Below are 72,089 nucleotides of genomic sequence, written 5' to 3'. Positions count from 1 at the left end.
CTCATTTCTCAGGCTCTTCCTCTTTCCTCCCCGCTCCCTTTGAGGATGCAGCCAGGCAGTGTCACAGCTGCTGTTTGTCACCAACGCCCTGCTCTGAGCCACCTCAGCTCCTCATCCATGAGGAGAAATGACAGAGGGAGAGTCATACTCCTCTCTGTAATTCCTGGTATGAATTTCCCAACCATAGAGGTTTGACATCTAAGTAAAATTTGGGAACTATGCTTTCGTAATTTGTCTCTTCTTCCTGTCCTTGAGTTTAGTGGGTTTGGGAGTGACCAAGCTATAGCTGATCATGTTCAGCACAGGCATTCCTGTATGGAAGGTCTTTGGAGACCTTCTTGGGCTGTCTCCAAGGCCAGCTGCCCAACAGATCCAGTTCTGTGATGGCAGCTCTGAGAGTGCTGGAGGCCAGGCACAGACTTATGTGGGAAGTGGTTAGTGTTGATAGTTTCTTTTCCTTTGAGCTTCCCCATTAAAAAGTGGATTAAAAAAGATGAGGGAAAGTACCCAACATCTTGATTTGGGGGCTTATCTGAAAAGAAGGAGGGGGTTTGTGTGTTCTCTGATGATGATCAATAGTTCCAGGATCTAATGCTCTTGACACGGTGGCTACAAAAAATAACTATTTAGACACCCAGGCCTGAGTGAAGACAGAAAAATAGGAAAAATAGGGTTTTTAAAAAACTCTTCATGGCTGTATCATGAGTCATTTGATGACATGTTTCCCTAGTTAAAACTTTGCTCCCATATTCCTTTTCTTGGACATTACCACACAAACACAGAGGCAAATGCAAGAAAGGTGTCCTTCACCTTGTCTGGCTTTCACTATGTCCTTGGGTGCCCTGACCCTGTTATTCCTGGTTTATCCCTGAATACACACTGGGAGGAGGATGTGGACAGCTGCTCTGGCCTCTATCAGACCCAGGGGAGGAGAGACATCACCTTCCAGACAGACCCCTAAGTAGGAGGAGGTAAGGAGGCAGGAAAACCAGGAGGGATGTGTCTGAATGGGCTGCAGTGATTGAGCTGAAGGGATGCCAGGAGAGGTGAGGTTCCTGAGGCTGTGAGATGACCTGGAGGTGTCAGAGCCCAGGGACTGGATGTGGGGCTAGAGCTGATTGCAGCAGCCTACCAGAGCACTGCCCCTCGTCCTGTGCATTTGTCTCTAGCTATTTCTGAGCTAAATAAAAATAGCATTTGTGTCATCTAACATCCTGGTATTTATATTTCAGAAGGCAGAGCTTAATTTCCTCATTAACCTGAGTAAATAATTAAAATAGTCTTTTACACTTCAAGGGAAAAAAACATTAAAAAATTAACTTGGTATATAGGAACAGGATTAAGTAAATATGAAACTATTTATGTGCATCACTGTTCATTGCTGTTGCTGTCTGCCCCTTGTTAACTGAAAGGAACGTTTTCCCTTCTACATCTATATTGTTTTATGCTGATTGCATCTTGTCACCTCGTGGCACATCCATCCAGATTTGCTAGAACTGGATGCTGATGTTAATAATTACTTGTCTGAGCTAAATGAAAGTGCTAATGAAGTCAAGGCCCCTCTGGGGGTAGGGTCTGGGCTTCCACTCCTATGTAGGCATAGCTGAATTTTTGGGGAAGAAAGCTAACAGTATCTCCACAAAAACATTTTGCTCGAGTGATAATACATCGTATCATCTCCCTTAGCAAATAGTAACAAGTGCTACAGAGCAGCAAGCAATTTGTGAGACATTGAGGAAGAAAAATAAAATTGCTGAAAACTACCCAAAGGCTATGGAGCTTAACTCAGCATGTGGCTGAACCGAAGGCAGAGCTATTTTAAATAATTGATAGTGCTGGAAGCGAACATGATGCGGTACAGGAAGAGTTCAGCACCTAACACATAGTAAGCCCTTGCCCTGAAGGGTTTGTGGTCTGGTAGTTCAAGTGGAGGGAAGCTCCAGTCCTTCCTCAGAGGAAGGGGATGCAGAAAGCTGCATGGCCTTTGGAGCACAGATGTCCCGAGGAGCCTGGGGGTGCAAATCCAGAGATGAGGCCGGTAGCTTGCAACGAGCCAGCGGGATTGGCAGAAGGTCAGATGCAGTCTGGAGGAGGCAAGCAGACAATTAAGAACTGTGCCATTTTAAGCAGGCTGACTAAGATATGGTGGTGATTCAGTGGCGATGCTGGCATGCCAGCCAAGCTTTAGGAGCTTGTGTGAAACAAGATCGGGTCCTCTGGAACACAAGGTCTGGGTGCAGACGGAGGATCTGCGGCTGAGACTTCCTCCCGCAGACGTAGGGAGGTTAAGGCAGTGGGTGGAAGGCTCTGAAGATGACACTAGTTATCTGAAACATTAGGATGTAGGCAGTATGACACTGCAGGAAAAAGCTTTTTTTATGTTTTGTAGCACATTAATACCGGATGTGATTCAGTGTCACCTGTGTGACCCGGTCCAGAGGGACAGGGTGATACTCCAAAAGCTTCTGTAAAACAGACTCGTCCTCCTGGAGCTGTGTAGACATTGCCCCCATTATTGCCATTGCCCTACTCATGAACTGTACTTGGGCAGCACCAGAGGCCTGGAGATCCACCTCCTGAACCTCAAGGGCAAGAATTTGGCCCAAAGAATGCTGAATCTGTATTGGAGAGAGAGATTTTTCCTGCTGATTCTCTCTCCTGCCTCTGATCTGTCTTCTGCTGGCTCTCACAGCATGGGACACATCCTGACTGTCTCAAAGCCTCAGGGGGCAGGGAGATTGGTGCCAGTGAGACAGCTGGTTGCCTTTACATTATTTACTCCTTACCCTGGAACACAAAAATAATAATTAAATGAATGTTACTTGAAAGATGGAGAAAACAGCAAGCATAGAAGATTTCTTTTTTAGACCTGACAGGTTCAGCTCAAATGTATTTGCTTCTTAAACATCTGTCTATGTGTAAAGAATCTTCATGCATTTGGATGCACAGAATCAAATCCTCAGTGCAATGCTCAGAAGCATTTTATGATACAGATAATTCATAGTATGTTAAGTAGTTTATCAGTATTTTAGGAAGAGTTACTTCTAGTAAAAAAAAAAAAAAAACAAAACGAAAACACTCTTCTCCTTTTCCCCATTTAGCAGAGATTTTCTGAGGATAGCTCTTAGCACCAATTTTTAAACAGAATTCCCCATTTCTGTCCATAGCCTCCCAGTTATGAAGAGTGGTGTGATATCACCATATGTTTGCTTCTTAAAAATGTTGTATTTAACCAAGCAACAAGAAGTCAATTTTGTGATACAGAACAAATGTAAAGACATATGGTGAGTAGACCTGCCTGGGGGACACCAAACTTTCTGGTTTATGGAACAAAAATTCATCAGTATTTTCACTGCCTACTCCAGGATCTGCTTCCAAGAGAGCCTGTAAATCAAGAAGATATCTGTGGTAGAATTCATCTCACCTAACTTGAGTCATCTACAATTCAAACATCTATATCCAAGCTCAGCACCTGGGGCTATCTTTATTGTCAACAGATAGAGAGACACTTTGAAAGGGCTTGATTTATTAGGTCTATTTTAGATGCCTAGCTTGGGATAAGATGAACTGCTTTTTCAGAAGGGTCTCTCTCTCCTATTGGGACTGGCTATGCAGAAAGCTGAGAACCAGATGAAAACATCCTCAATGTAGACATGAATGTTCTGAAGAACTCCATTTATGGATGAGATTTCTGGACCTAGAAGGTGCTGAGAATTTCCAAAAGTGCAGATGCATGGCACAAATTCCACAGAGAGTTTGGATGTTTCATTCTTATGGAAAAAAAAAATAGCCCTGATCATCCAAAGTATTTTCAGAAATCCTAATTTTGACTGAAATATTTAATACAATCTTTGTTTTGTCATGGTGTTCTTGTTCTCTCTTTCTGGAAAAAAAACAACAAAACAACAAACCAAGAAATAGGTGAAGTTGATGCAGTTTTGAGGTGTTTGGTAGAATCTAGTCCTCTGATGGAACATAGTCCCCTGCAGGTTTCCCTGACACTCTGTACTTGGCCATGTCAGGCCTTACTTTTTCAGAAAAATTCCTATTGCTCCTAGAACTTTGCAAGACACCCTAATGACAAGAGGAAATATTTGTAGCAACAGCTGACTGACTTTGGGAAAACTTGGAAAATGTATTTACAAAGTATGTTATATCTTTGCCAGTGTAACATTTTATGACATAAATGCAGTTGCTAAATTACAAACCCTCTTTATTCTGTTAAGTGTCATGATGATTTCTATCCTTGAGCTTCATTCTTTGGAGCATACCCAAACACACACTTTGTTTTGCTGATGTTGTTCTTCTTATGGTGGTGAAGGAAGTCTAGAATTCTTGGTAAAAAGAAATGAAGGACTTGTCTGGAGCCAAAAATAACTAATGAGGAAGCAAGGAGGAGGTTGATAATACCTTCCTCCTGCAGGGAACAACAGTGGTTTAAGCTGATGTCCTTTGCTTTACCAAACTGTTTAGCTTTACCAGCTTCCCTTGACCTCTCTTCTTTAATGTCCACCAACTTAGATGTTGCTTTTTCAGCTTTTTCAGATGAGGGAACATGAGGTACTCTCTGCTTTCCTTCCCTCGAGCAACAACGCGCTCTGCGTTTCTGAAATTGTATTTCAGCAGATCAGGGAGGAAGAAGGCACAATATTGATTTGGAAAACTGCATTACATTAATGGCAGCTCCTCTCTTTTTGGTTTAATTATAAAAAGCAGTCATGAATGCAGATCTGGTCTCGTGTTGAAAGCTGAAACTTCACTGAAAGCAGAATTAAAGCTGAGGTTGTTTAGGTGGTCGATGGAATACCTATTTAAAACTTTATATCTTGTACCAAGAGTTAGGAATTTTAGAAAGAAAATGCAAATACAAAATGTTACACTTCCAAACAGGAAATGTATCAACAAATAGTAGTAGTTCACTAGAAAAAATGTCAGGGGGGCAAAATCATCTGCAACTGGGAGAATAGAGTTCATGTACTGAAGGGACAAAGAAAAGGCCCACACCTGCCACATTTCTCTGCACAGGAGTCTCCTGCTGCCTCAGCAGGATTTTGGCACAAGAACTGTGGGTGTAGTCTTTAGACTGTGTGTGTGTGTGTGTGTGTGTGTTCCTTCAGCTGCACTTTCTTGTAGCTAACTTTATAAAAGTGGATGATGCAGTTTACTTTTCTGCTTTCATGGGATCACTGTGAGCATCAAGAAACTCACAGCATTGTCTAATGATTTTTGCATTCACTTGGAGTCAGAAGCACGAAAGCCCACACTGTTCAGTATCTCTAGCATCTCATTCTCATTTAAAGTAACTATAATATTCCCTTTTAAATTCTAGGTGAAACTGCAGAGTTTTGAAGTCAGGAAAACAATCTGTAATATATCTACACATTGCAAATGCTAACATACAAACTAAACAAACAGAAGGAAGTGACAAAGCAGCAGTCCTTCAACATATGGGCAGAATGATTACCTAGAAGGTTATTTTTAAGTACAAAAAAAGCCTTTATCTGTCCTGAAAATTCCCAGTTGTTTAGAAGAATGTTTTCTGATGCTGCTGACTTCTTCTGATGCTGTCTCTGCTTTCTTCCAGATGATCCATGTGACATTCAGAAATGTATACTCATGACTAATTAAGTTGCCTGCTGACTACTTCTGACAGACATGATTCTTCAATGTAACAAATTCAGCAATAAAAGGATAGCAAAGCAAGTAAAATTCACACAATGAACTCTTTAGCCTGAAATATCAATCATTCAAATGTAGTTGGGAAAAGGACATATTTAATTGTTCCCCATAGAATCAACCACAAATAGAACACAAATGTATATATTTATTTGAAAAGCAGTGTCTCTGATAGCATCTAAGTCAAGGCACCTCCAAATACAGGGCAAATTTTGATGCCAGTTTGCAGTGAAATTAAGGCTGCTGTTGGTATGGATATTGTGAGGAGGAAAAAAAGGGCCTTTCACTCTATTAAACAAACATTGGGAGTAAGGCTGTACCTTACTGAAACAGGAGAACTTAAAAAATAGGAGCTTCTAAAAATGAACTAAAAAAAAAAAAGGTTAGGAGATCACCTAGAAGAGAGCCCCATAGAAGGCTGGTGCACAGTTAGGCTTGACAGATGGAAGTAATGATAACTCCCCTGCAGAACAGCAACAAAGCAACAGAGATGAAGATTTTAAAAAACAAGGATGATTCCTGAACAAAGCCTGAGAAGTGCTGAGAATGGAGATCTGTTCTTTGACTCCGGGGCAGCAAAGTGCTGGCTTACTATTTGGTAAAACTCTAGCTGTGGAAACAGGTCTTTTTAAGGCCTTTGGAAGTAAAAAGAGACCTCGGACCTTTTCCAAAATTTCTTGTCAAGTCATTGAAGAAGACACCCAACCTGGGGCAATGGCTCATTTCCAGAAGTTGTAAGAACAATCCATCAGATCACTGCTTAATATCAGTGAAGAAAGCCTCAAATCACACGGGCCAGTACTAATGCAATGCATGCTCAGAGCTTCTGTTAGCCAAGTATCTAAATGACTTTCTTAGAAATTATATGAGCTCCTGTGCAGATGAGCATTATTATTTAGAAGACATGACAAAGTGAATGTAACTTAAAATAATTATACAGTTAAACAGTCTTGTTTTGAAGACAGAGCCAAGACATAACCCAGCTGTCCTGACGGTCCTGTGTTGATACCAGCTGGACTGTTTTCTTTCTTGTCTTTTATAACAAATAATTCAGCTGTTCTTCTATAGTGCATAGCAGTGATTTCCAAAATGTGGAGGTAAAATTCCATATTTGCATCTCCAGGAGATGTGATATAAATGACGAGAGCCTGGAGGCACACTCTTGATTGTACATCAGGGATGTGTACTGGACTTTTTTCAAAAGTATTGCAGCTTAAACCCAATGACCACAACACAACCAAGAGCCATCCCTGCCCCTGGTGATTTTCATCTCCTCATTGGTGTCCCTCCTAATATCCCCCTAGCATAATATCAGCACAAGAGTCTAGGTTTTACCTACTGTCTTCAGCAGTGCTTTAACCAAAGGAGTATTTGCTGCTGCAAGCTTTTGGGCCTCTTTAGTTGTGCTGTTGATACTGTATTTGGCCTAAAGGGACTGAAAGGTGGTGAAGGATCTTGCTGTCATCTGCTTTTGAATCCTGAGTTTTCCCCTTTCACATACGTAGGTTGTACAATCAATAGGACAAACCCACCACTAAGCCATTTTAAATTACTGTGATGTTATTTACATACAAGTACCTAAGCACAGAAAGGTGAGAATGGGTTCCTTTTTGAGCTTTTGGATGTACATTTCCTGCTGAGTTCCTACAACCCATTTATGGTCAACTAATAGGACAGAGGTTGTAGCTACCAACCTCCTGACCTACCACGCTGCCCTGGCTTCCCATGGTCACGTCACCACAATTATAGAACAGGAAACTAGAATAAAAAAAAATAGGGAACTGTGGTATTTTAATCTACACAGTATCATTTTTAGTAGAGGACAAATATGCTGTAGATATAGGTGATTTATTACAAATACTCAAATTGCATGTGGTTGACCCAAATGGCACAGTGTCAGATTCTGACTGAAATTCACTGAGCTACATTTTTCTGGCCCATCAGTATAGTTTAAAATTGCTAAAAATATCTGTGCACTGCCCAGATGGTGGAGATCAGTTAGACCAAAAAGACTCACAAAGGAATAAGTTTTAATGATAATCTGAGGTGTTTTTTTGCTTGCACATTCCAACAGTCTTTTAAGGTGACTATAATAAACAGAAGAATGAAGAGAAAAAAGGGTCAGCAGTCTTAGTGTAAAAGTTAACAGTGCTGTAGTCAGGACAGCCTGAACTTCAAAATAACTATTTCAAGGCAGCCTGAGTCTCACCCCTACAGAGCATCTCCTCAGATAAAGCACAGAGCCTGGGACTGTCAGGTAGAAGATTACTTCTGTTTCTGTGGGAGGGGTGGAAATACTTACTCAGTGTGGTGTGCCGAGAGTAACAAACTAAGGTTGCCATGCTGGTTCCCTCCTACTTGCACTTCTAATGGTCTGGGCTGTTTTTTAACCTAGACAGCTGGCAGAGACACCAGTACCCAGGCTCTCAGAATCAGTTCCAAGCATCTGTTGGGTCTGACTTTAGGGTTATTTCTGGAGCTGGAAGAATGCAGAATAGTGATGACTCTGTCAGAAGTTTTCCTTTATAAGGGACAATAGAGATAATCATCAGAACAATTATGCAAAACTCACAAAAACTTTCAGGAATTTACAAGTAGGTCCTGGTAAATATTCAAGTAGCAATTGGTGGGACTGCAAGTGCAAGTCCTTTTTCAGTCCAAACAAAGCAGAGAAAAAACACTGAGAGATCTTGAGAAAAGTGGTTACACTGATATAAAAAAGTGCAGCTGAGGCAAGCAGTGGTTGCTGAATGTTAGCAAATACAAACAGTGTGGTAAAGAAGATCTATAAAAATAAGTACAAACAAGCCAAAGCATAATGGAGGAATAAGACCTTGCTCCCATATGGTAGGTGAGTCTTTACTAACATAAGAATGTACCTCCAGTATCTTCTTAGTGAATTGTAACCACAGGAAAAACTGTTTGAAAAACACTGAGAAACAGTGTTTATACTGCTTTTATGAAGTCCTTTTCCTCAGCAGCTATCTGTTCAGCTTTCTCAATACATGCCTCCATGTTCTGCCTCATGCTGTCCCCAACCCTCAGGAGAAGCTCTCTGTAAACATCTGCAGAGCTGCCTCATAATCTGTCTTCAGTCCTCCCTTAAAATCCTCCTTTTGCTACATTGCCTCCATAAGTTTGCAAGAGACCCACTAGATTGACAAGTATTTGTCTCATCACTTTCTTAGAGCTGTTTTCTTCTCTGATTTTCTGTCTATCTCATGAGTCTTCTCCTAACCTTAAACTGTAGGTTTTTGGAGGCCAGAACTGTCTTCTCATGTGGTATTTAGACAAAACCTCATACAAAGACTGACATTCCAGGTGTGAACACCTCTTGCCTTACCAGAGAAACAGAATTATCTTTGTGGCAGTTGTTCATATATTAAATTAAGGTTTTGCTGGATTTAGATCTATTCTTAGAAACATCCATAAAATCATGACCACCCCAAGGCTTGTTGGAGTCCAGAGAGATGAACCATGGTTTGATGTACTCAAAATAACCTGGATGATGCAGGAAATAGAATCATAGAATATTTTGGGTGGAAGGGGCCTCTAAGAGTCATCTAGTCCAACCCCCTGCAGTAAGCAGGGGCACCCTCAATTAGATCAGGTTGCTCAGAGCCTCATCAAACCTCACCTTAAATGTCTCCAGGGATGAGGCCTCAACCACCTCCCTGGGCAGCCTGTTCTGTTTTTCCACTACCCTAATAGTAAAGAACTTTTTCCTAACATCCAATCTAAATCTACTCTTCTCTAATTTAAAACCATTGCCCCTCATTCAATCACTACAGGCCTTGCAAACAGTCCACCTCCATCCTTCCTTTACATCCCCTTCAGATACTGGAAGGTCACTATCAGGTCTGTATTGCACAGAATATCCCTCATCACCTCCATATCTGGCTTCAGGATTAATTAATCTGTTGGCAAACCCATGCATCATCCCTGTGGCCATCATCTGAAAAGAAGCTAAAGACTAGATCCTAAGTGGCATTTGGTCTTGTAACTCCAGTTTAACTGACTCATATAGCCCAGTTCCAATAGGAAGAATGGCTCCCAAATCTGAGTTACTTAAAAAAAAACAAACTGGTACACTCTGGTCATTCAGGCATAGTACAATCAGACAGTAACTTGAAGATTTGTATCACTTTTATGAACTGGTGATATATAGCTGTCTCAAAGGACTAATAAGCTTCATAATTACATTGCATCCCTTGTGTTAGAAGGGTACATCTCCCCTTCATCTGAGGGGTGCATTAGAAGATGTCTCTAGAAGAAGCCAAAAACATTGTCTGTGGTCACCTCAGCAGTTCTTCTGCAACCTGGCTTTGCATTTGGAAAAGCGTATGAGTTATGAAAATCAGTATTTACAGAAAATGTGGTGCCTTCTGGGGAGGAGACAGCAGCAAAACAGAGTGGTGGGTGAGAGTGGGTGGAAGGTTGAAGCAGGATATGAACACAGGCGAATGGACTCTGAGTCCTCTTTAAGCACTGTGCAGGATTTGGTAGGTGCCTCTGTTTCTGTCAACACCACAGGCTCTAATCTTATTGTCCACCCTCCTTATCAGATCCTGCAGGTTAAAACAACATAACTGTCCTTAGACCAAACACACAGAGATGAGTGGCTTTGCTAAAAAGGTCCAGCTGGGGGGGGGGGTTCCTTCTGAATTATGCTGGTGGTGGCGAACAGCTTCAGACAATTTTAGCAAGAACAGTTTGGAAAAACCCATTTACGAACAAGGACGTAACAGGCCCATGAAACTACTCAATTAAAATGCATCAGCCTGATTAACCTGCCTGATCAGGTCTCTGGGAATGGCTTGTGAGGCACTGCACACGCTGGTGTTGCTGTCAGCAGCACCTGCAGCCCAGCCCTGCCAAGGACAAAGCCAGGGGGGGTCAGATTTCCCAGGTAAAAACAAAGACCTTTCAGAATACCAGACCCCTTGCAGAGCTAATATCCTTTCTTTTATGTGCACAAAATCACCACTGAAACCTGATCCTTGAAGTGTTACTATTTATTAGTACCCCAGGGCCTTGCTGTTAAGCAAGTAGAACCAGGGCTACCTGAAGACTTCCTGGTCCTTGCTAATATGTTTTTTTTTCTATTGGGTTAAACTTTGTGAGTGTATCAGCTGATTTCCCTTCAGGATAAACATAAAAAATCCACCAGCTCATCTGGATTGGAAGCACCTCAGCCCTACCAAACTCATAGCGAAGCTGGAGCGGGACTTCCCGAGGGAGAAGTACATTTCATAATGTACTCAATGCACGAGATAACCCCAGTGGTGTCTCTATGTGAACACAGGGAAGGCAGCAAGAAAGATTATAAAAATCCTAAAAATAGAGGAAAGGCCTGAAAACTACAGGAAAATATAAGGATCCTTAAAAACAGCTAAGTAAGCAAGGTTTCCTGACTTTCCCAAGTCTTGGGTGCCCTAGTGGCATTACTGGCCTTGTGTGGACTTACACAAGGACCAAACCTCTGCTCATGGACATTTCAGTTCAGGCCTTTAGATCCTATTTCAGATGTGGTGTTGGGGTGCTGGTCTCCAGCACTACCACAGTGTGCCCAGTCATAGACCCTCTTGATCCTTCCCTGTGGACTGACTTTCTGGCTTGTCCTGGACTCAGTGTAGAGATACCCAATGATCTGGACTCTTGGTTGAACCTGTCTGTCACAGCTTCCCTGCTATCTGCCTGGAGTGAGGCCCTGACCTGCCCATCCCTCTGGTGAGCCCCCAGGGAGGTGCTGGCCCATGCAGCACCCTGGTAAAATTCTGGTCAGAAGCACAGGGCCAAAACTCCCCTGCTTGATTGCAGCTGCACTCAGGGAAGCATTGCTGAGTAGGATCTTTGAAAACAAGGAGCTCTTGCATCTGCAGATGCCTGGTTTTGCCAATAATTTCTCAGACAACACACAGGACCCTTAATTTTGTGTAATTTGCAGTCGAGAAAGCAATGCAGAACACGTGGCTCTGGCTTCACTGAGGTGCTCTACGTGCATGCTGACCAGAACTCGAGAGGTTCCTGTTTTGATTGGGAGCCCTTATTCTTTGTCTCACAATGCCCTTGTTTTGCACAGCCTCTCTCCCCAAAGGAATTTTCTCTTTTGCAATCTGATCCTTAGCCAGTAGCTTGGCATTGAAACCTCTCCATCACACAACACAGGACTATGAGGCAGCAGCACAATGAAGCTTTGTTATCGGTCCGTCCACACTGAAGAGAGAGAGAGAGACCCCCAGCTCTTCTGCCTGCCATGGCTAATAGCTGGTTAACAGCTCCTGACAGAATGAAGTGGCTCCTGTTGCTCAGCAGCCTCACAGAGTATGCAACATGGGCAGTGGCCAGTCTCGAGGCTGGTCCTTCACCATCCCCTTTCACAATTTAGTGAAACGAGAAAGAAGTCCTACTTCCTTTTCTTCAGATGTTTTCCTATGGAAACTCATGATGTGTTGCCAAACTCTGGTAATTTCATGTATAACTTTGTAGAAAAAGGTAGGGTTTCTTGACAAATTAGTTCTTCTTTTTCCTTTGTTCCAGTTGGAAGCAAATTAGATTTTCACGTTCATTACAAATTCCCACGGTACTGAGGGTCTTCTCAGAGGGATTTGCTTGTGCTGATAATTATAGGTGCCAATGGCATTGTTTCCTTGATGTCTTCCCCTAGTTTTTTGTGTTTAGCAAATGAGCTTTTACAAATAATGTTATGGGTATTTTTAACAGGTTCTTGTGAGCTGAAAAAAAAAAAAAAAAGAATGGGTCAGCAGTAAGGAGAAATGGTGGAAATGGCAATGCTTGCCTGTTGCATTGCCAGGTAAAACTCAGATACAAAGCAGATGATGTTAACAGCTGTCTCCAGGGTACTGGAAGCCAAAGAAGCCGAGCAGAGGGACAGGCAGGTAAAGGGTGAAAGAGATTCTCACTTTAAGTGAGAATTTTGCTTGCTACCTTAGGCCAAGTTTTGAAAGGTATTTAGGTGCTGAAAGACAGACTTCTAGTAAGACTTTCAGAAATCTTACTTGGCACATGGCTGATTTGTTTGGCACTTAAATAGCTTGGATATCTGGCACTACGTGGGTAGTAAATACAGGAAAACAATGGGAGTTCAGATGAAGAAAACAGCAAAATTGGATTTTTATGGTATCAGTATTGACATGCTGTTAAACTGTTATTACAATAGTCAGAATCTCTCACAAGGTGCATGAACCTAAAAAGTAGGGAAAAAATGGCCATCTAAAAAAAAAACCAAGAGGGAGAATAAGGAAAATGAAAAAGTTTATTTTACAAAGCCCCTGTCATGCAGATTCAGATGATTTACTTCAGGCTTGTCTTTGGTGTGGGTTTTTTGTGGGTTTTTTAGCTTTTCTCTTGAGGATTATTAGATGACTGCAGAATTGTAAATAGAATAGATAGAATAGATAGATCTTTCTACCCATTTGCAGAATGAGACATCTGAAATAATGTACCAAACATTCTTAAAACTGGTAAGGACAGCCACTTGCTCAGGAAGGTTAAACATAACCTGCATCAGTGAGAAAATCAAACTGCACTAAAAAGAGGTGTCCAGAGATTGTAGAGTGTCCTTATCATGAGTATGAGCCTCCAGTTTTTTCTTTTTTTTTTTTTTTTCTTTTTTTCTTAAGGGTGCGAAATAGAATGGTTCTTGAATATGTAGATCAGTATAATTTAATTAGCTTTTATGACCAGGACTCCTCAGAGATAACCATAAAAGTCAATTAGACTGCATTAAAATGCAGCCATTTCCCTGAAGCTTCTGTGAAAGAGCCCTTATTTCTTCAGGAAAATGGTAAAAATCCAGGTAGCTAATCTAATAAAAAGGATAGCCACGTAGAAAGCAAGCCGTTGTCTTTTTTAATATAACAGATTTCTTTCTGTACTTTCCCAGTGCCTGGAATGCATTGTAAAATACAGGTTGTACCTTGAGTTTATGCATTTATATGCTGTACTGGCCACCCTGTGCTACAGTATGATCTTGTAGTCCATTTAAAATTGGATTTGAAGGAGATGGTTAGCAAAGTGTAGTGCCTCAGGGTAAAAGCTGATTATCTGCAGGAACCAGGAAAGGGCTGTGTCCCAGCTGTACTCCCCCTCCCGACTCCAGATGTTACACACACAGCTGGCTGAGCAGACAGGAAGATGTGCAAATACTTTACCATGCAGCCAGATGATCACGTCTTAATTGACGCCTTCTTTCCTCACCCTTGCCTCTCTGTATTGTAATTAGATTTAATCTCTGCTATGGTTAAGAGAAGCTCTGAGGCAACACTTCACAACCACTCAGCATTTAACTTTTTGAACTTACTCTCCCTACCCTACCACATGGCCATGGTCAGTCCTTGCATGATGGCCTTGGGATGAGATTGCCTGTAAGTCCTGTGGGCTTGGTCTCCAGGTTGCTCTGAAGCAGAAGCTTTTGAGGGCAGGAACCACAATTACATTTTTGGTATCTCTAATGAACATCAGAAGGATATGACTATATTACTGAACATTCAGCATTTAATATATAGGTTTGCTTTTTGCTCTGAACATGTTCTAGCCACTGCAAAGAGCAAGATTCGACTTTTAATTGGTCTGATCAAGTGTGCATTCTTATACATACTTAAATATCAGTATAATTAAATACCAGTATGCCTATTAATGCCAGGAATAGCTTATATTATTCCTGCAGGTATGCATTACCCAGAGCAGAGGTGGTCAGCAGCCTAAAGCTATAGTATCTTGCCTAACAGCAGTTTGGTCTTGAGAGGAAGAGTGGCAGGGCAGCTGGGCAGCTTCTCCACCACCACCACCACCACATACATCCGTCCCTGAATTCCAGCAAAGCCTTATTTATTTCAATTAGCTCACTAGACCTTTCAAGCCACTGTGCTTATCTCAAAAATAAATATTTGCTGTACAGGACGTCACACTGCCCGGTATTATGTTTTGTGCGTAAAGAAAGTCCTTGCAAAACAGAACACAAAGAGCTTGTTCTAAATTGATTGTGAGAATCTTCACTCTGGCTTTACCTGATTTTTACAGTATTAGAGTCTGAGTTGATGCTGCATTAGTGTGACGTTTCTGTGTAAACTACTGCATTTCATAATGTACTCAAATTCTAAAGGAGAGAAACAAGTGTGAAGCAAAGAGAGCTCGTATCAAACTTGCAGCAAAGAAGAACAAGCATTGCACTGAAATCTCAAGTTCTTCTTTCCTTTTTTATGGCATAAGGAGAAATGTTTCAGAATTAGCAACCAGTGGCACTGAAGGGATGTCCTTTGCATTGATGTAAGTAACCTGTCAGCAATTCCATCAGCAAACCCGTGTTCCAGACCTGTTAACTGCAGTCTGAAAATCCATTCCAGACTCAGTTGTGGACAAAGGGGTGTATTCCACTGTTCTGCATGCCAGTGATACACATATATCATTGGGAGAATAGAATCTGAGGTCTCGGACTGTGAGAAATTTTATGTTTACAATATTTATGACAGCATTTTAGTGTTGTGATACAGAGTGCAGAAAAGTAGACAGAATAAATGGTTCAAATGCAAAATAGTTCGATCTTCCGATGAAAACTCCTTGGCCTTTGGCCTTATACAGTCCAAGGCATGTAAAAATTGTGCTGGAATTTTCCTCTTGTCATATCTCATTGCTTAATTATTAAATATGTTTGGTATGGTACAGTTGTTCTATAATGAAGTCTGTCATTATTTGAGCAAACAAAATTCCTTCTGCTATTGTCCTTCTAGATAGGCAATACCTGATAAGGGCCAGGGCTGCAGTTCTGGGCTGAAGCAGGGCCACACAGCTCTGCAGGGTACCTCGGGGCCATTTGGCACTCAGAGAGCAACCAGGAACTGCAATTTCAACTCTTACTTTTTCCCTCACAAAGGGACAAATTGCATCTTTCTCTTCAGCTGGATGGATGAGGGAAAAAGGACAGGACTGTCACCCTTTGGCACTGGCAAATGCCAAAGCCTTGGGGGCAAGGGGTGGAGATAAAAATGCCAGTGGCACCAGGTCAGGGCACGAAATTAGAGGCTGCTGCATTTTTGCATCAGATGAGATGCAGATGTTCCCAGGAACAGCTTAGGGAAGACACTGCAGCAGTAGAGAAAGGACACCCTTCCTCCTCTCCCTGTGCTGGCCCAAACCCAGTTTCTCAGGGTAGGCTTGAGGAAGCAGATCTGTTCAAGGTATACTCGTGAAAGACTTCTGCAGCTGTTGAATTTTAGGCTTTCCACTTAAATATAACCAAGGACCCCAAAACCAGCATTAGTGAGACAGACAATGAGAAAAATTTTCATCTCTCTACTCTTCAGTGCAAAGCATTGGGCTTAGAACCAGTGCAGCCCTCAGCAAGACACAGCCTCCTCCAGTTCTGCCATCACCACTTAGATTTTGGGAGTTTTTGGTCCTCAGTTTGAACTGTTTGCTTATTCTTCCAGATAGGATTTATGATGTGACACCTTTCCCCTGATGCTCCCCACTGTGACTGTAAGGCAAAGTTTAGCATTTCCATATAGGCACCAAAAAACAGATGTGATACATCCAAATCAGTGGCTTTTCACTCTGCTGGTTTTATTGCCATTTTCTGCACAAGTGTGAAACAGTTCCTTGAGTCAGATAGGGAGTGAAAGATACGAAGCTTGAATACTGATGAGAGAGAACGCGTTCTCCATCTTGGTCCCACTCCCAAGGTCTGACCCCCCTCAAATGAATGTGCAGCCCAGGGCAGTGGTATCAGCAGTGGCTCTGAAGCAGTACAAGCAAGAGACATAAACACTTTGTGAAGGTCCTTGAAGCACTTTTGCTGAGCTGCCTTGAGCTGCAGGGATTAAAGAACATGTAAGAACTTTGCTGTGATGTCATGAAGGGTTTGGTTCAGGGAAATGCTGATCTCCTGGCAGCATGACTGAGCTGCTTATTAAATGTAGGGTCTGCCTAAATAGGAAATTGTAGTTGGGGGCTGCTGGGAATATCTGCAGGGTGCTTAGTTTTTGTTTTGCTGTTACAGATCTGCAGATGGTTGAGCTCGACTTGAGTCAGTGTGAGCCGGAGGAGTCAGGCAGGATGGCATCCCAGGAAGGGCAGCAAAGAGTGCTGTTCCTGCAGGTACTTCTTTGGATGTGATGCTGCTAATTTATCTTCATCTGTGGCTTGAGCTACACTCCAGCCTGCAAACTGGGGCAGCTGAGCTGCAGGCAGACCCTCTGCAGCGACACAAGTGGTTGCCTGTGATGCAGAGCTGATGATCCTGGTGGGGGGAGTGGTGACTGCCTGAACTCAGGCAGTCCTGCTCCCCACTCCTGTCTCCATCCCCACCAGATGCTCCTGATCCCCTCTCCCACAGTGGGCCCCTGGGGCTGCTGGCAGCACAGAGAGAGTCTCCCTCCCTGCTCCTTCAGCTCCCAGCATGACAGTGCAGGCACAGGTCTGCTCCCAAGCACCTTTGCTGCAAATTTTGGCAGGGGACAAGAAAGAGAGCTGAAGGGAACACTTACAGACTGAGCCATCTTAACAGAGGTATAGTTTTTCCAAGGCAGTCAAAAACCTTTTATGTATCTTCTACAATTTATATCTCATCTGTAGTGCATGTCATGCACAGCAATGCTATATCTTTATAGCCATATAATTTAATTATATTTTCTAAAAAAATATACTGAGGCTATTTAAAAAAAAAAAAAGTCAAGTCCCACTTCATTTCTTCTTTTGAGGCCAACTAACTCAGCACTTGCAAACCTTACTTTATAAAAAGAGATTTATGCAGAACCATGGGCCATCCCACCCCACAAAGCTTTCCAATGAATTGGAAATGATTTCTCTTTAATGTCTTGACCTCAGGGCTCAAAGGGGGATCTGGCAGCAGCTGCATACAAAAGCCCGGGTGGGAAACATTTAATTTCCCAAGACGTTACTCCTACAGTACATATGAAGAGGAATTGCTTCAGACAGTGCAAGGTAAGTTTTATGGGTCATGAAACTCTGCTAGAGTAGGGGTGAAATACAAACAAATAAGTAAGTAAACAAACAAATGTGTCCTCTCTCTCCTTTGTCATGCACAAGCTGGAAGGTAGTATGGATGAAAACATAGGCCTTATAGGAAAACACTGATGCAAAACCCTAGTTGAGGAGTTCTTTTAATTTTATTGCAGAATCTCTTGCCCAAATAGTAGAGATCTGTGAAAGGCCTGGCTGTGTTTGCTGTGTAGAGGAGCCCTCTGTTTGCAGGGGGAGGAGAGGCTCTCATCTCGGCAGCCTGGACTGGGAGCACACAGGCTGCTGCACTCTGCACCCCAGCAGAGTCTTCTTTCTGCCTTCCTCTGCATATTTATTCTTGGATGGATATGTGACCACTCAAGGTGTTCTGTCCTTACTATGAAGGCCTTCCCCATCCCTCTGTCAGGGGGGAATCAGGACTTTTCCCCATTGTGAATGAAATTAATGAGGAAAGATTCTAGGGAAAACTGGGTGTTCTTTGCCTGATTACCTTTAGTTATCCTACTAGCAGTGTTGGGGGTCAGCATTACTGAAAGAATGAACAGTAATCTAATTAATATGCTTTCTCTACTAGAATAGAATCTCAGGATATATTAAGCTTGTCACAGCATGCACTTTTAAATTTTTTCTCAGCAGTAATACTAAAACAGCCAGACTTTCAGCCCCGCAAACTGTGGATAATGAATTTCTTTCATCCCAAACAATTTACTCCCCTGTGTATTAAAACACTTAACCAGATCAGTTGTATTTGTACCAATGCGTGCTCTGACGTGCAGAGCAATGGAAAAAATGAGCAATCAGTGTGTAGTAATGATTATTTTCTTGGTGCACTTTTTTTCTAAAAATGACAGAAATAAAGTCCCATATTTCTCTGTCAGAAGTGAGTGCTGTTTACACAACCAACATGAATAATGAAAACAAGTATATTCCCTCCTGCCCTTGCTCTCTTTGGATACCATCCAGAATTGACTGAAGTCAGGGAGAGCAAAAGCTTTGCTGTTGACTTCTCTGGAGCAAGATGGGATCCGCTGCCTGCAGTCAGCATTCCCCTCTGGAGAAGCCATGCAGATGGAAAAGTCCCACTGAGAAGGCAGAGCTCATCATGCTCAGGGTTAGGAGGATCACCATTTTGGGCCTCAAAATAAGGTCAAAGTTGGGAGGGAAGGGAAGAAGAAGAGGTTTAAAAGAAAGGTTTGCATGCTTTTTCCCCTTTCATTCTAGTTTCTGAGGCATTTAGCTATATTTGGTTGTATTTTTAGGCTCTGCTCCAGGAGCAGATTGAAGAACTAAAAACTTTGTGAAATGAAAGTTAGGATTTCTGCATGATCTGCACTCCAAAACCTAATGTTCTGAAAGAAATACAAATATTATGTAGAAAGGCAATTTTAGAATAGCCACATGAATTAAGTTGCAATAGTATAACTCTGCTTTATAAAGTTGATACGACAGCACAGAAATGATGCAGTGAGGAGCCCATCTTTTCATCACACATATGTTAAGGCTGATTTCTATGTTACTATAAAACTTGGGCTTTTCAGTTACGAAGTACACAAACATCTTTCAAACCAGCTCCCAGTGATGCAGTTAATTGTTTCAGTAAAACAGAATTTAGGGAAAAGCTTTCTGCACTTAAGAGAACCAAAAAGGTTTGGCCTTTGGGGGTGGGATTCACCCTGAGCAAGGGGTGATGTGGATTTGGAACAGTCCCAGGTTGTCAGTCAGTGACTCCAGCAGCAGCTTTGCCTAAGCAAATGAGGGCTCACACAAACTTTTCATTTGTGCATCCATAAAGGAAGAAATTTGGCTTTGAGCACAAGCCTCTTCAATCTTTCTGGCTCTCTGTGGTGTTTCCTCTAGATTTCAAAGCGTATTAGCTGGGGTTATTCATGCAGTTGTAAAAACAACGTGGATTAATGAGAGTCACTCCCTACTAGGTGACCTCTGGAAAACCTACTCGCACTCACTGAACAGCAAGGATTTTTATTCCATTTTGGTCGGAGAGAGATTGAATCATTAGACTTTTTCCCATCATCAGCATCCTCCTTGTGGAAACACGGCGGTCAATTTTTACTGCGGTTCGGCGAGGCCCTGCTCAGCACTGTACATTTCCTGCTCAGCATCCACCCTCCTTGCTTTTAAAATTCATTAGGGGTAATCTGCCACGAAAGAGAATATCGAGCCTGTGTGTCTCGACCACCCAGATCTATACACTCCTATTGTCAGATCTATATATTTCTGCCCTAATAAAAGCACTGGAGAGCAGAGCACATGAAAAAGAGCTCCCGAAGAGATCACTGAATCTTAATCTTCGCCTCACACCCTGTTTAGCACTGTTTCTCCTGAAGCTGTGCATATATCTGTGCAGCTGTATATTTTCAGCATATGTCACTGCAAAATAAATTATTCAGGATTGTTAGATTACTTATAAATGACACCAATCAATTAACACCACAGCCGGCAGTCTTTGGGGCATTTGTTAGAGGCCAGGATGGTAAGGCTCTCAACTCCACATTTCCCAGTATGAAGGATTATGGTAATGACAGCTTATTTTTATTGAATTTTTAATTGATGAGTAATATCTCTGGACTCGCTGTGCTAACATTAGGCCTAGGGAGAACTAATCTCTTGAAGGAGAACATGATACAAACAGAACTGTCCTTCCCCAAAGAAAAACCCCTTTTGAATATTACACCAAGAAATCACAGGAGTTTGCTGCTTTCAGTTTCCAGAAGGTTACACAAGCCTTTACAGTAAAGACTCCCATCTCTTCCATACAGAGGGCTTCACAGGCCTTTGAGGACACCATGCATTCACATGCACTTCGCTGCTGTCCTGTAATAAGGTGACAAAAATAGGGTGGCTCCAGGTCATGTGAAACAAAGCAAGCAGCAGCCTGTATTGATTCTTGGGCTGAAGGTGCTGCACTTCTGTTTGCAGGCTGGAAAAACCTCAGGTCTTCCTCATCTGCACCACTGACATTTCCAGTATTTCCGTGGGCATTACTGGCAAGGCCATTGGATAGGGACAAATCCAGCTGCTGGCTACCAAGCCACAGAGCCAGAAATTAAATATTAATTTCCCTTTCTTGATTGAAAGACAAAAGCTGGGATCCTCCTTCCAAAATCCCCAGCCTCCAGGAACATCAAGCTGGTGTGGGCTCATGTTGTCCCCAGCATGAGCCAAGGAGAGAGCTGTGCTTCTTTGGCAAATATAGAATACTGGCAGAGAACAACACAGCTGGTCCAGTGCCTTCCATGTTGCTTTAAGGAACAGTAAAGTTTCATGATGATGATTAAGCACTATTATCATGCATTAAACATGTGTGGTTTAAGCACAGAGAGTAGCCTAATGCTAAGTTTTTTCAATACAGATTGACCATGTCATCCAAATGTTTGAGTGTTTTATATTTAAATCTTTCTTGTAGCCCCACAAAATGAAATCAGGCAGCTCAGGGATCCATTGAATCAACTTCATACGGCCACCAGGAACAGTTTAAAAATGTATGCATTGTATGCTGACATGAATTGATTCATTAAGGGTGACGGTGCAGTCTGAATTGGAAGGTGTGGTGAAGACAAAGATGAATTTTAATGTGGTCAGTGGCTACTGTTCAGCAGATATGAAATTGGAAATCAATGTAAGCTATTAAATACAAATGGATGCTACCTTTGCATCTGAAGCAGTCTTCCATTCCCAATCTTTCAGCGTGCCAAGGGAATGCTGGCACAAAGGAAGGAAGGAAGCCCAGCCTTGCAGTGGTCTGCCAGTGCTGCTTCTGTTCACACCTCGAGTGCATCTCACCTTGTGTGAAACAGGTATACAGCAGATGCTCCCACCTCCCCCCATGTTAGATGTGGTGCTAGCAGCTGAACTTTAAGTCTAAGCCTTGGTTGCTGCACCTGGGAGTCATTTGATTGTATCTGAACATAAGCTTCTATGTATTTCTGGATCTCCTCATCAGGAGGAAACTTTTTGAAGGGTGGTGAGTGTGTAATGGATTCAGTGATGCCTGAGCCTGCTGGCACCTAGAAGACTAGCACAAGGCAAATTAGAATGCAAACTGTAAAAGCCAAGAGTGACTGCACTCCACCTGGAAGGTGCTGCTGGAGGAGTGTGACATCTCAGGCCACTCCACCCAGGTGTAGGAAATGCTGTCCTCTTGGCCAGGAGTGGGTGGCAGGCAAGTATCTGCCTGTCATGGAAGCAAACTCCCCCGTCAACACTGCTCCATGTAGCAGAGGAGATACAGCATGTCCTTGGGTGAACAGAGAATGCTTTGGGGAGCTCTGTGTGGTATTTTGCCTAGGCCATCAGTTTGGCATAATCCAGCTGTGTTCCCATACAATGCAGACACAAGGTGTTTTTAGCCTAAGCAGTGTCTGCTGCCTTGCTTCTTGCCCCTGCTCTTTTCAACACACAGATGTGGATTATGGAAAAAAACTTTACTATGTTGCTTTATAATAAAATACTAAATGGAGAGACAGCGAGCAAAGTGCCCCCTCCCCCGATAGCAAAGCAATGAAGAAATGAGTATCTCAATCTCATTTAAATATTTGCTGTCATTGTTGACACTGAAACATAGAGCTAAGTCCCTAATTAAATGAGAAAACAATAAACATAGCTACTAAACTATTGGTTTTCATTAATCCTCATCTAGAATGTTTTCAGACAGTGTCTAACAAAACGAGCACCATATTATAAACCCTCACCTTCTAGATCTCTCAAATGTAATCAGTGATGCTTATTTTATCCTATATGCTGTTTCTCTCTCCCTTTCTCCACTGCAGGAGCAGAGAGAGGAAGGAAAGCTGTTCCTGCCATGTGGCCAAGATGCAAGAGGGATTTGTAGCATGGAAACAACCACAAATTCTCCTGTGAGCATGAGAGTGATATTGGTATAATGAGCTCTGCTTGGATAAGTAAACATGATAAATGAACCTACTTCCCTGTGAAGGGTCTGGGTGATGCACCCACCCAACACAGGAAAGTCAAATAGGAAGTAGAAATAGGACTATGGGAAGCTCCAGCCCTGAGCTTGGCTTTAGTACCAGCCAACATGACTTTTTGCATTCAGTCAACACGGCTGCTCCACAGAGCTTGCATTGGGTGCTTCACCAGACATGAGCTCTAGTTAAGAGGGACAGAAATACATCAGCTCAGCTATTCTGTTTTCCTATGTGTCAAAACTTCCCTGACTCCTAAGAAGCTTCTCCCATAACATATTTTAATTTGACCTTGCAGTGGTTCTCACATGATAGCAATATTTTTTCTCATTTCCCTCTTGTCCTTGACCTGCACGGGCAACTGGTACCCTGGCTAATGTGCAGTAATTTAGCTGGTTGGTTGAAGTATTAATGATCTTGCAGCCATTTTGCCAACATTTTGACACTGTCAGAGGAAGCTTCCTGTTTGAAGTTTACTGGAGTCAATGATCCAAAAGCGGGGGAGGCATGAAGTGTTGTCAAAGCATCTCCAGGAAGAATCCATTTTGTGAATGTCTGAGATTCTTTTTTTTTTAAATTGATATTTGACATTTCAACCAAGTGTGAAATCTCCAGGATTTAATTGCAGTGAAATCAGTGGTACACCAGAAGTAATGAGGTGTGTCTGAATTATCCTGAAATAGATGTAATTGCTGTATAACTCCTCCAGCAGGTCCCAGTCTCCCCAGCCACAGTCAGTACTTCATTGTTTGCCAAGAGTAAAGACGTCAGGAGCCAGTGGGACAAAGCATAATTAGCCAGGGTGCTCCTGTTGCCTGTTTTAGTTTCAAATCACATGTTGTGAACAGCATCCCAGAAGAAAAAAGGGTGCTGGAAGAAGATGTTTGCTTGTCAGTATCCTGAGGGTGCTTCACACTCGAGCAGTGGGGAAGACAAGCACGGAATTGTGATGCCAGGGTGGAACAAGCACTCCTGTAGAAGACTTTGTTCAGCTGGGAGGTCTGGGTAGAAATTAATGGTGTTCCTATTAGAACTGAGCTTTGACTTTCACTGCAGTATGGAAAAACCCCTGCTACAGGCCAAGATGAAAGGCTCTGTAAATTATCAGCTGTCACCTACTAGAGGCACAGCTCTGAGCCAGGGCACTGCATGGAGCTAGGGGACAACAAGGCCCTAGCCAGGGGAGGTATAAAAGCCACTGTGGCTGGGGAGTCTGTCTTTCTAAGGGACTCTGTGGTACAAATGTCTCTGCTCAGGATTTCTGGCTGCATCGCCTCTGCTGCCTTTCTTTCTCCTGGAGAGAAACATGCATCATATGTGGTGAATGCAGGCTGGACATCTTCCACTGCCTGAGGATGCTTGGCTCCACATCTCCTCTGCTGGAGACCAGCAAGACACCAGTTTTCAACTTTCTTCACTGCACTGCCTCCCTTACTGCAGAGGCTTCCTTATACACAGGGTAATTGTGCCTTAATTAAGGGTACTCAGCTGGGGAAACAGGCTATGCAGGCTGAAGGTGGGATTTGATGTGGGTCTTCCTACTGCTGCAACCACTGAGCTACAGAGGCTGCTTTGAGTGGTGATTGTGGTGGATTGTGGATGATAATTCGATAATTTATATTAAGCCTTTTTTTTTTTTTTTTTTTTTTTTTTTTTACAAATAGATCATTTACAAACCCAGGGCGAGATAACGGGGATACAGAGTCATCTGGACTTTTACTAAAAATAATACGAGATAAATTTAGCTAATGAGTTCAGCGTGTATATGTTTCAACAGCTTTCCCCTGCTACAGTCTGATACTGGCTCCTATCGTACATCAATGCTTCTTTCAGCACATGTAAATAATACACAGGGCACAATTCAAATTCCCACAGAAAGCAACTTGCTTTTAGTTACAAACAGAAATAAATACAGCAATTGCTTAGATCCATTCAGGCAGCCTGTAAAAAATTGGGCCAAATTCTGCATCTTTTGCTCACAAAAATAATCCTTACTGACTTCCTAACATCATGGTGATAAAAAAGGCTTGATTTTCTGAAAGAACTTCAGGTTGCAATATATTTCATATTAGCTCCTAATGCCACAGGCACTTCTAAAACCTTCCATGTCTAACTAAAGCACAGTGTATGAGCTTCCTACATTAATAGAGAACATAACCAATCAATTAGTACAAAGACTCTCTCTCTCTCTCCATAATCACCTGATTTAGTCATACATCATCTAACTCCAGTACTACTAATGCAAGACATTTTTAATAGCCTATATTTGTCAACGAGGCCAAGATTTAATGAAAGTCCCTTGTATCTATCAGTGTAGCTTACAAGAGCAGCTTGTCTAAAGTTCTCAACACTGAATAAAAATTTGAGATGTAAGTTTAAACACGCTATATGCCTCTGAATAGTGAGCTAGGCCCACTCTTTGGACTTACTAGGTGGTCTAGCCATGCATATGTTGCTTAAAAAAGCAGAGCAGAGTGTGTTACCTTCAGCCGTGTGCAATGGATGCTCTCTACAGGGGCTATCTGAGCACCACCACGTAGCAGCAGTCTCCACCACACAAAAGTTATTATTAATTTAAACTTCAACTTATTCTGTGGTCATGTATTTCCTTGCTATGGCAAGTTGCAATGGCAAAATGTGTGAAGAAAATAATTTTCAGTCAGGCCTCTTTCAATATAGGTGGCCAAGGGGATGATGATACAGTAACAGCATAACCCTCTGTTCTGCCTGGGTATCTGTGACTGGGTTGGGAGACATCTCCTTCCTTCTCACAGGACCATTATTTTGTTTCACAATGTTGCCTTTCTCCACCACAGTTCCTAATCTGGGAATCAGTTTAGAATGAACTGGTAGGGGTAATGGGTGAAGGACAGATGTTTGCTGCCCCATCCTTTGCAAAAGCATAGCTTCTTCCAAAGTGTTTTTACCTGGACAAAGCAGTAGATACAGTTTGCTGGCAGAAAAGGGCTTTCACGGTGTGAAACAGTGGAGCAGGAGCAGTGAATGCCTCTCTTCTTCACTTTGGTGTTAATTTTCATCTTCAAGCATTGATCAAGCATTGGAATGGGCTGCCCAGGGAAGTAGTGGATTCTCCATCCCTGGAGATATTTAAAAAGAGACTGGATATGGCACTCAGTGCCATGGTCTCGTAACCGCAGCGGTGGTTCAAGGATTGGACTCGATGATCTCTGAGGTCCCTTCCAACCCAGTCGATTCTATGATTCTATGATCTTGCCCATGTCAAGATGTCTGCTGTTGACTTCAGTGGGATTAGGTATTAGAACAGTGCAGAGGGGATGATACAAGAAAGTGTTTTACAACCAGTCTGCAGAGGAAAAATTGGAAATACCAGGTGCAAGTTCAGGGGGGAGAAAGATGCAGATGTTGCATTTTCTCCATTTAGAAATAGGCATCCAAAAATCAATATTCTTTATACATAGTTCTGAAATATGCTGCCTAAGGTGACTTGGACTCTACAGTGATGTGTGTCCTAGAAATCTGATCGATATAACATCTGCTCTAAAGGTCTAGCATAGAAAAACAGGTGTAACTCCTGACTCCTCAAGAACATGGGCAGCTCTTGCAGAAAGTGAGCACAACATTCTCTCTAGTCAAGTATTCTCAATAGGAATAACATTCCAAGTACAGTCTGCCTGCAAACTCTCTTATAGTAGTAAATTCTGCAAAGATCAGACTTGTCTGGGAGATGTTCTGTAAGAAGTAGAAAATATAAGCTTATTGCAGCTAACTTTGCTGGAACAAGTACACTCTACTGCTTGACTTAAATGTATATATTTGGTTTTTTTCTCTTCAAAACCTAAACTCATTTTTAGGTATGTGTAATAAATAGACTAGAATAGAACAGAATAGACTATACCAATTTAATGTGGTATCTTTTCTAGTACCTCATCTTCTAATATGACCTTATATATTTATCAAATTGAAATATGGTGGGAAGCAGGGAGGCAGATTAATTGCTATGAGGGCAAGGCATTCCCAAAATATTTCTCTGTTCAAAGGAATTCCTCTCTCCTTGGCACTGATATTGTGCCAGAGCATTTGCCATTTTATGCCATTTTTATTCGTGTTCATCCAATCCCCATCTTTCCTAAGAAATCTACACGTAACACTTTGGGACTAGACTTGTTAGACCTGCAAAAATTGCTGAGACTGAATCTGTAGGGGGCCTTTCTGTCCCCTTGTGTTTTGAATGAGGTGGAATAAAACAGATATTTTCATTTTCCTACACCAAAGAAAGAAAAATATGCTAGACATTCACATACTTGACACAATCATCAGAGAGAAACAGAAGAGGAATTTGAAAATTCACCACTGATCTCAGCTGGAAGTAGAGAAGCCCCAATTATTTCTACAGTACAGCTTCCTTTCAAAAAAACATTTACATCTGAACTCAATTAAACCCAAGTAGGATTGGAGCAATCAGTTCAAAGGCAGGATTCCATTACCATCAGTGGTGTTTATGGACACTGATTAGAAATGTTCTGTGTATGGTTGGGTTCTCCTTTCAGATAAATATCTGCTCTCTTTAATTCAGACCTTTAATTCAAAGTCTTGGCACTACCAGCATACTGTGCAGTGACAGCCCCACACCAGCAAACCCCAAGCCTCGGTACTGGGGTAAAAGCCTGTAGAAAGGAGACCATTTATATTAAAAAAATGGAGTTCTGTGTACTTTTTCTGAGGGGGTGGAGAAACAGACTGTCCAAAAGCACCATTCAAATGCATGGTGCCACCTAATACTTCTATATAATACATCAGTGAGATGGTATAGTTTGAAAGGAGTATCTGTGACTTTGAAGAGCCATTCTGCTCTCAGGAACTCAGGCATATGCATTCATTTTTTTTTTAAAAAAAGGTTACTCTTCATGAGCCTGCAGGGAGGCTATTTCTGAGAGGGGCATATTTAAGTGCAGTGCTATTATTCCTACCAAATTAGTCACATTGCATCATCAACATGAAACAACGAAACTAAAGAGCCAGAGCCCTAATTTGCTCTCACGCATCCTGGTGTAACTCTACGGGCTCTTTTTCCCTGGCACGCCCGAGCTGGGAAAAGATATCTTTGAAAAGCCAATTTCTAGCCTGAAGGCTGTTCCACTCTCACGAGGAGCGGGTGTCTCTCCAAACTGGATGGCAGCTGGGGATGGGACAGGATGGGACAGGATGGGAGTACCGTGAGCTCAGTCACCTCCGTCCCCGCCTTTCCTCTTCCCATGCGCCGGGGGGTACGTGGCAGCTCGGGGCTGGCTGGGAGCTCCCTTGGGAGAGGGTAGCCAGCTCATGAGACCAGATATTTCCCACCTCCCTTTGTAATACTGGGATGATGCAAAGCAGGGAGGCACATACTGAATCAGACAGAATCACTCCCCTTTCCTGGCATAAATGAGTTGCAGAAGCCCATGGTTTCTTATGTCTATTGAAAAGTAAGAATGGAATCAATGTATTTTGGCAGTTTGGTGGAAGATGCCTTTCTACTCTCTTCAAATAATACAGTGGGCTGTGTACTGATTGACCTTAGAAGTATTAACATTTTAAAAACATCTTTTTAAATTAAAAATGGGCTGGAACAAATTTCTGTTCTCTGTCCTGGATTGCACCAGAGCTGACAAGTGGGTTTCTTTCGCAACCCAACTCAAAACACTGAAGAACTAAACACACACTTTGATTCAAATTGTGCTCTCAGTGAGGTTTCCAACAAAAAAATACGTTTGACAAAGTGTGGTTCTACTTCACATTGCCACATAGAGACTTACAATAAAAATCTGCCCCTTTGACATTTGAGCCTGCCTCCAGTTTAGATCAAGAGTTTTGACTTTGATCCATGTTTAAGACTAGAATTTCATTCTATTTCTGTTATCAAAAAACCCTCTCCTGTGCTGTTCTCATCATCTTTGCAACTTTATGCTTCTCTGTGAACTGTAGAGTAAAAAAAGGAAAACTAGTAACTAAATTACATGAAGAAGAACATGATCTACTGAGCATCTTCATCTAAGCAGTTCTCTCCCCTTCCCCCACATGCTGGATTGTTCCCAAGTATTAAATCACAAGGCAAAAGGCTGCCCTATAAAAAAGCACCCGAGGAAAGCAGCTGTAGTACTCTAGGGCCAGTTTCATCTTCACGTGTGTGTTTGTAACCGTGGCAGATGAGGGTGAGAAAGCTACGTGGGCAGGGAAGTAATTGGAAGCAATCACAAAACAGACTTACATAAGTGAAACGATGCACACAAGTAGTCTTCAGAGATTAAAGATATTTGGGTTGGGAGAGGAGATTTAATTGGAACTGACCTTGTAAAACATGCTCCCTTATGTTCAGGCTTATAATCATGGGTGGGCTGGCTGATCTATTTAAAAATGCCTGGTTCGCATTAACCACCCAGTTTTTAGAGACAGTTTTCAAATGCCTGGTGGTATCACAGAGAACTAAATGACCACATTTGAATATTGATCCAGGGCACTAACAGTGAATGGAAACCAGTACAGATGTTTCATGTAGCACCTCAGACAGCACTTCCATACAATGTTTTGACATAAGAAAATATGGAAAATAAAATACTAATAATTCAACTGCTGCTACTCTGACAATAGATTTCCAGTTGCTGATGACTAGATACATTTTTAGAAGGAACATTAGAGAACAAGACCTAATAGCCAGGAGATTCTCCTGGGAATGTGGTGCAAATCAGTTCCTTTGTAACACAGATCTGAAAGCAACAGGCCCATCACCAAGAAAGAAGCTGTTTTGCTCAGGAAAGCTGTACAGAAAAGAAATGCTGTTATCTTTTTGCAGTCTGGGTAGGGGCGTGTGAAGGGCTAGGCAGGAAAGGGGCTAAGCAGACTTTTATGATGAAATCCAGGGCTGCAGTTGTTGGTCTCTAGCTGCACTGATGACAGGAACTCCTCTCCCTGAATCTTTTGGCCTCTGAAATAGCACACACCAATTGTCTGTGAAACAGCCCAAATTCCAGACTCTCTTGAGAAAGGAAGAGTGAATGCACTGGAGCACCTCTCCTATGAAGACAAACTGATGAAGTCTCAGGGTTGTTCAGCTTGAAGAAGACTCCAGAAAGACCTTAGAGACCACCTGAAGGGAGCCTAGAGGAAAGCTGAGGAGGGACTTTTTTTTTTTTGTCATTCTATGAATACTGGGCATTTGGAATTTGCAGAGTTTTGATCGTATATGTCCCTGAGTTAGTAAGATCATTTTGTTTTTATTTGGCAAATACCAAGTCCATATAAATCACTCTCTGCTTTTATTAGACACTGTTTGAAGGTTTACTCCTGGGCTCCCCCTGCATCATCTTGCATCATCTGTGCCCCTGTAGCAGCCATGGGGCCACAGGAGCCTGGTGCCTTGAGAGCTGCCTATGGGAAATAGGGTGAGACCAAGCTCTGGATCCACAAAACAGGAAAAAAGGAAAGAAGGAAAGGAGGATTGCAAATCTCTACCTGAGTGGAAAGCCCATTCCAAGCAAAGACCCCTGAGCAAGCTCCTGGCCCTGTCTGAGTGCCAAGCTTCAGGCTTCTTGTGGATATTGTAATTTATTTCTAAGTGCCATGCTGTAGCTGGCAATTGATGAGTGCAAGTCAATTGCAGTCCTTCTCAGGCAAGGGACTTAGGTTTGAGAATTCATACAAATGCTTTAGAAAGGTTTGAGAGTTGTTGACTGAAACTTGTGCTGATAAAAAATCAGGTTTTGGCAAACTGAAGATTTTCTCAGAAATAGTTTGCTTTTCTCCACATTATATTAAAAACAAACATTCCCCTCCCCTTCTTTAAATTGTTGGCCAAAATCAAGAACTTTGTTTTCTGCCAAAAATCAAGTTTCCTGTAAGGAAACTCTTTCTTGCCCTTGAATGCAGTTTCTAACTAGCTTCATGTGTGTAACCTCCATAACTATAGTGTCTGAGTCTAGCATCACATTTCCAGGAAACCAAACCAAATTCACATTTGACATGAATGACTCAGGAATTTATATAAGAGAAATGTATCAACACGTGCTGTCTGTCTAAGAAATAGGAATTGTTAAAAGCATTTTTTTAAAAGTGGCCTCTGATCTTTTACTCTCTGCAACCTCAGGCTCCTTTAAAATCCTTTGACAAGCCTCAATTTTTTTTCAGCCAATCTTTTATTGCTAATCTCTGTTCAGGCTTTCAAAGTGGATGCTGTCCAGAAATCCTATTACAATAAATTTACTGTATTAAAAAAATCTGAGGAGGAAATAAGATATGGTCATATTATTAAGTCTGACTGTTCACCATTGCCAGCCTTTCATCCAGCCCTTTGTTTATTGTCATCTTATCCTGCACTTAATCTTCTTTAAAGCATAGGTGCTTTAGTACAAGGATCTTCCATTTTCTTTATTTTGAGTGCCTTCTCATACACGATGCCAAATTTAAAGCACATATCCTTTTTCTTTAAAGGGTTTTCCACAACTATGATATTGTACAAATAAAAACTTGCTACAAAATCTTAACCAAAGGTTATAATCCTAATCAGAATATATTTCTGTATTTCTCAGTCTCCTTTGTTGTAAACTGAGAGGCCAGCTTTTCTGTAATTTAAGAGATCAATATCATCACAACCTTAAAATGCTGCTTAAAGTAATGGATTAAATATCAGCATATCTGAATAAAAAATCAGCAGTAAATTAGAGTGCATATCCATAAAGAAATCTCAAGGATCATTTGCTTTAACTGGAAGTATCTTGGGATATCTAAGACCTACTTAGAGAGCCACCCAAGGCTTCCAGATGGACATCCCACTCCGAGGACACGGTGAGAGCAGCTCTCCCCAGACCTGCAGTGCAGCATCACTGCTGGCCTGGAGGCAGAGTAATGCTGAGATGTTTCAATTTACAACCTTGATGTCTAAAAGCAAAGCTGCACCAAGGGAGTTGTGTAGACACAGCCAGAGGGAATGGGACAGCAATAGCAGGCAGGCAGCCTCATTCTTTACGGTGAGGTCTTAGCTGTCCACATCACTATAGCTCCAAGTGAGGGGGAAAAAAAAAAAAGTGTTTTAAATACCTGGCTGCTGAAATAGAGGAAAAATAAATTATTAGTAGCAATGAACTTTAATTTTTCCCAGGGGGGGGAGGCAACACAGCAGTTCTGTTCTGAACGCATCCTCCTTCCCTCGTTATCTAGAAGACTGATGCATAAACCAGAATGAAGTGGGATTTTTTCAGATGAGTTCTGAGCTGATGGCTGGCGTGGTGGTGGTAGTTTTTTCACCAGCTGGATGGCAGCTATTCAGCAAAGCATTGGATGTTTCAGCATTTTTTCAGACAAGCTTTCTGCTGTATCAGGTTCGTGCCACCTAGTGGTGACAGTTCCACCGTCCCAACAGCGTTACACTGATGGTGTTTTCACAAAAAACCCCCACAATAATCAGAGAATACTTTCAAATGACAAAACACAACGTCCTAGGTTATTGTTTGGCACCCTCAATGCTCTGGTAAGTTTTGTCTTTCACCTCCAAATTGGACATCAGTCCTTACAAGATTCCAGATGATATCCTGGATTTTGGTTAAAGAAAATGCCAAAGGGATTAATGGGAGGCATTAACATCTCTAAATTTGCCTGACTACTCTGTCTGGCCTCTCTCTGGGTTCTAAAGCCAGAGGCAATGAAGTAATAAACCAGAAAAATAGAGAACTGCTTGACTGAGGTAACTCTCACTCATTGACACTTCTTCATCTGCCCAAGTCATCATACAGTTGTCAATACTCCATGCATTTCCTGGAAGCCCTGGAATCTTAAAAAAATAAATGTTTCTAAATAGCTTTATTTAATTGATTTTGTATTTCACTTTGATTTATGATTATTGTCTAAACTTAACCTGGAGTAGATTGGTTTAACAGCCAGTTGTCAGCAAACCTGCAGTAAATTTTACATTAAAATTCCTCTATTAGTCTTTGCTCCATGACATTTTTAGCTTCACTTAAACAAAGTACTTCTGAAGATTTCTCATCTTTTTTGGGTGTAAAATTTAATTCAGGGAGGGGGAAAAATGACAACATCTATCCACAATGCAGCACTGAAGTTGTACCAGGCATGAATCTGGCCCAGCAGAATTACTGACCAACGCACAACAGAAGAAGTTGAGCTCAACCTTTCTGCACTGAGCAAGCCACGGAACAGACTGCAGTTTTAATGAATAGATTGCAGTGAAAAATGTCTAATAATATACATTCATGTGCAGTTTAATAGCTTCAGAGCAGTGCTGAAAATAAAGTCAGCACTCCAGCCTTCAGAGAAACCATTGTGCCATAAAATCTGCATGATCCCCCCTGAAGATTCTCCTCGCCCTGGTGATGAGGCAGGAAGCAACCTGAAACCCTCAGCTGCTTCACAAATCACTTCCCAGGTAGACAGAAAAATATGGTACCTCTGTCCTTCTGTTCCAGAAACTGTTAGGAGATGAGCTATAAATTATAACCAGGATACCCTATGAGTTCTTCTGACAAAGAAGGTAAGAGCTTTTATTAACATGTAGCATTTCTCCAGCATTTCAGTAGTTGGTCCTGCTCTCTGTGTGAGTGAAGTGCCTCTTTTTCTTCCATGCATCCTTCTTCCAGCAAGCCTTCTGCCACTGGGATTAGCCAAAGTGCCCAGGAAGCAAATACAACTTCTGAGTCTAAAAGAAATGATATTATGCCAATAAAGGCTTTTAAGGCATTTTTATCAGTGCTTCTAATAAACCAATTCAAAACACGATGAGAAGTATGGCTGAGAGATGACCCACAGTTCTCAATGAATGTAAAAAATGGATCAGAAAAGCATAATTTGCTGAGAATTAAATATTTTATAAGCAGAAAAAATGAGAAATATGTCTTTTTAAAGGTGTCTTCGTGTGCCTAAGCTGTGTTAAGTGAGTGTCAGAGGTGGAGCAAATGCAGATGTAAAAAGATGATGAGGAGAATCACTTGTGAGAGATTTTTAATGCACAAGTGCATAAAGTTACATTTTCAAGTTAAAGTAAGGGTAGACACTGCAAGTTATGACAGTAACCAATGTAACATATTTACCAGCAATTGCTGATTTGATGATGACTGTTTTTGGGATGAAGCAGAAAAAAATAATCAAACGTTAACTCTCAAGTAATTTTTCTAAACTTGAAACGGCAACAACTTCAGAGACTGCCAGCATGAGCCATGCTTAAAGGAGAGATCCAGAATGGAGAGAAACCCAAAAATACACATTTTCTCAAGCAAGGCCAATACACCAGCTGTGATAATGCAATCAAGCTGCATTGCCTTCTTGGATCCTGTTGCTACTGTTCAATTAAAATGTCAGATGAGTTTCAAGCATCTTTCTGATAATATTTATAAAAAGTCTAATTTCTAAGATCAGCACAGACTAAGAGTCTCCTATTTATCAACAAAAAGTAAAGCTTTTTGAAAATGTGAAGCTTTTCAGTTGGAAAATTTGGGCTTTTTTCATCAGGTGATTGTACATGAAATATTTAACTTCCAAATATTTCCACAGAATAGTGTATTCACTAGAAAAAATACTCCAAGGGAGATTAATGCTACACTGGAGGCAACACGTGGATACCAAGCTAAGTATTTACTACTGTTCAGCAATGATCTGCCCTGGGCACTTTTCTCCAAGTTGGGATATAGTTTTCTGCTTGCCTTAGTGGCTGAAACAGTTTTGCAAATGGGTGTTAATTAGCCCCAAATAGCCTGAATTTACCATGCTGCTACATTGGAGACTGTGCAGTCAGGGAGGTATTAACACATTAAAAAAAATTGAGGGCCAATGGGATATTCTGAAAACATTAACTCTACTTTTTTGCATATGCAAATCCAAACCCAAAAGTTCCAGATTGTCAGCCAAGAGAATGAGGATTTTTTTCCCTATACATTTCTATTTTAAAACTGGTATTTTAAAATCTACCTAGTACTCATGTCTTTTTTCCTGCAACTTTTACATCCCGATGGGGATGAAGAACTGCTTCGCTCTGCTGTGAGCATTTCAACTCAGTTAAGCCACCAGAAGGGGTACACCTGCCTGAACTAACCTTTAAAAACATTTAAATACCACCACTGTTGGTTTTAATTAACTAGGATATTGCTCTTTACACTAATGCTTTCACAATCCCTGTCTCCAGAACAGAACGGCATTTCCTCCCCTAGAGATCATCAGGAATGTTGGTCCTTATGACAGCAGGACTTTCTGGACATGATATTTACAACTTTATCTCTTTACCAGATACTTTAATGGGGGGATGGATTTTAAGAGCTCACTTCAAATGATGATGGTGAGACCCAGCACATCTGGAGATGGGGACTTGCATGCTTTGATCACAAAACTTCTTTGCTGCTATTCCAAATTTCAGATTAAAAAAAATAGAAAATTTATTCAGATTTGACTTGGGACAATCTATTTACTTGAGAAAAAGCTTCACTAGAATTCACAGCTACAGGCTGCTCCCTTGAATGACATCAAGCCACTGCTCACAGAAGGCCAAGTTCAAGCAACTGACCAGAGCATAAAAGGTTATAATACATAATCCTTTTCAGGTCTCCTAGCAGTAATCAGTCAATGATTCTAGGGCTGGATTGGCCTGCAAAGCAATTAATTGGGTCTGCAGAAAGAAAAGAGAGAACTACAGCAGACCATGCATCTGAGGTTGCTCCCCTGATTTCAGTGGGAGATGCTTATGAGAAGAAAATTGCAAGGTTTGGTTCCAGAGCCTGTTATGGAAAGAAAGACCCTATTCAAATGATCTTTGGAAGTGTACCACTGCAAGTCAGGTATTTTGAAATCAGCCCAATGTATCACATTTAATTGCATATATTTTCTAAAAGCTATTAAGTACTGAAGGCTCTTGTTTGTCTGAAACTGAAAAGGCATCCAAGAATAAATTGATTGAAACTTGAGTATTGGGCACTGAGACTGAGCAGCTGTGATAAGGAGCAGATTGCTGGTTGGGTGGCATTTTCCTTTCCAAGAGTATTGGGAACTTCAGATTTTGCTACAGATTGAAAGAAAATACTAGAAAGAGTGGTGTTTGTGCAGATCAGCTGCAAACATGGCAGGGCCCACTGTACCCATTTTGTAAAGGCCCCAAGAGCATCACCACACTGGGAGGTCTGGCTGAAAGGGCTTGGGGACAACAGAGAGTCAGTGCAGCCCAGGGAGAGGTCCCCAGGCAGCATCACAGGGAGGGTGCACTAAGACCTATCCCTGCTCCCGGGGAGATGGTTCCTGCTGAGGCCACAGTGGTTGGTCCCCACCTGAGTGACAGCTCCTGCTGTGTTGTTGTCCATCCTCAGCACTGCACTCCATGCAGTGGCTTTCCTTCAGCTGGGAGTTTCTGCACAAATCTTGTGTGTGTGGTCAATCTCACAAGACCACCAAGAGCAACAAGGACCACTGGGCTCCTTCCTGGGACTGCCAGCAGTAGGGCCAGACTCGGGCTGCAGCTCCAGCTCCCCACCTGCCTCCCCTGCAGACAACTCAAAGACTTATGCTGCCTTCAGCCAGAGATGGATGAGGCCTTCCAGAAATACCCTCAGGTTGCTCAGTTTCTCTGGTGGCCATTATGTGGAGGAAATAATTTCCTGAAGAAAAGTTGAGATATCTGTGCCACGGTAATGTCATATCTGTCCTAGTAGGAACTTCAGAATTTTTGCCAACTTCTGTTAACATAAAACTCTATTAGAATGGTGTCCTGGAGAGCTACAGATGGAGAAGGGAGGTGGGAAACAGCTGTGCTGGTAAATACTAGATTTCTCTGTGCTCATATGTATGCCAGACAGAAGAGAAGCTGAGACAATTAAGAACTTCAGTTTTAGTAAAGACACGCTGACAAAACCATTAAGAATTGATTTATGTGGCACTGGATCACCTACCAGTCCAAATGGATGGGGCAGGAGCATGTGATAGCACTTGTAGTGAATTACCTAGAATACAGAGTTTGGTATTTATACTGGATTTAAACTGGAGGGAACTGGCAGTGTCTAGTCTGGCACAAAACTGGTATGGTATGGACAGAATATACACAAACCAATATAAACCAGAACATTTTTTTTTAGCACGTTCAAATCACATGCCTGGGGCTTTAGTGCTTTGGTTCAGTATTCAGTGCCCTAAAACACTCTTGTGTATAGCCTAACATAATCCCAAGTGAAAATCTGAGCTGCATTAGCTTAAGTCTTATAGAGAGGGTTCAGAAGCTCTTGTCCTTGTGAACAGCCCCTCGGAACCAGGTACACAGTCAGAGATTCCTTGCAATACCTAAGTACAGCTAAGACACATGTTTGTATCAGCTGCTGTGATTATCTTGTGCAGACAAATGCCAGGAAAACAAGGAGTTACTTTGGCTGGTAGTAGTCCAGGACTATGAGACCCTGCCTGCTTGCAGATTCGTGTCGGGCTGCCTCGTCTCCTGAGGGCAGCCAGAGCAGGGCTTGTTCAGACATCCTGGTACTGTAGTTACTGGCACTCTTTGAGGGGTGGTGGTGAAGGAAATTTCTAAATCTGTCCTTCACAAACTTTTAAAGCCAGGTACCATCACTGGAAGGGAAACCACTGGCAAAGGTGTGTTGCCCACTGCTACTGACATCAGGACCTGTACCTGGCTGCAAAGTGTGCATACTTGAGGAGAATGCATGCACACAATTTGGGATCCTCTGCTGTGCTACTATAACCAATATATTTAAATCACCTTATTAGAAGGCATTGGAAGTAGTCAAGTAACTGCATGCATCAAATCCAGTTTTCCTAGGCATGATGGAGCTGGCACAGCTATATCTAACAAGTTTTGTAGTTTGTGGATAAACATTGGTACAGGTTTGTTTATGCTAATGCTGGAGCATCATTCTTAATCCTGTGGGTTGGCAGGAGTCAGGAAGGAGGAAGCACACATTGTAAAAGGCTGAACAATCTAATTCTGATCTGTGTTTAGTACAGGTATCCCATCAGGCTGTGCCAGGGGAGGCTTGCCATCTGCTGATATATACAAGGACATTAACATTGCAGTTGCTGCAGGGTTAATGGATAAAATGGCAGGTAAAAATGTTGATATGACTCAGATTTTTGAGGATTACTACCACTTCATAAACACAACTCTATGTATCTCTGTGACAGAAAGCCATCACCATAAACTGCTGCAGTGATCCAAGAAATTGGCCAAGGCCAGATACATATTACAGAGAACTCTGTAACTTCCCTAGAGTCTACCAGTTAGAAAGAAAGGAGGCAACAAGCTGTCTGTCTGGAGCCAACTATCCCTGGTATCCACAGTGAATGAGTTCAGGATAATGAGGGGGAATATATGATCTATGTAAATGCCACTAATGGCTTTTCTGGCAGCTGGGTGCTGAAGTAGTTTCCCTTCTGATCATACTGTTCCCTTGCCAGTCTGTGTTCAACCCTGTTACAGCTATTGGTAGTGTATTTCAAGATATTAATAACATATCTTTCAACATTTGTACTATAAAACACAGTGGTTTTACATATTGTATTGTATTACCACCTATTTTTTATAGAGAACAGGTAAGATACAGATGTAAGCCCACATGACAGACACTGTGGCAAGCTTCACTGATAGATCATTAGTATCAGAGGAAGAAAAATTTTTAGAGGTTCTTTTACCATGTTGTAGCCAGATGAAAAAAATCTGCCTCCGTGTTAACCTAGGCATTGAAAACCTGAATTTATCTGAACATCTCCACTCCATCCTGCAGGGCTGTTGAAATGGGCTTCTGTCTATCCAGCTCCTGTCTACCACCAGGAGTGCCAGGGCAGAGGGAGAGCTTCTCACATTTGGATTCCAAAAGGTAAAGGACAATCTCCTTTGGGTAGTGTGGATAATTCCTACCCCCTTAATGAGCCTTGCAGTCTGAATGGCTGTGTGCCTGTTAATAGCCAGCACCATGGTAGCCTGATTTGTTACTGGTGTATGTATACAGCACCAACAGTGTGAGGAACAAAAAGGAAAATGACAAAAGTTTCATTTAACAGAAAGTTCAGCATGACTTCTGCAAAACTTATTCTTAACCCATCATAGAGAGAGTTTTGGCCATCTAGCAGACGCTCCTCTTCAGTGACTATTATTACCCTTTCCTCCTTGCCTTTTGAAGCTGAACTGCACTGCCTTGCCAGCAGAGCTGAGCCTGCCAACCTGAGCTGTGAGACACCCGAGGCCAAGCTCATGTTTCTGGTGTTACAGTGTGGTTACCAATGCATCAGGGCAGCCTGGGATTACACACATCCTGCCAACAGGAGTTACTCCCCGAGGGGTTGTCATAACTGATGATTTATGCCAGAATTGCACAACTTTGCTACTGCAGTGTGTAAATCCTCTGCACCTTTAAAAAGAGAAAGGAGATTATTTCTACATTATGAACAGTCACGTTGACTGGTAATGAATGAGTGCGTAGAGCCACACACATACTGCAAAGTAATGCCCTGTGAAATAGAAATAGAGAGCACTATTTTTTATAGCTACAAGTTGGGTGTATGCTTCATTGCTAGAGGATGAGCAGCTGTGGTTTCACTGTGCTCTCCAGGAAAGCATTAGATCAAAATTAGATCAAAATGACACATGCTTTCCTACTTTCCTTTTTCTTGTAATATAAGAAATTAAGTTAGTCACTATCATCCTTGCATCAGCTACACACATTTGAGATACATTTTTCTGTTTGGAACCTGAATTCCGTATTAAAAAAAAATAATCTTGTGATTTCATCAATGAAATAAGCTCATGGTTAGCAGATACCAAACTATGGCTAGGAGTCTCTCATTATTCTCACTTTAGAAAGGGAGGAAAGATAGAAAGGCCAAGGATACTGATTTAAAAAGTCATCTGATCTGAGGAACTTCTGTGTTACCTGATTGCCCTAAATTGCCATGGAGAGTCATAGCCCTTGGTTATGGAAAGCTCTGCTCTATGTGTCTGGCCTTGGGTGGGAAAAGGATGAAGTTCTCAAAGGCAGCAATCATGTTTGACAGTGTTTTGCCCTAGGTGATAGTACACAATGCACACAAAAAAGTGGATGGTGCACTGAGAGTTGGAGCTGTCAATCCATATTTCACGTTCATTTTATGACCTCTTTTATGATTGGAAAGATGAACTATTTAGGCTTCTCTGCAACTGAGAGTGAAATCGTAACAGAGGAGCAGACTAGTTTAAGATGATAATGGTTAATGTTTTTGCCAATCTCAGAAAACATTATTGAGGTATGAAGCCACTGTCCTTTAATAGCTGCTGAATCAGCACTGTAACTTGGAAAAGTGATTAAAATGAAAACTAAAATTAAAGTAGGTTCAACATTTCAGTTTCTAAATGAGCTGTAAAGTAAGCTGGGACAAGTCTGCACAAGAAACATTTGCTATTAAAGCCATGGGACTTGAGCCAGGCCAGCTGTGCTACCGCTCCTCTTTTGCTCCTGTACCAGTAGGTGCCAGAGGCTACAGACTCTGGAGATAGAAAATAATGTTTCATTGCTCTGGTTTGATTCCTCCAGGCTGACACATGGAGTGGAGCTGACAGGCTCCATGGCAAGCTGTGTCTAGCCTGCTTTGGCTGGAGGGAGGGCTGCTGATACATCGTGCTTTGAGTTTTGGCAAAAGAGCCCAAACAGGACGAGAGCCCATCAATGCAAAAGCAAAAGAAAGGAAAAAGACTTCAGGTTACCAACTCTTTAGGGCAGGGTTGCCTGTGGTATACAAGTTTACAAGCAGGGTGAGAAACAGGTCATAAAAAGGTCTCCATTCAGCTAGATGTAACAGCTATTCATGGGCTAATGTCCAAGTGAAAGGTGCTGAGGAAAAACTGATTTAAGCACTTGAAGTCAGGATTTAAGAGTGCTGGGGTCAAGAGATAGAGAAGGTAATGATAAGGGTCAGGATACACAGCAAGATGTAGTGAAACTAACAGGCAAACTATGTGACAAGGAAAAGACACGGGCCACAAATTATCCATTTCAAATTATACACAGAAAAAAATAAAAGAATATTCATATGTGGTTTAGCAAGAGAAACCACATCTGTTGATTCATTTGAAGAACAGCAGCAAGATCTAAATCTGGAGTAAGTATCAGTAAGGCAAAAGACAATACTTTTATTTGCTTTTTAGGAAATACAGGAGGAAGATGTTTGACCTGTCAAGCGTTACAGAAATGTGAAGTGACTTGAACTCAAACTATTTTTTAACTGTGTTATGTAGCAACACAAGCTTGAAATGCTTTTTAAAAATGATTCTATTTTATTTTATTTTATTTTATTTTAACAATCTCATCCAATAAATGCATCAGACCAGTTACCAGGGGATGCACATTTACATCAGTCCCAGCTAGTTTATTTTCCAGAAAACTTGAAACAATCCTTTCCTTCTTTTCAGGACCATGAGTTTGTGAATGCACTGTTACTTTTTCTACCTATGGATCTGTTTTTATGATTTCATTATTTATTCACTATTCATGTGAAAATATTCTTACCAGCCTAAGCATTTTAGCATCTGTATAGAGTATTACCTGAAATAACTGTGTTCAGTAGTGTGTATACATTGAACTTGAAGCAGCTAGTATACATCAGCAGTAATAAAGAGCATGAGGTAATCTGGTAGCACAATGGTTGACACATTTCCCAAAGTGCTTCTTCCACATCAACTATTCTTATCTATTAGCTACATGAAGAAGATGTGGAATGCAATATAAAATCAGATAGTGCTGATAGAGCAATGTGACTTACACTGTTTCAGGATAACTTATTTTGCTTTATCTTAAAATAAATAAATAAATACATTTTAAAAAAGACATTTTTAAGAAACACGCTACCCTGCATTTCAGGATGGTGTCAGTCATGTTATGTTTCTGCACTAGAAATTAAACCCATCTCCAAATCCAGATGCCACAAACCACCTATAAATGCATAATTATCGTTTGCTTAATTGGAAAACACCCTGAAAATGCACTGAAACTATGTTTGGCCTGGTTTCTATCCATATCAAAGAGACCAATTTCCTGGCAAACCCAGAACCTGTATTTTGAACAAAGAATTTGCCAGCTGCCTTCTCATATTCTGTAGCAAGTTAAGCTATTACTTCAGCAAGTGTACCGAAGTAGACACGATTGAACATTACAAAATAACAACTGCATACAAAACAAACTGTACCTAGCAGTTTTAGGCAAGCAAATTATAACACAATTACTGTCTTAGTCTTGAAATTTACCACTAAAGATGTGTGAAACTTAGAAAAGCTATCAATGTAGCACGTTTCTTCCTTTTTTTTTTTTTTTTAGCTAGTGGAACTGGTGCAGAATCGTTTCCCCCATGTCTCATAGTGTGTTTTGGAAATACAGAGAGGACAAGGATCCTCCTGAAGAATTTTATGCTGCACTAAAGGCATTTATTGGAGTCCCTGCTAAGGATAAAGGGAGGGTCAGCAGCCAGATGCAGAGGAGGAGCAGATTGCCTGAGCTGTTCTGCCCCGTGTATCCATCTTACCCCTTTTTTTACGACCCTCTCAGTTCTTTTTTTTTTTTTTCATTTGCTACAAAGAACCTCAGGATGGAGATTATCAGTGGGAAAGCAGTCGAAAAAGCAAGCCCTGGGGGGAGATCTGAACAAGAAGGTGGATTAGGATCTCCTGACCACGCAGCAAGGTCGGCTGAGATGGCAAAGGAGGATCCGGCAACAGCGCCATCGCACAGGCTGCGAAAAGGTAAAAAACCTTATTTTTCCGTGCTCTAAATGCTACTTTTGTAACAGTAAAATGTTGCGAGCGTGGGCGTGTGATTTTTTTTTATTTTAATCAGGCCTTGTGCTCCATCAAGTGCCCCACACTCCTGACTAGCCATGCCGGCGGGCTCACACACCTCGCCCTCCATCCCCAGCCACAGCGCCCTTATCCCGACACAGGCAGGGGAAAGGCTTTTTTAACATGGTTAATACGGCGGCAGTTCCCGGCGTGTGGCTACGCGGCTTCCGAGGGCATCGCCGTGAGGATACCGCAGCGGCTGCCCCACGGCCAACATGGCCCCCAAGGGACAACGCCATGAGGGGAGGTGGCAGTGACAGCCTGGGGGCCGCCCCGCTCCCCGCCCCTCATGGGCGGCCGCCGCGCAGGCGCTTGGTGAGGGGAGGAGGGCCGGGGCGGAGCGGCGGCTTTGCCCGGGGAACGGCGGTGTTGAGGGCCGCTGAGCCCTTGCTTCGCCATGCCCGTGAGATTCAGGGTGAGGCGGCCGCGGCGTTGAGGGTGCGGTGCGGGGCCGAGCCGAGCGCCGGGCAGGCGGGGTCCGGGCGTGGGGGTGGCGGGAGGAGAGGGTGCTGACCCTCTCTGCGAAGCAGCAGGCAACACGTTGGGTGTGGGGTGCTGGCGAATAAAAGACAGAAAAAGCGCGGTCGTGTGGGTGATGGAGGGCTCGGGCTGTGTTCTGGAGATGTTATTAACCTGGAGATGTGTAAATAAGTTGGTGCGTAGTTTCTGGTGCGCGGAATTGCTCGATGTTTTTTCCCGCTGCTCGGGGAACAGTCAAGCGGTGTTTGCTCCGAGGTGGGGGTGGGTTTGGAAGATGCGCAGGTGGATCCTGCAGCGGCCTTGTTGGTGTTGTTCTCCTTGGAGATGATACCACCCCCAGCAGCGGCGGAGCAGGGTGTGCACTGACTGCTCCCTTGACAGACACCTCTCTGTTTGCTGCAGGGACTGAGCGAATATAAGAGAAACTTCAGATGGAAAACCCCAGAGTTGTGTAGCTCTTCCCCACAGCAGAAACCCTTGTGGGCAGGGCTGCGGTCGGATCAGTTTGGTAAGTGTCCCTGAAAGCTGCATCTCTGGATGCAAATCCCAGCACTGCCCAACCCTGCTGTGGTGGGGATGAACCTGGGCTGCAGGAGCTCTATCACTGAGTTTTGCTCTGACCAGTTGCCTGACCACAGTGAACTGGTAGTGTTTGCTACTTGTACACTTTTATATAGCTAAAAGTATATACTTGGTTGTCACTTAGAACTTATTTTGGAATGCTGAGCCACTCAGAAACTTTCTTTTAATGTTAGCGCTATGTATATAAAACCTGAAAAATGCATGGTTTCTGACATGCAGCATAAGCTGAGTCCCAAACGTGAAGCACAGATGAAATGTTAACCCATTAAGGATGGTGTTGGGTTGGTGCATGGAAACAATAAGTAAAATTCCCTGTTTTAAGAGGAGACTAACTTGGGGCAAACTTTGATAAAAGTAAATTGTTATGAATGTTTACAGGGACAGCTAACTGAAAGAAAACCACGTGAGCATTAAATGGAAAAGCTTCTGATGCTGTAGTCTAGGAGATGGGGATTGTATACATTGTGGCAGGAAAATGTGGGGTTGGGAAGCAGAAGGCAAAGGAAGTAGTATCTGGACTGGAAGGCCTTTAGGGAGTTGGGGAAAAAAGGCCAGGTGGAGAATGCTGACAACTGCAGTCCTTTGAAAAGCAGCAATAAAAACCAGGAATTATTGTAGTGGCACAAGAGCAGTTAATGAAATTGTGCAATTCAGTGCAGTCAGACCATGCAGTCTGTGTAATTAGAGTCCAATATATTAATTGCTACAGTATGCTAAGTGTTCTAAATTATGGCCTAGTACTTAAGAACCAAGTACTGGGAGCATGGTTTGTTTTCAGCTGAGAGACTAGACATTTTAATAATTCAATCTTGCCAGAGATTATGCTTTTATGTATTTTACTCCTTTATTCCATTACTGCAAAACATATGGAATATGTTTTATGTAGTATATTTTACCCTTGTTTTCCCTAGCACATGGCTCTGTGTATGGGTATCTGTATTGGAAGAATTTAACTTCCACAAATTCTGAAACACACAAACATACAGACCCTTAACTTCTTTTGAAAATTGTAATCTGTGCTTCTTTTCCAGTCTAACTACGCTGCCGATTTTCCAAGACTTGCAATAAAGTCATGAGCTAGCAATACAGCAGTTTCTCCTTGTCCCCACGCTGTAGCAGTGTTTTCATGTGTGCTTGGTGTAGTTTCTTATGTATTTCCTACATCTCTGCATTCTTTTTCACTCCCACCTCTTTTCTGACCATTTAACCATCCACATGTTCAAGTGACTTTTGACACCTCATAGGACTAGCAGCCTAGTTGCCAGTTTTATGAACAATGCTGAAAATCACCACAAAAAGTTAGCAGCTGCAGGTGCTCTGAGTTCCTTCCTGCTGCTTTTCCACTGTTTTCCCAATGGATTTATTTCCTACCACCTGCATGCATAGTCAGCCAGCCAGCTATTCTGTATAACTTTCACTCTAAGTTGTTCTCTCTATGTTGGTTTTTTTGGTTTGTTTTGTGGGGGGCTTTTGTTGGTTTTTGGATCTTTTTTCCCACAAAATAGGAGTTTCTCTCTCTCCTAGGAAAGTGCTTCTTCAGCCAGTTAGGGGTCTTCACTTAGTTTTCCATTGCAACTGAGGCATTTACAGTTAGATTATGATTTCTCTCTTTAAATGTGTTCAGTCATTCAATTATCTTCATAACATGGTGAGGTAATTTTATTTTCATCTGCATGGGTAGAGGCCAGCAGTTCTCTAAATTATCTTGATACCTTGTTTTGTTACATAGTCTTTTTACAATTTTGGGAATGCTTTTGTGTTCATACTGTAAAAAGTCATCAGCTGTCTGAGGTGGTTTTAAATCACAGTTCTATTAGATGGATAGGGATCTGTTACTGTCCTGTCACAGATGCTGAGAACCTGTTCCTCAAGGTTTATTGTGTATGTGCAATGAGAAGTGTTTGTGGCAATCTTTTATCATTGCAGGTTGGTTATTTTGTATCTGTGTTAACCACATTATTTTAATTGGTTCTGATAATTTTATTTTTGTTCGGTTCCCAGAATCAAGTGACAAAAAACTGTTTTGTGGTCGTATTTGCTTTTTTTTAAATGCAACATGGTTGTAGGGCACCATGTTCCCATCTCTCTTTAGTGGAAAGGAAAGGTATTCACAGGTAGGAAAGAAAACACAATTTATCAGTCCATACTAGAATTCATAGACTTCCATTACTCCAAGAAACTAAAATATTTTTTTCTAATAATCAGTAGTATGATAGACTTTCAGTTTCTTCCTGTAATAGAGTGATACTGTCTTCAGCAGAATGTTATTGTTAAACCTAATACCTCTCTTTTTCAGGAATCACAAGAGAACCAAACTTCATTTCTAAGAGAAGGGTACCTTACTATCATCCACAGATTTCCAAGTCCTTTGAATGGACAGCAGATTGTGATTTGAATGACCAACTTGAAAATGAGGCTCCTAAAACTGCAGAGTTGCACACAGACCACAACAACAATGATGTGAATCAGGAAAAAATTGAAACAGAAGGACCCAGGTTCCCCCTGAAGGTTCAGTCAAATTTGGTAAATTCCAGAGGTGAAACAGCTCTGGCCCTTGCAGAAAACAATATGAAGAGATCACCCACTGCAGCTCTGCCAAATCAAAATGAAGCATTTGCACCTCCAGAAAAGGAATTAGAAAAAATGAGTAATGGGGTAAGGGAAGATATATGTTTTTCTTGATTGACCAGTATGAAATTTACTAAACTGATATTTATAGTAATACCATACACCAGCCTCTGTTGTCCAACTCTCTCCTTAGGTCTGTGTTTTTATGTTGTTCTATGTTGTAACTTTTCTGTTGGGAGAACAAGGCTTTTCAGACCAGGTTTTGGTTCCATTTAGGTCATTTAGAATTTTGCCCTTCATATGCTGTTCCTATTGATTTCAGTTAAATAGGGATTTAGCCAATTATGTATAGACTTCTGGGGGTTGTTTGCTATAATGAGAAAATGTGCTTTGCATTAATTTAATTCATACAACAAAAATCCAGACCATTGCTTTAAAAGTGTGCACTGAAAGATGCTTGACTCAGAAAATATTGTAGGAAAGGGAACGGTCAGTGTTAATTTATTTTTTTTCCTTGTTAGCTTCACAGAGTCCTTCAGAGGAAAGCAGGCATGAATATTTCACGTTTAAATACTTTCCCCAGAAATTCTGAGTATCAAAGCCAGTTTGTTTGGAGGAGTCCTCATGAAAAGTCACCAATACTTGCAGCTGAAGAGGTAACTAAAGAATCCATAGAGTAAATAAATATTTCCTTTTGTGTATTGGTGAAGTTGTTCACTTTCTGAGAGTTCCTTTCTTCCTCTTTGGAGCAGATGGGGAAGGAAGGTTCCCAACTTGGATGCTGTTACATAGTACTTTTTTTTTTCCCTTCCAATATATGAAAGTGGGGTATAATTAGATTTGTTTCCCTGTGATTTTTCATTCTAATAATTGTAATGAGGTCAAATGACTTGTTCTCCCTGGTTATATTCCATACTTTATAATGGTCCACTTTCTAATGGACCATTTTCTCTGCATTAATTTTACCACAGGAGCTCTAAGATCCTACTCAAGTTAGCTTGTGTAATTTTAGTGTTATCTAATATATAGGGAATAAACAGATGAATGTTCAGGTGTTCTGTGTTGTAACAACAAATCTTGCCACTGAAATAGTTCAGTTTTCAGTATTTATTCTCATGGTCTTTTATGAGTTACCACAGTTTCTAGTTCTCAGTCTGTTTATATTTCTAGGCCCTAAAGTGCACATTCAAGGTGAAAAAAAATCTTTCATGAGAACCACTTATATTTAAAAGTAGAATCTTCTGATATTGGAGACCATCCTGTATCATTTTGGTGTAGATCATGAGCTTTTGGACTTCCTTGGAGTGGAAGTGCTACTATTTCAAAGCAGACTGCAAAGAGTAACTCTGATTGTGAGACTGCTTTGTGTTTTCAATTCATTCTTACTGGGATCAGGATTTCGGAGACTTAGACCATCTTTTGGTCACTTTCCAGTATAAAATAGGCACTTCTGCTTTTATTTTGTCTTCTGTTTTTTTACTAGGAGCATATACACCATTGGGATTATTATAGATGGTGCACTCTCTGTTTTTACCCACGGGCAGCAGATTTGTTCAGTAACTACTTTTGGAGAAAATATGTGTTGATAACGAGGACCAATCACTGTAAAACCTGTTTCTGTCTTTTTCTTGTTGGAATGTCAAGCAGACGACGTATTTCAATATACCAGTTTGATTGCAATCCCTTTTCCAAGAAAAACTCTCTGAAATGCTGGACTATGGTATAGAAGCCCAAGGAAGAGGCAGGTCCCAGAACATTACCTTATGGAAAATTTCATAGACAAGTCCATTTGATTCTTTTAGAAATCAGTTTGATCATTTCATTATTGATGCTTGTGAACTATTTTGGATTTGAAAGACTGTGAAATCTAAAATAGCAAAGTGTTTTTTGCAGAGCTTATGCAGAATACTGTAAGAATAAGTCTGTAGACAATATCAATAGAACAATATAAATAGAACTTGGAGAAAATATAAGCATGTGTGTTTACAAATCCTAAACATTAGAGTTTAATGGCAGAAAATAAATGCATTAACAAACTGATTTTTTTTTTTGGTGTTGGTATGATGAATAATGTACCTGAATGCTGACTAGTGACAATACCTTGAAGAGGTTCTGTGAAAATACCAAAAGAAAGCTGTGGAGAATGCATGCTTGTGACTAATGGCATCATCTTTTAATTCATCCCCCCATGAGGAGATGATACCTGAGCTCATAACAGGCAAATTCTCTACGTTGGTTTGTAACACAGTATCGACTGGAAAATAGTGGAAAGCTCAAATTAGCAAGAAGCCCTAGGCATCCAGCTTTAACACACAGAGCAGTTGCCTCTTTTGGACTAAAAGTGTATTTAGGAGTCATAGGGAAGTTTTATTGCATACATTTTAAAACTCTGATCCTACATACAACCATGAAGGTGAACTGTCTTCCCAGATAAAGAAAGCCTCTGCTAGTGAACTTCACTAAGAAGAGTGTTTGACCACAGGTTTAACTGTGTCTGACTCGGATGCTTTAAAATGTATTTTAATCAGATTAAGTTGCTCTTCAATTTGTCCTTGAAGTTAATTATCTGCATATGCTATATTTGTACACGACTGTGTCTCTCTGTTCATACGTGAGTGTATTTGCATGGATGGTTAATAGATTTTGAAAATTTAGCCTCAAGGTAAGCAAATCATGCTCTCTTCTTTTTGTTGATTTCTTTTCCCACAGGTTATTTGCAACACAAATAAATCCATGCCTCCATCGAAATCTGCAATTACTTCTGAAACTGCTCTTGAGAGAAATTTTGAAGGGTCTCCTCCTGTTAAGGGTCCACAAGAAGACAGAAGAGAATCAGAAGAGAAAGAATTTCTGGTTTGTGAACATGATCAGATTTCTCTAAAAGAAAGGCATTAATATACATCTGTAATTTTTACTGTTCTTTTCTATAATGGGTTTATTTTACAAGTTTTAGTTACATTTTAGAGCTGTTGCTGAAGACACTGAACTCAGTGGTTTGGCTATAAGAGACTGAAAATAATACTGTACAGCTCTGTTTGCTGTTAGAGGTTTCTGTAGTGGGTTCTGTAGTTTCCGTAGTGCATTTGTTCACTTTACACTGATATTTTAAGTGTGCTTTTCCTCTCTGGATTTGAGTTTTCAAATGTAGGGTTTTTAATTTGTTTGTTTGCGTTTGGTTGTGGTGGGTTTTTTTGTGGGTTTTTATTTTTGGTTTTTGGGTTTTTTTGTTTGGGTTTTTTTGTTGTTTTTTGTTTGTTTTTGTTTGGGTTTTTTTAATTGTTTTTTGTATTTTTTGTGGGGCTTTTTTTGGTTGGTTTGGTTTGGTTTTTTTTCCTGACTTGGAACTTTGGTTTTAGTTTCTGAAAACCTGAATCTCTGATTTATACTCTCATTGGTACCAGTGTAGTCTCTTGCTGTGCAAGAGGACTACATGGGAGGTCTGGAACTTTTTGTACTTTTGAACAGACATAGTAGGAATTAAAAAAAGTATTTTGCCATACAGAAGATGCCACAATTGGAGTGATCTTCACCCAGTAGTTGTAATTTGACAAAAAAACATAAGAAGGGTTACAGTTCATTTGCCTTTGCCTTGATAAGCTGTAAGATAAGTAATTATTTTTAGCACAGGGCTATATTGGACATTTGTGTAGCCTATGTAGCCAGTGTTGCTCAGTTCAAAACATTAAAATGTCTTTTATGAAAGTAATTTGGCAGTCTGAAGCCTTGCATTTCCTTGTCTTGCTGTTGCATGGGCAAAATTAAATGGACTTTTAGGAAATGTTAGGTAGTTGTCAGGTAATGTCCAGGTAGTGCTGTCTGAATTAGCTGTCTGGGCAGGTTAGCTCACCTCCTTCAGGTACATGGAGTGCCCATGGCTCAGTTTAAGCTGTTGGTTTCAATATTGGAAATTCAGGTTATGTTTTCCCAAGGCAGCTGATGAAGTGCAGGAAGAGAAGGGAATTTGAAACACCTTTTGATTATACTGACATCTCTTCTCTGGTGACTATCTTGAAAAAAATGAGTTAAGTCAGTCTGACCCTTTGTAAACTAGAATGGTAGCAAATAAAAAATTTACCTTTTGGTTTATTATAAATTGGTTTGTATTGCTTGACATTTTAATTTATTTTTTGTTTGTTTGTTGCAAATTACAGAAATATATACATTAAGCTCTACTCAACTCAGATTAGAATGCACAGGTAGCATATTATTTTATTTCTGTGTTTCAGGTTAAATGCATTTTGTAAAGTGGGCAGGATGGTTCATCTGAGTAACTGAATGTTGCATCCAGAATCTGAACTTTGACATTTTGCTAGTTTATTTTTGTATTAACAATGGAATGTAATATTCTTGTTTGTATTAAATATTAAAAACAGCATTAAAAACTAATAATTTTTTGCAAACCATGTTGTCAAAAGGTATTTCAGGGTTTTCAGATTATTAGCTAATGTGGTATTTTTTAAATTATCTTTGCCTTAGAGTAAGAGGGAAGAACCGTTTCAAAAGCCAGGAGAAGATGCAGCAAAACAAGGGAAATCAGAACAGAAACATCCTAAACAAAAAAATAAGCAACATATCAATCCAAAGCCCCTCTCCTTACATACAAGTCGTAGGTATGTATAAAATAGGAGAACCTTGTCTAGTGAGAAGGTGTACAGTACCCAAATATTTGGAAGGATGGACAAGGGACCTTTAACTGCACTGTGCTACAGTTGCAGGTGCAAATGCCCCTTTGCAGGGCTGGGGTTGAGCTTCCTGAGATGTTCATTTTCATCCTCTCCCCTGGGCAGCAGAAGAGGAAGCTTTGAAACCACATTCATTCAGTTAAACCTCCTGATACAATAATTAATAATAAATCCAACACGGATGAAAGTAAATTGGTGCAGGACTGTTACTAAACTGTCAGAGAGTGCTTTGGGTGTTGTAATCACTTTTCAGGCTGCTCTCCTGTGCTTGTTCCATGCCTTGAAACTGTGATGATTGTACTTGGTGTCTGCTTTTACTAATCCATACCTCCTTCTGTCCCCCAGAGTAACAAAAGGGAATATGAGATAAAGGGAAGGAAATATAAAGGGAAGGAAATATCTCCCATTTAGGGTCATGGGACAAGCATGGAAGTAAAATGAAATTGTATGTGACTGAGAGCTATCAAAGTATCTTTTTCTTCTGCTACATACCTGTATTGCAGATGGATAATGTTTCCATTTTCTACACATCTGAATTATGCCAAGAGAGATAAAAGCCCAGAATGGGTGTAGTTTTTAAAAAGCAGAAATAAATCTATCTCTTTTTGTTTTGTTCTTAACGTATGTCCCAGTGATTACTTCACATGACTTTCTCCCAGTATTCAGGCATTAGATTAAAGATGGGAGAGAGTCTTAACTAGGTCTGAATGATGTTGGATATTGTGAGGTAATTACAAAATTATCACCTAAAATTTCATTATTTAAAATTGCTTTATGTAAAAGTGGGTGCATATAGTGTACTTAAAACCTTTAGCTCTTGTTTTTCGTGGCTCTTTGATGTAGTATATTGTAGATGATTTTACAGTGATCAGCATGTAAAATTCTTGATCATTTACTATGATTTTTTAAATTTAGGGACAGATATCTACTTCTTATGCATACGGTGTGGTAGCACAAGACAGAAGTTCTCAAAACAGTCACTGGGCAAAGAGCTGTCAAAATGTGGAAGTTCTCAGTATACAGACAGGGCTGTCACTTGCAGATGGGACTGTCACTTTTATTCAAGCTGTATTGCACAGCCTGATTTTATGGCAGAGTGACTGGGATCAAGGCACAACAGTGATGTGGTTTGGTTTTTTGGGTTTTTTTTGAGGTAATCCATTGGTTTTGCTACCAAAACTTGAAGGAATTATGCGAGTTTCAAAGAAAGGGACATATGGAAAGAAATTTTGAATACAAAGAGGTTTTTTTGCATTTTATTCTCTAACTTCAGGCTTTTATGACCTATTTCTGAAGAAGGATTGAAAATGAGGGTTTTTTCACCCAGTGCTGAATAAATGAAAATTAGTAATACTCTCAAGCAGTCTTAAAAACAAAACCCTGTTTAGATTTAAGCTGATAAATCCATAGTTCAGTGCTTAAGGACCTGAAGTATTGCTTATTGCCTGCTCTAGGTTAAATGATGTTAATTTTTCTCTGTATGTATGTGGCAGAAGGGAAAATGAATCCATCTGTTCAAGTACAGAGGCCTTTTGAAGATCAAAGCATGTTGGGAATAGATGAATTACATTGATGGTTGTTCTGGTAGTCAGATGTTTCTAGCCCCATATGCAGAGCACCTTTAGAGTGGAGTTCATAGAAGGAAATGTCTTGGACATGTGAGTGACAAACCAGGCATTTTGACTGAAATGCACCTTCATCAGCAGCTGCTGCTTTGCATCAAATTGAGGAGTATGTGTGTATTACACTTTGCTGATTTGGTTGTCAGGGCCAAAGCTTGTGTTGAGAGGAAGAACCAACAGAGTAACTACTCAAAGAGCCACCAACTGTGAATGAGCTTTTTCACATCTCTCCTAGCTGTGTTGTTACAGGTGAACTGTGTTTCAAAGATGTGTTTTTCACATCTCATCCCTGGAATTTAAGTATAAATAGACTTATGATTATTGAAAAAATGTTAAAAGTGCTCTAAAAAAGGTTCTGTATATCAAGCTTTACTCTTTCTGTCTTTTCTTACCTGTTTCGTTCTTGATTTCTTAGGAAGATGAACACTGAATATAAGTCAAAATTTTTGTCTCCAGCCCAGTATTTCTACAAAGATGGAGTCTGGTCTCGTATTAGGAGTAAAGTTCCTAATCAAGTGAGTATTCTTAAAAAATCTGAAGCCTGAGTATGTTTTGTATATTGATTTTTAAATGAAAAAAACTTTTAATTCTGGTGTTTACATGATACTGTTTTGAGATAATAATGCTAGCAACTCAAACTCCCAAGGTGAGTATGCAAAAATAATCAGGTTCTGACAAGATGATATAATTTGCAGTCACAGAATCTGTTGGGTTAGAATCCATTCTGTGAAAACAGTGTAATGAGGATGTCAGAGGACTAAAAGCAAGTATTTTTTTTTTTAATATATATTGATATATGAATTAGATTTTCTCTAATGCTGTAGAGTATTCTGAACTATTGCACGCAGACTAAGTGGAATAGAGAATGTTTATATAGAATATTAATTATTTTTCTGGTGTGTAAGGCTCTCATTTGGAGACTGGATGTTGCATCAGTAACATTCATAACAGTCAGGAGCAGTGCTCAACTTCCAGAGCATCTGACTGGTGGGCAACTAAAGGGAAAGGGACTCTTTGTCTTGGAGTATATTGTGTTTGTGGCCCAGCCAGCTGGGAGGACGTCCCAAATGGGACAAGGTAGCAGGTGAGATGTGTGTGTATAAAACAGAATTTATAGTAAATATCAAAGTATCTTAAAAGCCTGACTAAAAAAGTATTATATGAGTGTTAGGATATTAGGATAGCAGAATGAGGTTTTAGGATAGCAAACAAAGATATCTTAACAATAATATACAAATACTCAAACATCTGGATAACTGTTACACAAGGCTAATTGGTTGAGTACTCACAAATTACTCATCAGTAGGTCTTGTACTAGTAGCTCTTATGCTATATAACTTTTAAAGTAATACCTATAGGCAACATGATGATACAATGACTGCAGTTTTGTAAGGATCCTAAAGACTTAGAGTATTCATATATAGGGATTTGATGCTTCTTACCCTTCAATTGCTATGGTTGGGTATCCCTTTTCCTCCTTGTCAGGATCAGTCACTCAAGCAGGCATCCCCACTGGAGGGAGAATGTCCAGCACACTTTCTAGGGAAAGTGTACAGGATTCTTACAGATCAAAAGATGGGAATTGCCTTTTAGAGCATAAAGTGATTGGCTCCTCTCATTTAGCTACTTAGCCATACCTCCAACATCTTAAGAACAAAAGGGAAGCAAAGAAAAAGTTAAGGATACCTTCTCCCTCATTATACAAATTCGTGGTTTTTCTTGTTTTGTAATTCTTTGGCCTAGCTGGAGCCAAACTGAGCTTCGTGTTCATCGACACGAGAGCAACTGGTGCCACAGATACCAACTTGGCCTTCTGTCAGTACTTCTGTTACCAGTTTAGAGTCTTCCATGCCCTTTGCTTTCTGTGGAAATTCTCCAACTCCAGGCTAAGGGCAGTGAAGCTGAGAGTGTGAATCTGAGAGACAAAAACCATTTGAATTATAAAGAGAAACAGAGGTAGGCCCACAGGGGCAGAGCACCTGGCTACAGAGGAGTCATTGCAGGACAAGGAAGGGGAAAATTGAGGAGATTGCAAGTGGAAGATGGGTGTTCAGATTTACTAGGCAGAATCCTTCTTGGGCCAGGCTTGAGTTGCAGGAAGTAAATGTGTGTGGCATTTAATTAAAGTGTATGAGAAACCAAGAAATTCCCACAGTGTAGATATGTGCTTTGGATGTATATGACTTTTCCATTGAGATTTTCTTGCTAACAAGGGAATTGCAGAGGCAACTAGAAAGAAGTAATTTGGGAATAGGCATGGAGAATTAAAAAAAGAGTTCAAACAAGGATTTTTAGGGACTTCTAAATGAAGGAGTTGTGCTGGGTAGCTGGAAGAGCTAAATGCATTTCAAGACCATAATAACACATTTTATTGATGACAAATGGGATTAGGTTGCATACACATTTTTATGTATGCACACCTACATTAGATTCTAGTATGAGTTCATGTGGAAGAGACTTCTAAAATTGGAATTACCTGAACTTCTCCTCTGTCTGTTAACACTCACAGGCATGTGATTTAAAGTTTATGTAGTGGTTTAACCACAATAGGCATCTGAGCCCCAGCCAGCCACTTGTTCATCCCCATCAGTGGGATGGAGGAGAGAATCAGAAGGGTGAAAGTGACAAAACTTGTGGATTGAGATAAAGGTAGTTTACCAGGTAAAGCAAAAACTGTGTGTGCATGCAAAGCAAAATAGGAAGTTCATTCCCTGCTTCCCAGTGGCAGGCAGGTGTTAAATCATCTCCAGGAAAGCAGGACTCCAGCACATCTAATAGTTACTTGGCAAGATGAATGCCATTTCTCCAAATGTCCCCTTTTTCCCCCAGCTTTTATTGCTGAGCACAGCATTGTATGGTATGTAATATCCCTTAGGTCATTTGTGGTCAGCTGTCTCAGCTGTGTCCCCTTTCCAGTTTCTTGTTCACCCCAAGCCTTCTCTCTGGTGAGGTGCTGTGAAAAACAGAGAAGGCCTTGGCTCTGTGTGATCAATACTCAGCAACAGCAGAATCATCCTTTGTTGTCAGCTCTGTTTTCAGCAAAAATCCCAAACATAGCACCATCAAGAGCTACTCTAAAGAAATGTAACTCTATCCCAGGTAAAACCAGTACAGCATATCAAACTAGTTTTGATAGTAGCTAAAGTAAAATATTTATAATTTTTAAAATAAATACTTTTAAATTCTGCCAGGGGGGTTTTAGGCTAGATTAGGAAATATTTTTTCACTGAGAGGGTTGACAGGCATTGGAGACATCCTTGGAGACATTTAGAAGGTGTTTGGACCTGGCCCTTAAGGACATGGTGTGGTAGTTGACTGTGGTGTTAGTCAAAGGTTGGACTGGATGATCTTGGAGGTCTCTTCCAACCTAAACGTTCTGGGATTCTGTCATCCATCAATACTTTTGTTGTAAGAATGGAAGAATGGGATCCAGCTTGGCTGAAGTAGTAGGACTGAATAAAATATTTTGTTCATGGTTGAAACATAAGAAACAACCATTTGAGAAATATGTTAGCATCAGGATAATGCAGGCATGCATAACTTGAAAAAAGTGTAAAGTGCATCATTTTTATAACAAAGCAACAAAGGTCCTTTGGCCACCCACACTAAAGGCTGCTCAACAGGTTTCTAAACAGTTCCATACCTGACATGAAGTGTTCTGCAAAGCTGTATCTAACCTCAACTTCTGGTTGATCATTGAGATTCACCCCTGCCACAGGTGCTCACAGAACATCTCTCTCTTAATGTGACTGATTTGATGACAAGCTCTGACTGATGCAGCCCAGTTTCCCCCTTAGTTGGGACCAGAGATGGGAAATTTTGGCTTTAAAACAGATTCTCTAAAGTTCTCAGCCCAAAGGAGGCAAAGACTTCAGTAGAATCCTGGTATGACCCTGGTCATAGTGATCATTCCTAGGCTGCTGCTCTACAATATATTGTTAAGAGTTGCTTTTCAGCAATAAAAAAATTGACACAAATGAAAAAATCTCTTTGAATTATGCTTATGAAAAGTTAATGTGGGCAATTCATAATCACAGTTGGACTCTCTGGAGCCTGTGCCCTGCTGAGATGATGCTTCCCACCGAGTGACTGAAAGAGATGGTTGTCCTTTTGTACTTCTTCACAATTCACTGGAGACATAGTATTCTGCCTCCCCCTGCAGTGTCCTCTTGCTCTGGGTTTACATTCCTTGTGCTGTGGCTATCATAAGTAATTTTTCATTATTTTGCTTGAAGTACATAATCCAGTAGGTCACTTGCACCTCAGACTTCAAACTCTTCCTAAAAAGACAGCTATATATTTTAATGGGCTACTATTTTAAAGTTTAGTGGGTCAAATTGTGGGATGTTAGGTGGTGTGGGCTAAGTGGATTTCCATCTGATGTGTCCAGGTACTTTTAGTTGGTTTAACAGAATTCAGCCCACTTAACTGTTCCTAGCAGAAGGAATGATGCAAAGTCTATCACGAGAGAAGAAATTAGAAAAACTATGAAAATGTGCTAGAAGAAGTGTCACTATTACTTTCTTGCTCTTTGACAAAATAGGTATTCCTTGTGAATCATTTTTAGTGAGCCAGAATTCACACAGCACTATCACAAAATTATTATATAAAACATAAAAGTCTTGTTATTTTTTCCTCCTGCACTTTAATTGTATTGGTGTGAAGGATGCAAGTCTGAGTGCTGAAACAGTTTTAAACATAAAAGTGGTAGTATGATGTCTCAAGAGACAGCTTACCACTCTTATTCTTTTAAGACCAAAACCTAACATCTCATTCTCACAGTTACCCATAGCCTTGAAGGAACGATTTTGATATTATGTGTTACATAAAATAGCACCCAGAGTTCTCCTGTAACCATTAGCTTCTCACTGAGGCAGGATTGATGTAGCCAGAGACAGCTGCAGTGCTCACAGCATACAAACTCAGTATTACACATCCACATAGACCTGCTGGCTTGTGATAATCATAAATCAGTGTGTGGTGAATATATTTTTGATGTTAAGGCTTGGAAATCTAAGTCAAGTTTCTCAAGCATGGCAAGAACTGGTGAAATACCAATGCTGAGCTATTTGTTTTACAACTTGTTACTGAATCTCAGGGAGGCAGCATAGAGCTATGTTGACAGGTTTTTTAGTCTTTCGTTTCTTTCTTAGAGTGAAGCAAGGTTACAAAGGTGAAAATAACAATACAGTGTTGAGAGAAAAATTAGAAATTTTTAAATAATTCTCTATTCCTCTCCTTAGGTATCTCAAAACACCCTAAATTCCATGTGGTATATGGAGGTTGGTTGCATCAAAGTTTCTGTTTCAGTGTTTGCAGCACTGTGTCTCAGTGCTGATGGAAAAATTAGAATCTAGCACTAAACTTATTCATAGATTCTGCATTACTTTTTGTGCTCACGGAATGATTAATTGACAATTTTGCTTTGGCTTCATGGCTCAGACGTGCTTGCTAAATATAGATTATTTTAATTTTTGCTTTCCTTTTGTTGCATTTACTGCAGCATGCAATATTTGTGCTCTGGGTGGCCTTGTATAGTGAGTAATTTGCCTTTCTCCTTTAGCTGCCATTAGCTAATGCAGATACTTCATTACAGCCTATTAGTGATCTTTAACCAGGCTTGCAATTTATGAAACCTTGATGTGCAGGTGAGAGAACTTCGAGAAAGAGCAAAGGCTTACAGGCAACAAGTAGAGGGAACACACTTCTCCAGATACCATCTCAATCAGATCCTCTCTGATAACAACAGTCTTTGGGATGTCTCCTCGAATTCTAGTTCAGAAGAAAGCATCAGCAACAACATCAGAGCTCTAGATCTTGCTGGGTAAGGTAAATTCCTGCCTGTTATTCTGCAGCTTTGAAACAGAGAAAAATGCTGAATATAGGCTTAGCATAGCTGTGAGATCTTGGATGTTTGACTGTATTCAAGATACAATTGGATGGGGTGTTCAGTGATCTCATCTAGGCTCTCTTTCCTGATGAAAGATTGCACCAGATAGTCTTTTGAGGACCCTTCCAACTTGGGCTATTCTATGATTTTATACTTCAATTCTCTAGAACAGATGAGGGCATTTACATTTTCACATATACATCTGTTGATCCATGCTCAAATTGAAAAGATACAGTCTAGTCCATTGAGAGAAAAGTAAGTTAGTCCTCTATAATTCTCCACAGATGTATATTTGGTGTGGAAGCCTTAGTCTCCAAGTCTGGAGGAATTTTGCACTTAGTCATACTGAAGTAATATTATTCTTTACACTGGAATGATGTGAAATACGTTTTGTCTGCTTAGATGCTAACAATGTGCTTGTAAGGATTAATTACTCTTGGGGTTGAGTCTTAGGTACTGTTTATTTCTGGGATGAAGACTTAGAAACTGAAGTGGTGTAATCCCTCTGGTCGTTTTTGTGGTTGTTCTGTGGGCACCCGACACCCATTTGCATGACTGTAGTTCTAATAAGAGTTGGGAGATGACATGTGAAACAGCATTTATTGCACTTTGTGTGTTACTAAGTGGGGTGTAAATTTTTTGGTTCACTGGTTTGTTTTTTTGCCTGTGAAATACAGATTCTCTTACTAATCTAATTTCTGTACACTGGGCTGATTTGGACTGACATCTGTTTGCAGTCGAGAGACTTTATAAAGATTTTCCTCCTTAAGAAAAGTCTTTTAAATTGCTTTCAAAATTGTGCCATCAGACAGTCCCTATTCATGAATCTTGCTATTTTTTGAACACTTCTGATAATTTAACTTGCTGTTTAGATTGGAAATGGTTATCCAGAAAATGTTTTCATAGAATCTCCTTTGAAAATGGATTGTGCTTAAGCATCAGGTACAATTTTATTGGATTTTTAGCTGTCCATTATGCCAAATGTACCACTTTTTAATGTCTGAGCTGTACTTTCAGCAAAGGAATGATAAGGGTGAATGTGTTCTGCATAGACACGTGTATATCATGCAAATCAATGCTAAGGAACACTGCTTTCTTTGTTACCTAGAGTTTCTGAAAAAGAGACTGCACCAAGCTCTGAAATGCTGCAGCAGCCAAACTCTGGGGATCAGCCACACCAGGACAGCACTGAGAAAAAACACTTGTCAGATGCTCTAACAGTTCCAGTCAAAAAGCGTTTAGCTTGGGGTGAACCAGAAGGTACTGAAAAAAGAGAAAATCAACAGCCAGCAGAAGAGGAAAGAAAACAAGATGAAGAGGCTGCAGTTGAGGCCCAGCAGTTAGAAGAAAACAAAAAGGATGCCAATGAAGATAAGAAAATTGAGGGGTAAAACTGAATATTTTTGTTATATATATATATATATATATAATTTTTTTTCCTCTAGCATCTCAGGAATTTGTAGAGTAATTTTTTTTTTTAAGACAGATTTACTTAAGAGGGCATAAGGTGGTGTGACACTGCTTTATTTTTAACAGTATGAAAAAGAACGAGAAAGTTCTGTAGATTGAACTGGCTGGTGGCAATGGTTTATCATACAGAATACTGGATTTATAACTTGCAAGACAGAAGTTTATAGAAGCATGAACAATTCTAAAGGTTGCTTGGTTCTGTTTTTTCCCAAAACGTAAAATTTGCAGTCTTGGCCTCTCAGCACAGACTTAATAACACAGCAGGCAAGTGTAGTGTGGGTACAAAGTTACCTCCTTTTGCAGTGCATCTGGAGAAAAGACAGAAGTGGTAGTGCTGATTTATTTAATAACCTGGGGCCTAGAGTGGTCATATAAATGTGGGATAATTGGTTTAATTTCCACCACATTGACTGAAAAGAGTCAAACCCACGTTTGCTCTCAGGTGGCTATGAGGTTCAAAGTTTTTTTGGGTGAGTGCTCTTTCCAGCCCCCCTGTTGAGTCTCTACTGCTGTGCAGCAATGCCTTCAAGATTTATTGGGACAGAGGGAGATGGAATTTGCAGCTTGGGATTGTTAATGTATTTTATCCAGTTACATAAAACAAATAAATACAGAAACTGAAGCAAAAATCCAGGACTTGTCATTGCAAGCAAATGATTTAGCTACAAGGCTGTTGGTGTTTTATGGCCCTAACTCTCTTGCTCTATTGTAGCAATCTATCAGAAACAAAAAGCTTGAGTGTAAGCTTCTGAATCCTTAGCTAATCCTTTAATCATATCTTATTTTTTTTGCAGTGAGAATGCCTTAGTATTGAATTCCTCAGAAGCTGTGTCAAATTCTTCTTCTATATCGTCAAGAACAGGTGGCAGGCTTCCTACTCCAAAGCTGAGAGCACTTGGTGGAGCTCAGAGGACTCATCATGATCTCACTACCCCAGCTGTTGGTAAAAACTTTTGTATGCAAAACAGCATTTTGAGAACTGGAAAAAAAAAAAAAAGAGATGTATGAATTAATTAAATGGGTTATTTAAGGTACTGAAACATTTTTCCTCTTCTCCACTACAACAGGAGGTGCAGTTCTAGTGTCTCCTCCTAAATTCAAGTCTTCATCTTCACAACAGAGAACACGAGGTTTAAGAACAGTCCCTTTTTCAGCTAAGCAAGGTGCAAGAGAAGCTTCAAAGAGAAGGTCCTTCCAGGTGAGCCAGAAAAGACACTTACTGTTATATATTTTAGGAATGTGCTTTTGAAGTAATTGTGAATAATTTGTTTAATAATTCTCTGTCTTGAGTTGTCATTTACTATTTTAAAATTTTCAGCATCTGTGACTAAAATAGGTTGATGTCTGAATAAATCAATCTTTCTGGGTACCAAGGAGTTTAGACTAGTGGAGTGGGATTGGATGAGCTCCATTTTGACTCTTTCTGCTAAATGCACAGGTTCTGTTTATATGCCATCAGGGGCTGTTGATTTCCCTATTAATGTAACTGTAGCTTGCCACTGACAGGCCACAGCTCCAGATTCCTTGACATGAAAGAAGTTTAAGGAGAGGTTGGGTGCCTGTGTACAAGATAGGTAAAAGTGCCACAGTAGTTTCATTCTCCTCTTCTTTTACTTTGGTGCTTCTTTTACTTTGCACCTTGTGCAGTTATTAAAAAAAATTTTGAAAATTTAGAAGTTAACTGTCTTCCTCTCAAAATTATATTTTTTTTCCTCAAGTTTCTCAACACAGTGGTCTGTGTTCTACAAAGACAGCTGGCATTTCATTGCATGCATCTTCTGTAGTAAGTTCTGTAATAGAAGTAGACACTGCATGAAAAGTCGGTTGTTTTGGTTTAAAATCTAAGATCACTGGTTTTTGCTGTGAAGAAAGTAAGCTTTTGGTTTGAACTGACTTACTTTCAGACTGTGTTAAACACTTGTTCTTAAGAACAGATTTTTTTTTAAGCTTTCTCACAAGCTTGAAATAGTTACTCTTCCAGCACTCTCATGAGAAGTTTAACAGTGAAAAGCCAACATTTGCTGTAGGCATGAGCATCTGTGCTGGGAGACAGTATTTGAAATGTTGGGGTTTTGTGAGGTTTTTTGTTTTGTTTAGTTTTTTCTTCTCTCTACGGTGTTTTAGCCTGATGTGGAACCTGTTTCACTCCTTACCTCTCCACCTGCTGGACTGGGAACTGTAGATCCTTTGCCACTTAGGCAGGATCAGTGGCTTCCCAACAATGTTTCTGATGAGCAAGTTCCTCTTGCTTCAGTGCATCAAGAGCATTCCTCTGCACCTCCTCTGCTGAAGTCAGCCAAAAGCTTCTCTGTGCCTTGCTGGAGTCCCTCTCGTCGTATTCAAGGGACTCTCAAGGATCCAGAATTCCAGCATAATGGTGAGATTTTTAGTCTTAACTGTCTGTGTTAGCATGCTGCAGGATGGAAATGTCTTTTGTACAGTGTTCAGGCCAAGAGGGTGCAGAGTTTGCTGCTTTACAAAGAATGTCTTTGTAAGGAAAAATTTTTCTATTATGTTTAGTCTTGCTGAGGAAATGTGCACAACTCTCCACCTTAGTTTTATATTCCACTGATATTGTTGTATTCTACTGGTCTGTTACCTGATTTTTGCCTTATTATTTTCAGTAAGTACTTACTCATTAAGTGACAACTGGCTGCTGTGACACTTTTCCAGCTGGAATCACCAACAGTGGTGTGTAACTGTGGACCTTTAGAATGTGGTATTATTTTCCAGAAGCTGTGGATTTCTGAGAGATAAGGTCCTTAAGTATTTCTGCAGGATATGGAAACAAAAAAGTAATCTCTCAAAGATTTATTGAACAATGAGAAGAGCCATTTCTTGCTCAGGAGAAAGGATTCTTTTAAACAATGTTTAGGGATACCAGGGGCATAAATTTCATAAAGAAAAGGATCCTTCACCCCATAGTCAAAATAAAATTTAGGCACTCAAGTCTTCCAGAAGGACTTTCTGTAGCTGCTTAAGGTCCCATGGTTTGTGGTCATTTTGTTATACAGGCAAAACATACACACATATATATACAGACATACTTTAGCTAAACTAAAGTAGTATTTTCATTCTAAAATGGAACAAGTAACTGTCAGGTTAAGTGGGAGGGTGAAATGCAGAGATTTTCCCAGAAAGTGGTTATAATTGATGCTGTGTTCTTGCTCAGTGCCTTGAGTGCAATTCACAAAGTGACTTGTAGCATCTCTTTGAAAAATAGGAGTAAGTTTATTTTAACTTAGATTAGAGTAAAGGAGTCTGGTTGAGGTTTTTTTATGTTTGGTATTTATAAGACTCATGCTTTGGAATTAATCTTGTGGCATTTTTACGTGTTTTAAAGTGAAATATTATTCTTTGTCTATTCTGAGATGATTCAAAAATCTGCCTTTGACCTTTTGTCTTAGGGAATCTTGGCAATCCAAAGAGGAGATCTTTTCACTTACCCCTTCAGGAAAGAAACCATAATGATGAAGGTATTTTGTGTCCCAAAGTATTATTGTATATCATGGGTATTACCTAGATTAACTTTGCACGAATATGAGAGGTTTCTGAACGCAGTAAGTAATACTGGTTTGTGTTTGCATGAATAACTATTGCATTGTTTCATCAAGATAATTTGAAGATGTTCATCCTAGTAGTCTAGGTGTATTCTATATATAAAGTATATTCTAGTATGAATAAACCATTAAATGCAGTTGAAAATCAAATAGACCACTGTGGCTCAATATGGTTACTCTAGCTTGCTCAGTTCCGTACCTAAAATTGTTTCCTCCCCACACATTTTTAAGCCTTTTTGTTAATAGCAACAGAAGCAAACTGCAAAATGATCACAGCCCAGGTTGCAGCTGCAGAAACTTTGAATGCAACAAAAAATCTTCAGACAGATTTTGCTTGTGAGAATTCAGCACCATATACACAGCATAAAATGATTCCTCTGACTTGAATTTTCATACCTGTTTCTCTGCTCAGTATATTTGAGGCACTTATCCTGTTATTCTGATTGCTATTTTGGCCTTTTAGCTGTTAATCTGGTGCAGCAGCTAATGCACAGCCCTTCAGCACATCTTTCTTGGCTCTTTTGTGGGCAGACACAAATAAACTCTTCCAGGGATGTAAGGCAACCAAGGGCACTGTAACCTCATTAGCTTGAGCTGCTACGTACTGTTTCTTAGGATGGTGTGTGAGGTTGAGCAGTTTATTTATAGATATAGCCCAGAGCAACCAAAAGCTTTTTTCTGTACCCCTTTTGCTTGTTTGCTCCTTGGTTTTAACCAAGGTTCAGGCCAATTCTCTGTTTTACTCATTGCATTTGTGTGGGTTGTGCAGATGGCTCAGCCAAACATCTGTACATCTTCATAAAACATGCAAAATCCTACAGTACTCTGCAGCTCCCCACAGGCTTGCTGCACACAATACTGTAACTGCTATTTCTTTCTCCTTTCTTTCTCTCCTTTCTTTCTCTCCTTTCTTTCTCTCCTTTCTTTCTCTCCTTTCTTTCTCTCCTTTCTTTCTCTCCCTTTTTTCTCTCCCTTTTTTCTCTCCCTTTTTTCTCTCCCTTTTTTCTCTCCCTTTTTTCTCTCCTTTTTCTCTCCCTTTTTTCTCTCCCTTTTTCTCTCCCTTTTTTCTCTCCCTTTTTTCTCTCCCTTTTTTCTCGCTCCCTTTTTTCTCGCTCCCTTTTTTCTCGCTCCCTTTTTTCTCTCTCCCTTTTTTCTCTCTCCCTTTTTTCTCTCCCTTTTTTCTCTCCCTTTTTCTCTCCCTTTTTTCTCTCCTTTTTTCTCTCCCTTTTTTCTCTCCCTTTTTTCTCTCCTTTTTTTCTCTCCTTTTTTCTCTCCTTTTTTTCTCTCCTTTTTTTCTCCTCTCCTTTTTTTCTCCTCTCCTTTTTTCTCCTCTCCTTTTTTTCTCCTCTCCTTTTTTTCTCCTCTCCTTTTTTCTCTCCTCTTTTCCTCCTCTTTTCCTCCTCTTTTCCTCCTCTTTTCCTCCTCTTTTCCTCCTCTTTTCCTCCTCTTTTCCTCCTCTTTTCCTCCTCTTTTCCTCCTCTTTTCCTCCTCTTTTCCTCCTCTTTTCCTCCTCTTTTCCTCCTCTTTTCCTCCTCTTTCCTCCTCTTTTCCTCCTCTGAGCTGAAGGATTGTGTATGAGCTCTCAGAAACAGGTGCAATGTGCCAGCTCAGATATTTCATATGCCCATATTTGTTCATGTACATACAAACCTGGGAGTTCTTCCAGTGCCATGTCTGCTTGCTGAAGTGGAGTTAGCAGTTTTCTTGTACATGGGAGTATAGTTTTTCTGCAGAGTGTGTGAACCTGTTAGACTGTTTGGGGTACTGTATTTCAAGAATTCAGTGATGCTGCTGAAAAGTTAATGTAAACACTGGCAAAGTACAGGTCCTGCTATGATTCAGTTGTGGAGATTTTTTTAGGTTTGTTTTTTTTTTTAATTGGGGGAGGGAGGGGACTGGAAGGTCATGATAAAATTATTTTTAATCCATTGTAGGAGCATGGATTTAATTTAAGTAGTCTTTTTGTAGAGAGCATCTCAGTGCCACAAAGCTGTGGCAACATTTTAGTAATGCTGGAGAAGTATAAAGCTGTGATTTGTCAGAGCATCAGCATCCAGGTTGCTAAATTAAAAGAGTGCTGCTAGGCATGAAGTGGACCCTGTATTCAAAAGTAAGACCTTTCAAAAGTACATTTTTAAAGTGTGCTGCTTGCTTTTTTTATGCTAAACTTCCTGTTGCCTTCAGATGACACATTTCTTTTAACAGCCTGTGGCATGCTAGTTGGTTTTGGCACAGGAGGGCTCCTCTGGCAACAGGTTTAGGTATTTTAGTCATGTATCATTCTAAGGTTGCCTGCTTTGTTTGAAGCAGTGGGTTGCTTTCATGAACGTTCTATTTTGAGAGCCTAGTCTATAAAGAGGTCAGTGGCAGAGAAACTATTGATGAGGTCTTCTGGCACAGGAGAATAAGTGTAAAGATGGCCTGGAGAATTGGGCAGTTTCCAGGTGATGGTAGAGACCTCATCCTGCAGTTTGCTGAATCGGGCTTGCAGCTCTCTTAAACTTACCTAGCATCACAGTAGCTTTCTAGTCAAATTCTTTTCCAGCACATCTGTTTGCAAGTGACAATAGTAATACCAATGTCAACTGTGTTTTAAAATGTATATTTGATTTTCCTATTTAGTTTTTTCCCTTCCTGCTTTCCCCACAGATGACAGGTTGTCTCAGATTTCTGCGCGCTCAGCGGCATCCAGCTCGCTTGCGTCTCAGATACTGGAACGAGCTCAGAAGAGGAAGGATTTCTGGGGAAAAACATAATCTCTCCTACCTGTTGTGTAGAAAATGATCTGTGAAATGATTTATTTTTTATGGTTTGTAATGTACATTTTAAAAAATTGTGGTTGTAGATATCATGCAGGGTACTTTCCGTAGTTGCTAATATGGCCCAACTTTTAAGACCTGCCATCCCAAATTAAAATTTCAATATTTACACCACTGTTGAAAATGTAGGTCTTTTTATGTCTGAGACTTATGTCTTAATTTTAATCCTCTGTGTCACAACAGCCATGTGGAGTTCTATTTTTTTTACAGTGGCACCTTTTGAAACTGAGACAATTATTTTTGTATGCAACATGTGCATTACTTTTTAAGGTATTCTGCTGCAGTCATGCAGTATGGCCTGGGACAGTTTACAGGAGCAGCACTATCATGCACCAAACACCTCAGTTGCTTGATTTTAACCAGCTATCTTAAAAGCAACTGTGATGTATTTATGTTACTCTATGAATTGTCAGTGCAAGACTGACTGTAACAAAAATGTTACTTTTAGTAAAATTACTTCCAGTGCTTTAAAAAAAGTTGCTTTTTCTACTACTTTTATTCTTTCACAAAAAAAATTCTTACCGTTTCTTAATGAAGCTAGCACGGAACATACAGGAGTTTGAGAAGAGGACATGAAGCTTTAAGGTTTGTTCATTGTCCACAAGTTTTTTACCAGAGTGACTCTTAGAGTTCAGAGTGTAGAGTATTGCAGTTTATCAGATGTACTGATGTAAATGTGACTTTTTGCAGGCAAGACCTGTACTTAGTGTTAGTTTCAACTCCACTGGAAAAGCAACCTAAGCCACCTTAAACAGTGGCCTTCCCAGCCCCACTTCAAACTCAGGTATTTAGGAGTAGTGAATAGTACTTAAAGTAAACTCAGGAGAATGTTTGTTTTTTTCTTGGATTTGACATTTTAATTACCTCTCCTCCTAGTTGCCTGTTTCTTGAAAAGTGGCATACTGTTACAATTGGCACAGTGAAAAATGTTCACTTTTATATTTTCTCATCTTTCCAAGCAACGCAAACAAATTAATGTGAAGTTGAGGCCATTGGTGAATAGCAGGCATTTTGGTGGTTCTTCTGTGGCTTCAAGTTTTAATATTATGTCGTTTGGAAATTTTATACAAGAGCAGTTTGAATTTTGTACACATTTCCTTACATTCCAATTTTGTACACAATTATGTACACAGATTGCTGAAATAAAAAATATTGATTTGTTTCTGTTCAAGTTATGCCAGATAAACTGGTAGAATCAATTATGTGGGCACTTCTCTGTTCAGTTCTCTTTCTCATGTTCAGCAGGAATATCTATGGACTTTTAAAAAGACAAGATACTGCCTTGGAACTGATCTTCAGAAAGTATACTGTGTGTGTTGATCCTCTGAACTGTGGCCCTGAGGAAATGGGTGCTACACAGGCAGGAAGGCAGCAATGCCCAAAGGGCCCAAGAAATGAGGTGTTGAAGAGTGAGTGTTATCCAGCACTGATCATAATAGACAACAGCACCCACTTTTTCCAGAAATGGTGTATTGCAGTAGCTTCCTACAAGTGGAGTTGTTTGAAACAAAACAAAGTATTGTATTTTATCTCAAGGCTTTTGGAGATTATTTTGTGTTATGCACTTAATACACAAGTCATAATTGGTCGGAAATTTCCTACTGGAAGGGAAACTGTGTGTGTAACAACCTCTGTGACAATTGCTGGGTTTCCTCTAAAATGGTGGTTTTATAGTGGAAAATGCAATGGCTAAAAATGGAAGTATTTTAGTTTAGAAAAGAGTATTGCTGCAATGTATGAATATGTAGACACATTCATTTATGTGTCTATAAGCCCTTGTAAAAAGTCCCACCCCAGCTTTCCTGTAGGCCCCTTCAGGTACAGGAAGGCTGCTATAAGGTCTCCCCAGAACCTTCTTTTCCCCAGGCTGAACAACCCCAACTCTCTCAGCCTGGCTTCATAGCAGGGGTGCTCCAGCCCTCTTGATCATCTTCATGGGCCTCCTGTGGACTCACTCCAACAGCTCCAGCTGTTCATTCTTGTGTCAGAGGTTCCAAAACTGGATGCAGAACTTCAGGTGGGGTCTCATGAGAGGAGCAGAGGGGGAGAACCTCCTCCCTTGTCCTGATGGCCACACTTTTGATACAGCCCAGGATATGGTTGGCTTTCTGGCCTGCATGTTGAGCTCGTATTGAGCTTCTCTTCAACTCACACCCCCAAGTCCTTCTCCTCAGGGCTGTTCTCAATTTATTCTCCACCCAGACCCAGGTTGCCCTCACCCAGATGCAGGATCTTGCTCTCAACCTTGTTGAGCCTCATGCAGATTGCACAGGCCCACCTGTCAAGCCTGTCAGAGTCCCTCTGGATGCCCACCCTTCCTTCCAGCATGTTGACCACACCACACAACCTGGTGTCATCAAAAAAACTTGCTGAGGGTGCTCTCAGTCCCACTGTCCATGTCACTGACAAAGCTGTTAATCATGAAGACAGTTTTCCATCTGAACAGATTTTAACTTTTGCTTGAAATGTCTCTATTTAATTTACTTTTGGACAGAAGTATTTAAGGGAAATGTAGAAAAAATACCTTTTTTGAGTAGTGTTAGGGCAAAGCTTTTGAAGGATGCTCTTCTGTAGCCTTAAAGGCAGATGAATTTTTTTTTACTCCTTTCTGCTGTTACTTAGTTCAAGAGGATTTTTTGTTCTGTTTATTTCAGACCATCTTCCAAACATGTTTCCTGTTGTGTTTCCCAGCAAGCTGAACATGGAAAGAAAGGTTCTCTATTAATAACTACAAATGCAAGCTGTACAGCAAATGTGCATTGTTTTCTATCAAGGAAATCTTAAAAGACTTGGAAGTGGAGAGACCAAGCGGACAAACAAGGAGAAGGCAGTTGCCAGTCAGAGATAATAAGGCATGAACAGATTTGGGAGCTTGTGGACTTAAGGTCAAGATTTACAGAACTGGCACAATAATAATGGACTTAGTAAATGTTGAATGTCCCAAGTTGGGGTGTACCTCTTGGGTGAGTCTCACTGCTGAGAATTCTCTGCTCTCAATCACAGGTACAAGTACCTAAGCCCACAAGAAGCAGATTTGATTCTAATACGTCACTTCCCAAAAACTTCCTGTCTTTCCAGATAATAAGCCTGGCTGTGGTATGGGAATGAGAAGCGAGTTCTCAGTTTCTTTTAGTGTTTTTTGGGTTTTTTAATTTTATTTTTTAAATAAAAATTTCTGGTGTCCTTGGGGTCGGAAAAAAAAATCTCCCTCTTCCCAAAGCTGTGCTCTCTCTGGCAGCATGCTCCTCTTCTCTCTATAGCAAAACCAAGCATGGAATGACTTCAGCACCTTTTGAATGCCCTTGGACATAAGAGTTTTGAGAATTATGCTAAATGCTTACAGTAGGCAGGGGAGTATGTAGGCACCTGCATCCTTTTATGGTTCTGGGCTGCCATTTCTTCTGGAACATCAGCCTTTTCTTCTTAAAATGCTGAAATTACACATGAGGCCCTGACTTGAACAGTTTGAGAAGAAACAGTTGGGGCTTACCAGCTCTGCAGGGAAATCTGGGAGAACATCTCTGATTGCAGATAATCCCATCCAAGTGAAAAAAAATCCTGCTACAGTGCATCAGCTTTGTGATAATATTTTGCTCTTACTTCAAAATGTTAATGTCTTATTGAGGTGAGTTCTGAAATGTAATGTGAAGTATGCAGTGTCATTAACCTGACTAATGTAGGCAGTCAGTTTTCTTTAGTCATCAGAGCTCAATTGCTTTTAAGGAAGGTGAAGGCATCATGGCATTTTTTTGGGACATACAGTCTGGATGACATCCAAAGGCCATGCAGTGCTCTTCCAGTGATACTTCATTGCCTTTGGGTGTGTTATAAAGGGATTTTTCAGCCTTTTTGAGGAATAGATTCATATTTCTGCTGTGTTGCTCATACAGATACCTATGTAGTGATTGAAAATTTGTTGAAAACAGGTTTGCCTTCCCCAGTGCCTCGCAGGCAGCCTGAGTTCTCCCTGGACCTAAAGGCCACAGTCTCAAACCCAAATGTATGTTGCAGAAGAGTTAAAGGAAACCAAGTTACTTACCAGCCACCACCTTTCTCCTTCACTCACTCTTGGGGTCCAGGTGCCAAGATGTTTTTTCTCATCTGACTCTTGGTGTTACCACTTCCTGGCAGATAGCAGTGGGATTTCCAAATGCTATTTGTAATACTCCATGGGCAAATTTTGTAGTACTTGAAGATGGGGCAGGAAGCACGGCTTCTTGAAACAATTTAGTGTGTGCTTATTTGCATAATGCCATTTTCCTTCATTACATCTTCCTGCAAGGCTGAGCTGGCGTGTAATGCTCTGGCATCAGAGCAGTTTTTACCGTCTGCGAGAATTTGTCAGCAAAGAGCCTCATCACCATCTGATGCAAGTGGAAGTTTTCCTGTGCCCTCATTGACCGTTTTTCAATGTACCCTGAAGCAAAATTGTTCCATTACCCAGATGCACACAAATGTATGGTAAAGAAAACAAGCTGAATGGTTCTTTTCATGTGAAGTGACCTAAATTAATGTTCTGACTCCAGTAGTTATGCAAACCGTTGCAGACAGGAGACTTGGGAAGAAGGGGGAGGATGGTGGAACTGGGATAACTCTTTGGGGTGCAGTCATTTGTTTGGCTTTTCTCTGTACCAAAACCTGGTGGGAAAGTGTTAATGACAGCAGTCATCACACTGAAAGCAAAAGAGTGTGAGCAGTGGATGGTACTGAACCCCAAAAATCCAGTTTCTTAGAAATCCATGTTTTGCTTTTTGATCTGAGTTTAATACTGTGATGAAAAAGGACACCTGGTTCCATGTTAAAAACATGAACGAGCTTCCCAAATATTCTGGTATTTCATACAGTTCATCTGTGTTGGATGTGAGCTGGCCTTGTGAGGTTTCTGCTTCACAGGGTGTGTTTTAGAGGAACTTGCAGAGTGCCTGAGCTGTGCCTGGCAGAGCTGGCCTTGTCATGCCCAATGTGCTCTGTGTGGGAATTGTCCTGAGAAACTCCAAAGGACAGCACTTGGTCCTGCAGTGTCTTGTTAGGGCGGAGGAGTTCTGAGAACTGCAGAAAATTCACCTGAAGCCTGGCAGTCTTTTGGGAGCAAGGCCTGATAGTGTTTCCAGCTTACACACCTTTTGTTGCATCGTTTATTCCATTTTTGGGGCTGGATTGAAAGTTTCAGTGCAAAAGCACTTAGTTGCTGATACGAACTTGTTCTTTGCAGGGGGACTTGGGTGGTAGAGTTGTGGCAGTAAGTCCTCCTTAGTGCAGACTGGTCTTCTGTGGAAGGGAAAAGGACACCTGAAACTTCTTGCTTCTTCCCACTTTTTTGGGGGGGTCTTGATGAAGTATTCTGGTGAAGCTTTCTAAATGATTTACATTTATGCTATTTTACCTTTCCATTGCCTTAGTGAGCTGTGAAGGTGTCAAGTGGACCTCAAAGCTTTTCATTTTAACTGTGTTTATATCTGGTGTACACACACACTCTGAATGTCTCTGTGAATGTATCTGTGTATGTACAGATAAATAAACATTTTTTTCTCAAGGTGACCATGTGCTGGCATGTATACAAAGCACATAGTTCCAGACCTGAAGTAGACAGAGTTCTTTTTTTCTCCCTTCCTATGTCCCTTTCTTGTTGCTGGGTTGGTGTGATACCTGGGTACATCTGTGGGATGCACCCTGTCCTGGAGAGCTGGCTGCCAAGATCTGGCTTCAAGGTCTTTTGTGCAGATGGGGGAAACCTACTGAGGCTCAGCCCCCCTTAATCCCCATGCTGGAGTGGTTTCAGGAGTTCCCAGAACAGTGATCTCGTGGAAGTGTGCCCTTTGTGTTGCCAGTGGGAAGCTGGCTCCACTCTGCTTATATGTTTTAGCTTGCATGATGTGGCTAAAACCAGATAACCTGGGAAAAAAACATTCTGATTGCTAGGTAGGCTGTCATTATTTTGTTTGGTCCTCTTTTTAGCCCCATAAATCTCACTTTCTTGACAATTATCCCACTCCCAGCAG

At 40.8% G+C, this 72,089-nt stretch overlaps 1 protein-coding gene across 3 annotated transcripts; it reads left to right on the top strand.

Annotated features, from left to right (window-relative positions):
• Window positions 1-42,732: 42,732 nt before the first annotated feature.
• MDM1 (Mdm1 nuclear protein) lies at window positions 42,733-67,258 on the top strand. Of its 3 annotated transcripts, none has more exons than XM_030453002.1 (15): window positions 42,733-42,832; window positions 43,300-43,405; window positions 45,776-46,134; window positions 46,569-46,703; window positions 48,757-48,900; window positions 50,524-50,657; window positions 52,767-52,866; window positions 57,595-57,633; window positions 58,000-58,175; window positions 59,350-59,628; window positions 60,506-60,654; window positions 60,779-60,909; window positions 61,836-62,088; window positions 63,119-63,187; window positions 65,921-67,257. In XM_030453002.1, the coding sequence occupies exons 1-15, from the start codon at window positions 42,815-42,817 to the stop codon at window positions 66,025-66,027; spliced, it is 2,199 nt and encodes a 732-aa protein (XP_030308862.1). In that variant the 5' UTR covers window positions 42,733-42,814; the 3' UTR covers window positions 66,028-67,257. The 3 variants fall into 3 exon arrangements, with proteins under 3 accessions (XP_030308862.1, XP_030308880.1, XP_030308871.1); XM_030453020.1 differs by having other exon boundaries at window positions 42,735-42,832; window positions 45,835-46,134; window positions 65,921-67,258; XM_030453011.1 differs by lacking the exon at window positions 57,595-57,633 and having other exon boundaries at window positions 42,760-42,832; window positions 65,921-67,198.
• The last annotated feature ends 4,831 nt before the right edge of the window (window positions 67,259-72,089 follow it).

This window comes from Calypte anna, chromosome 1 (assembly GCF_003957555.1).
Source record: "Calypte anna isolate BGI_N300 chromosome 1, bCalAnn1_v1.p, whole genome shotgun sequence".
Classification (NCBI taxonomy): domain Eukaryota; kingdom Metazoa; phylum Chordata; class Aves; order Apodiformes; family Trochilidae; genus Calypte; species Calypte anna.
This window is presented reverse-complemented; position numbering and strand designations above follow the sequence as displayed.

Bases quoted from the DNA above. Each gene is read 5' to 3' on its own strand.
- MDM1 (XM_030453002.1), top strand. The intron at 50,658-52,766 runs GTATGTATAAAA...TTGATTTCTTAG, and splicing joins TCCTTACATACAAGTCGTAG to GAAGATGAACACTGAATATA. The intron at 62,089-63,118 runs GTGAGATTTTTA...CTTTTGTCTTAG, and splicing joins TCCAGAATTCCAGCATAATG to GGAATCTTGGCAATCCAAAG.